Raw genomic sequence first — 72,089 nt, forward strand, 5'->3', positions numbered from 1 at the left:
TAGTATACACTTGAGCACAGCTTTCAAGGATCCTCTATTGACTTGGTTATTATTCATGTGTGTGTGTGTGTATATATGTGTGAGTAAACCTTTCACCTAACATATAATGTCCACACATGTACATATATTAATGCATAAGTCTATATGTGTACATATATGAGCAATCCTTTCATATAAACTATCTAAGACACTATGCACATTCATACTTTATCTAATCATATACTTAACATCATAGCATATAAGTCATATTCATAACATGTTCATCCAATCCTATGCATGTCCTAAAAAGACCAACCTAGGAACTATCCCATCAAGGTGCACATGTGCGATGCAAATTCAAAGTCCCATACCCTTGCCTATGCTAGTATATGTATCAAGTCATCCTAGTGAATGACACATTACACAACATCATAGAATGGTTAACATAGCATAAGACTCATTTATTTAAGACTTACAACATTCTTACAGTAAGCTTTAGTCTGTATGTAATTATCTTAGATTTACATCAAATATAGAATTATAAGACCTCATCATAGGCAGCAAGTACATATTACCTTAACATAACAATTTACATGCTCATAACAATAGTAACATCACCTAGATTCACAAAGAGAGAAGAAGAGTTGGCACAAGTTACACATAAGGTGATCATCATAACAACTCCTTCATTTAATCATCAATTTGCATTCAATACTCTGGTCAACACATATATAATGACAATAAATTAAAAAAATATCACAATAAGTGGACCATATTACACAATGCCATACAAGGCTTCATCAACAACATTAATATAGAAAAGTAGAGAGTTACATATCACTTGCTAACATTTTTTACTACCACTACCCTAATTAGCCTTTATAATATGCCAATAAAACAACCTAGGTCAGTTTCTAAAGACATAATGATCAAGAATAAATCATGCTTCATCTAACCTAGAATTAATATCACATAATGTTCATTACAATATTAAAATTGTAGGCTAGAACAACCTAGATCAAGTCATGCCATGACTCCTTTTATTTGATCATCAAGAATTCATACCCAAACCTCATTCATATAATAAATATAAGGTAGTAATTAAGGACAACATAATCTACACGAAATCCTACTACAATTTTCCATAACCTCTAGATCACAGTGAACATTCTACTTTAGAAATGAATGCCAAAAAGAGAATCACACGCTAATCGACATTGATCCACCTGAATCACTTATTTAAAATTCATCCATAATATCCAAGTAAAACAGTAGAAATAACCATCCCTACACACAATTGATGTCCACAATAAATCATTAAAATCCAATGTTACAGTGAATCATGGAAAACTTTTTTAGAAAGAACCCATGGATAGATTAAAGAAGAAGAGATTTTTCATATTTTTTCTTTGAAAAGTTTGAGATTAACTCTCTAGATGGAGATAAGTAGAGACAAAGAATTGACGTAACTTTATATACATTAAATCCTCGAAAAATATCTGAAGAAACTATGAGAATCCAATCTAAAAGCTGGTCATGAGCTTCAACAACAATGGAGATTTCTAGAGAGAATTGGTTTTGGAGGGAAGGTTCAATTTGAGTGAATGGAATTGCATCTCTGTTGGTCATGTTTTAGATTACCTTTATTCACCCATAAAAATGTAAATAAGTCAATTATAGTTCAGTTCAGGAGGTGGTGTGCATTTCCCATTCACCCCTTAATAAAACAGTGCAAAAGACACCAGTGGCAGGCCACCATCGACGGGACCATCGATTGACAGTAGGTCGATCGTCGGGCCGTCTGTAGCTTTTGTCTATTGTTCCTTGACCTAGTAGTTAATTGATCCTTGCCCAAGATAAGTTTCCATCAACGAGACTCCACAAATAGTCTGTTGGTCAACCAATTGTGCGTCATTTGGTTCGCCGATTGACGCTGCCAAGGTAATGTATCGACTACCTTGGGTCCCTCTTGTGGTCCCTTTAGCGGGGCCCTTTAGACGTTGTACCAAGACGTTTCCACTGTAAATACAAACCTTAATCAATTTTTGACTTCCCACATCAGTGTCACTCAAAACAAATACACGCAACTCATCCAAACAAGCTAGGCCCCATCAAGACACACTTGAGCGTCTTATGGGCTAACTCTGGAACGTGTTTGACGTTCTTGGACGTTTGACCTCCAAAATTCACTTAACTCCATATAATGTCTATAAACATCATTATAACTCATTTTAAGACTTCATAATCTCATTACATAAAATATTTAAGTATGCAAAGATATATAAGGCACATTGGTGACTAGGCATCAAACGTCTTTATCGTCCCTTAGTCTCTATACCCCCAACTCATTTTGGGTGTCTTACAGTATTCTAGTGTTTACTCTCTAGTTATGGCAAAGTTGTTATCAAAGAATAGGTTATGAAAGTTGTATTAGGAATAAAAAAGTCTCATATAGCCCTGTCTATTAGAGTGTTGTTCATCTGTATGAGTCGCGAAACATCTATGGGCGAGGCTATAGGACGATAGAGTTTCACTTTTTCATCAATATTGCATCGTGCCTATAGAGTTGAGACTATAAGAGTTTATTCCTAATCTCTTATCTTGTGTTTATAAGAGTATGAATGCAAGAAGAATGGCTTCTAGATTGGAAGAAGGAGAGCAAGAGGATGTGCCTCAAAGTGGATTAGTTCTATAGGGTGTCCAAGTTTCTCAAGATGCTCAAGTGCCGCCCCAAGGTGGTCATGTATCTATTTGAGGTGAGGTTAATGAACTTTTGGTGCTTCCCCTGGGCATGACTAATCAAGAAATTACAGAGTCTTTACTTGCTTTAGCCCTAGCCATGACTGTACATATGAATAGGTGTACTGAACCTAGAGTTAATGCTATGGAGAGTACCATGACCTCTACATTTAGAGACTTTGAGAGGATGAATCCTTCTATCTTTCTTGTCTCTATGATGGGAGAGGATCTCGAAGAGTGTCTAGATGGTGTGTATAAGGTGTTGATTGTCATAGGGGTGACATCCAGGGAGATGGAGGAGTTAGCTTCGTATCAATTAAGGAAGGTTTCACAAGTGTGGTACACTTAATGGAAAGATAATAGGTTGGTCGATTCAGGTCCCAATGTGTTAGAGGAGTTTAAGGAGGCTTTCTTAGGATAGTACTTTCCCCATCAGAGGAAGGAGGTGAAGGTTGATGAGCTCATTAATTTTAAGCAAGGCCATATGAGTGTTGAGGAGTATTCCTTAAAGTTTACAATATTGTCTAGGAATGCTCCATACTTGGTATCTAACCCAAGGGATGAGATGAGTAGGTTTGTTACAGGTGTTGTCGACAGAGTGAAAGAAGAGTGTCATACGACAATGCTCCACAATGACCTGAACTTGTATAAGCTCATAGTGTATTCTAAATACATTGAGGAGTCCAATATTAGTAGGATTTCTACAATCGTGAAGAGGAGTGGACCAAGTGACCAAAACTAACCTAGGTTTAAGAATAGGGTTCCAAACCACGATGAGGGTAGTGATCCTAAGTCCAACATGATAATGGTAGTGGTTCTCAAAATGGTAAGACAACTAGTGTTATTTGTGCTAAGAAGCACTATGGGAAATGTCTAGCCAGTACCAGGAATAACTTTGGTTTTGGTAAGCGTGGTCATAAGATGAGGGACTGTCCTAGTATTGCGGATAGAGGAATATAAGGCAAGCAAGTTCTTCCAAGAGTTTCGGGTGATGATGTTCCAAGGAAGAATCTCTTCTATGCACTTCGGACAAAAGGATCAAAGTCGAATATGAAGATGATGTTGGTAAGTTATAGTTTCTTCGTTTAGTGTTTTGGGTCCCTTCTAAGTGTGTGTGGGGGGGGGGGGGAGGTTCTGGTTTGGTGATTAGTGGAGTTTTGATTGATTGTCTCATCTCTTCCATTCTATTAAAGCTTGAGAGTTAGAAAATCATAAAAGCATGTCCCTTGATGCGTGGTGTTTTGGAGTCTTGATAGAATTAAATTTCATTGATTTTTGCATTGTGCATTTTATGAAGTTATAGTGTTTTAGTGAATTGAATTTATATGGTGTCATATCTCATATTGTCATGTTTTCATCATAAATTGCTTAAGAGTTGTATTTTTGAAAGTTTTAGCATAGTTCACTGTATTTTCTTAACAGTCCAAAGTGAAGTTTTGGGAAAAATGAATAAATTGTTCTTTTATTGAAATTTTTTGTAATTTATTTAGAGTTGATGAATATGAGCATGATAATGTGTTGAGAAGGAGTTTTACCTATTTGAAATGAAGAATGTGAGTCTTATTTGCATGACGAGTCATATATTAGTTTCTATCCTCTTGTCGTGTTTCAGTCTCTTAAGTATATGAAATTGGTGTTCCTCCTGTAATTATTTAATGTTTTATGGTTTTAATGGTTATTTTATTCTAGTCTTGAGTTTCTTATCTTGAAAGTTTTAAAAAGAACCACGTGTTATTCGAGGACGAATGTTGTCCAAGTGGAGGAGAATGTAACACCACTAAAATGACATAGATGAAACTAGAGCGTAACACTTGTTTCATGATGTTTTAAACTTGAGTTTCTTTCTATGGAGGTAAAACGTCCAAGAACATCCATGACGTTCGAAAAGTTTGTCTTGGAAAGTGCTTATGTGCCTTAGTGTGTTTCGTCATGTTTTAGGCATTTTCTTTGGATAAAATTTATATGAGAGGTCCTAAACAGTTTTAAAAACATATTCGGGTTGGAAAATTCTGGGAAAAACTACACAAGGACCAACCAAGGGTCCTTTAGGACGGACCCATCTAGATTGCCAAGACTGTCAAAAAAAGTCTCATCTACGGAGGGTAATCAATGCCCAATAGGCTGGTAAAAATCCCCATAGGTAGTGGAGTCAATACAGACATAGACTAGGGATCTTACACTCCAATTTTTCATGATCTGTCCCAAATGATGGTTGTCAAAATGGGCCGTCGACGGGACAATGCTACGTAGGTGTTGGCCATCGACGGGACAAGGCTACGTAGGTGTTGGCCGTCGTTGGTGATCTGCAATTCCCTACAATCTATCGGTCAAGTGGAGAGTATTTTGGGTTTTAACCTACCATTCCTAATATTATTTTGACGACTTATTAAGTTTATTGTGGGTATTTTAAGTGGGTTTATTTGTCTAAAACAAATAGATGAGGTCACTTTTCGAATTCAAAACCCAAAACCTCTAAATAACTCTTGAGAACACCATTGAAACTTGAAGGGATATTGGAGATTGGAAATGAGGTTGTCCATTAATTATTCTCAATTTTAATTTTTCAAAATCAATTAAGGTATGATTTTCATCCTTGAATCTCATTTCTTAAGGGAGGCAATCATCAAAGGTTTTTTCAAAGACTTCTAAAAATATGAACTTCTAAATTGTAATCTTGCCATGGGTTATTGCATAAAATGTTTTGGATTATTGTATATTTATTGAATTGATCGTAATTTGATGATTATAACCTTAAAAAACTACGAACCCATGCAATTCATGAAATTTTTTTACTATTTTGATTATGTCTTTATGCTATTGATTTCTTGTGTTGTATTATTAGGGATATCGAATTATCAAAGAATCACGTTAAAATTATTAGTAGGCTGTACTAACTTGATAAATTCATGTCTTGTTATCTTAAATTCATAGTATATTATGATTATTGGATTCAATTGGTGATCATGGCAATTGGTATGGGCCTTTAAGTATTGTGTTGGGTTATTCAGCTATGGACTGAAGTTGTGAGATTGGAATAGTGGTATGTTGACCTAAATTTCTCTATATGGTTTAGTGTAGTTTTTATGATTATGATGTTTGGTATGGTGAACTTATGGTGGCGGTGCTTATATGTTCTACTAGTGAAATATGTGGCCTCGTCGGCATTACATATGAATTGTGAAATATTGTGGCCTCATCGACATTACTTAATTAACTATTTTATTATCATATTATAACTTGATTATGTGATAAATGTGAGTGTCTTTATGACTTATGTTTTATGTGAAGTCTAAGTAGTAGTTCTCCTAGTTTATGATATGTACCTCTAGTAGGCAATATTGAAGTCTTGTGTGTTACTTGATGTTAATTTATGATGCATGTTTATGATACATATGAGACATGCAGTGGTTTATTTTGATTATTCTATAGAGGTTTGTAGCGTTACATTAAAGTATGTCTAGTTGTTCCCATGTGGTTCTTGAATGGTATGTTATATGTGGTATAGTGAAGTATGTGTGTGTCTTGTTTTAGTATACTTGTATACCTTACTTTATATATGTAAAATCAGACTATGAGTTCTTTGCTTAGCCTTGCATTTTTTGTTGTCATGTGACCTTGAATATATTTAAAAGGTCCTTTATGCGTAACCATCAACGTAGATGGAATGTTATGATATCCTTGAATATTATAGACGTGTTGATATCCTTCTTGTGTGATTGGTGGAATTAGGGTTGATTGCTAGAACAACAAGAAATAATCCTTAATAAAGTCATTGATCTATCCTCTTGACAATTGTAGGTAACCTTAGTGGAACCTCTTTGGTAAGATGGAATGTGATTGGGCTGTTAACTAGATATGGAACCACTTTAGGTACTCTTTTATAGAAATATTCTATGAGAACAAACGCTAGCACCAAGTGAATATTCTTGGGGAATTTCTCTATGTAAGATGAAATTAGAGAATAATGAAACACTTTATATTCATTAACCATGTGCTACATGGGATATGCCATATTCTGCCATTGGTAAGTAGAACAACCCTTTATAGAAGCAGGTTTAGGATCCAGATTCCATGCATATCTACTATGGTATATGTCGGTTATTGCCTATTTTCATCATGTGGGATACATAGAAGTATTGTAGAAGTTTTATGAACTTTTGGTTGTGGAATGGGATGTTGTCTAGACACTGCATGATTTCGCTTTTGTGTGAATCTTTAGGCCTTCTGCAAAACAATTATTTGAATGTCCTCAAATGTCGAATGTATATTAATGAGATAATGAAGATAATGACTTAAGTTTAAAAGCATTATTAATGACTAAGTACTTATCTAGAGTAGTTTAAGGATAGCCAAGTTAATGAAAATAACCTTATCTAATGAAGCCTAAATGATCTCTTTAGTGTGTTGGAGGGACTGTATGGGCAGGCGCTTCATAACTCACCCAAGTTATCCTTACAATCACCTTTTCTAGGAGTATCTCATGTTTATGTGTTTTGATGTATTCTTGATGATATCTTATGATATGTGAGTTTTATGTGAAGTCAGTGGAAAGTTCACTGTAAAGTTACTGTGATGTTGCTTATATGACTTGGAATGTGTTCTAAATGTCATGCTTGGTATTTAAATGTGATTATTATGCTTATTATATGAATTTTTAATCAAGAAGAAAATGTTTCTCGTAAATGTCTATTACTAATTATTTTATGCATTTTGCCATACTTAGTACATGCGTTGTTCTAATTCCATACATTTTGTCTAATATAAAGGTGTAGGTCGATGATATACCGTGGTTTCATTGTATAATTAATACTTTTTCCTTAAGTTTAGTGTGTCCAAAATCCTTGTTTGTGCTAATTTTTATAAAAGTTTCTCTTTGTTTTGAAGGAAATCTGTCCAAAGCTGAATGCAGAGATTTTGAGCGAAGAAATGCAGAAGAGACCACCTACGGAGCTTATGACGATCCGTCGTGCTTGTGACGGTCCGTAGGTGGCAGCATAGTGAAGCTGCTGAAGGAAGATGGGGAAGTCTGACCAAGTGTAGGGTTACGAAGCTTGTGACGGCCCGTCGTGGCTATGACGGTCCGCCCTGCAGGTTCGTCATGAAGTTCAGAGAAGTAATCCCAGTACACAGATTCCAAGAGTTGAAGTGTTTTGAAACGAAGACCCTCGACGGACCGTTGTGCCTATGATGGTACGTCATACTTCCCGTCAGGGGTGGTGAAGAGAGCAGCAAATGAAATTGCACAAGTATGGGACGACGGAGTCCATGACGGTCCGTCGTGACCACGACGATCCGTCGTGAGGTCTGTTGACTCAGCCACGTTTTGACAGATTTCCAGCAAACAGAGTCCTTGTTTAATTAGGTTTTTTTTATTTTTTATAAATAGTTTGAAAAACCTCGTTTTTAAGGTCAGACTCTTAGACGGTTAAACTCTTAGATTGTTAAACTCCGTATTGGTAAACATTGTATTGTGAGATTCTTGATAATCATTAGACTTTTTGTGAGATTATTGATTACTTTGAGATTCTTTCAAGTGAATATTGGTGATTAATCAAGCAAAATTTCGGATTTTACTCTTTCTCATTGAAGTAAGTACATGAATTCTTATTTAATATATTTGAATATTGTGAGTATGACTATAAGTAAATAAACTCCATAACTAGGGTTGTGGGAACCATAGGCAAATAATGAGATAAAACCTAACTAAAATAACAATTCTAGAATAGTGTCTTGCATGTATTAATAATTCTTTCGCTTAGAAGTCTTTTTAACGCACGATCAATGTTAAAACTCGCCTTAATGCTACTTGCCGAACAAAGGAGGTAGATAATCGGAAAAGAATTATTAACATAGATTTAGTGTGTACTATCTAATAGGCTAGTATTGATTGGTACGAGGTAATAACTTAGTCAACTATCGAATACGATGCTTAATATGAGGTAAGGATAAGGGTTAGGATAGCAACACACATAGCCGGACCAAGGTTCAGAGTTAGATTTTCTAGATGCCGGACCAAGGATTTAGAAATACATAACTTATCACTTTGCATGCAAGATACTAGGAAAGAATTGTTATAGTTAGAATTATCAAGTTATGAACTTATGGGGAACACGTAAACACTAGTTACTTTGATTAATTGATTAAAATCCAACATTCAAAGCTGTTAAGTGTCTCTTTCTAGTTCACTAGTTATTTTCGCTCATTTAGAAATAGAAACCCTTCTTTTATTGTTTTTACTTTCCAAGGAAGTCATTGACCAAACAATAGTAATAACAGGTTGAAGTTAAGTCTAGACTATTTTCATCGTGGGAACGATCCCAACCTCACTAGTTGGGTTATTTACTTGACACGACCTCTTTACTTCTTATTTGTGAAGTAAGTTTAAGCGTATCAGTCGAAGGCAAGAAGTGTTTTGAATTAAGGCTCCCAAAAGAGGATTCTTTCAAAAAAAAAGTTGAAGTATGTACTTAATTTACTTGGGGACATAACTATCTTTAAAATTATTTTATTCAACATATTATAATAGATTGTGTATTTCTATATTTCTATTATATGGACCATGTCACAAGTATTCTTGAGTCTAAAATTGGCATAAGTTGAAACTTAGTATTTTCCTAAGTTTTTATAAAAAAGATATTATGAGATATTATTCATATGAAAAGTTTAATTCAACACTATATTTCATACATGGATGCAATGAATGATGCCAAAGGTCCTGTACAAGACCTCCGTGAGGTCAAGTACTCCCTGTTGCACTCCTAAGAACATCATATCTTATAGGGTGTACTATGTAGCTATGACAATTATGTATTCCTTATCAAGGATAACTTGATAGGTGTGCACGTTTGGACAAGGGTATGGGACCTTGTGTAGGCATTGCACATGTATGCCTGACAGGATAGTTCCTAGGTTTTAATTCATGTAAACAAATATGAATGCATGAGTATTTTATGAACATATCTTATATGATATGCTGTCAAGTATATGATGTGGTGAAGTATGAAGTTCATAGTGTTTAAATATGTTTATGTGAAAGGATTTCTCATATAGTTATACCTATACACTTATCCATGAAAAAAGTGAAGTATGAAAATGTGTAAACTAAGGGTATTTTTGTGAAACGTTTTATCACATCTATTAATAAACACACACTTGAAAACATGTCTATGATACATGTATGATAATCCGGTTAAGAGAGGGGTTATTGAAAGGTGTTATCAATGGCATCCTAACGAGATGGTACTTGAATATGATATTTTTATTTGAAAGCTTTTCTAACATGATTTAGGTTGATAATTCACATCTATGACTTATGAGATAAGCATGTTGGGGGTTAATACTCCTATAGCCTTCTTTTATAAAGTAATGTTAATAAAGTATTTTCAATAAGTGAACTTAGATTAACACCGAATGAACTTGAAGTTGAGGGGTGTCCCTTCCGAATGTGGGAAGGTTGGTTCACCATAGTCCTCACGAGGTGGATAACTACAATGCCCCATTTAGCATAAATAGGGTTTCCATATATTACTCCAAGATCCATAAACTATATTTTCCCAATAGTATCTAGCATGTGATATCACCTAATATATTAGCATGATGTTAATGTTCTACTTTTTCAATGTAGAACATCTTCCTTTTGTGTAAGGTTATACAACACAAAAATCCATGATTAGCAACCACGGTCTTAGTGTTGGTTAAGGCTATAGTTTCCCCAAAGTAAAATTTACAATAGAAGTAAAGTAACGAACCTAACTAGGATAACCTAAGGAAAGTTGCTTACAGTAGATGAGACTTTGGACTTCACCGATGCATTGTACAACTAGGTCTTGAAGGGAGTTCTAGGAAGGTGTTCTAATTTATATGTACATGTTTATGTTCCTTATGCATGACATTGTAGAATTGTCTAGTTGTTGTGATGATATTCATGGTATGAGTCCTAAAGAGTCTATATGATGAAGGTCCTAATTGATATGCATGTAGTTTGATATAGTTTCATGGTTGATGTATGAAGTACATGTTAAGTCTTGTACTGTCACTGTCGGTTTACTTAGTATGAATTAGGTTATGGGACTTCATATCTACATTACACTAGTGGGCCTAGAATGAAATTATGAGTAGTGTTTTATGATGTCTTTGTGAATACAAGTCTAAGTATGTTAATATTGACTATTGTCTTATTATGATGATGTTGGAAATCTTGACTGGTATGTGGTCTTTGAATGAGTTCTTCTATGTAGTCCATAAAGTATAATAGCTCAAATTTGAGATAAATGTCTTGTTATATGAAGTTGTTCTATGAATACATGTGTTTGGTTAATGAAGGTTGTATGTATAATTATTTTATGGCCTTAAGGGGATGCTTAAGTGTGAATAGTTCAATGGCACATTATCTATACATTGCGCCAAGTATCACAAGAGGGTCACTTGGGAAATTAAGGATTTTACAAAAAAAAAGAGGTTACTTTTAATGAAAAGGGGCTTACTATAAATGAAAAAGTAGTTATTGTAATGTGATGCCAATGTGCTAAAAATGTAATGTACGGCTTATGTGATGTGGTGACTATTTTATATGTCTATATGAAGTATGTGAATTGTATTATGCTTATGATATTAAAAAATTATGAAGTTTTCACAAAAGGCATGATGCATGGTTTCAAAATATCTTCTTTAAATGCATGTTTTTGCATGGTTGTAATACTATATCATGTTTTATGTATAATTATGTAATAGCTTAGTGATATTTTATGTTATAAGGGTCGTGTACCTAATGTACTCTAATAATGTTGAGTCTATGATGCCAAATAGACTTACCGTCTAACTAAGTATTATGATTTTTTATATATATAATGAAAGTGATGTTCTAGCATATGATGTGCTATGAAAGTTATAAATTTTCCGCTAAGTATACCAAAAAAATGTGATTTATGATAACTATGTGCTTGTATAAGACTTCTAAGAGGTAAAGTACGCCATGTTACTTCTAAGTGGTGCTCACAAGTCATGACAAACCTTTTATCATAGCATGATGTTACAAATTTATGAATAATGATTATGTTGTTCGAAATCATGTGAAAAAGTGATGTGTGTGTGCAATGTGTGGCAGTGAACTTAGTCACTGTTAGGAGATGTGTAAAGGCATGTATCATCCTTGAATTTTATGTGCAAAAGTTGTACACAATGTAATATTCATATGGGGTGTGAAGTTACTAATTCTGAGTGAAAACGCTTGGCTAATGTAACTACTAAACTACACCTAACATTGCACTAAATCTTAGTGAAATGCCCTAAGAAACTAAAAAGATAAGGTTGATGAAAGGAAACTAAAAATTATGAATAAATTTCTAGCTTAGTGTACATTAATTTCGTTCAAAAAGGAGGTTGGAATCTTGAAATTTAATGCATTTTAATGAGGTGAGGCCACCGGATGAATGTTGGACGCCCGGATAACTGCAATGATGATCCTGAATCTCTAACGTCCACTTGTGCCTGCAACTAAAAATAGTAGAGTTTTTATAGGGTTAGTACACACTTGTACTAAGTATGGGTATATGCAAGCACACACCACGAACATGCATGAGAAAGAATAGCTCTTTCCAAACAATATGATTTTTTGAAGTCACGTAGTGTACTTTCCAAATTGAGATTAGGAAAGTTTCCAAATTTGGATTAGGAAAGCCAATTAGCTTTCCAAATTTGGATTAGGATAGTCAGTGAAAATTCCTGATTTTGAATTGGAAAGTTATGCCATGAGATTAACATACATCATCATACTTTTGATATTTGCAGACAGTATATAACATTTACACGTAGCACATATCATATAGCATACAACAAACTTTTCATGAAGCGCATAACTTTCTTCATATCATTCATTCATATGCCATGAGACCTTGTGAATCATCGACTTAACATTAAGACATCCCTGGAATGAGGCCTTAACAGATGGGCCTCAACTATAGAGTCTTCATTAGAAAACACAGAGTCTGCTTCGTTCATTCATACGTACTCCATTTTATTTCATTCATAGGCCAGTATAAACACCAGCTATACCTAGGATGTATTTTTAGACTTTCATTAAGTTCATTTTGCAATCACCAAGAATGACAAAATGTCATTACTTGAATCTAACTCACCTTTTGATTACCCTATCCTAACTCCTTCGATATCATTCATTTCATACATGCATCATTTAAAGTTGGCCTCATTTTTTCATTGAGATATTTAACTGGAACAGACATAGAGCATGCTCACATCATGAAATCCTGTGTCTCTCCCACACCAAAAAGAGGTGGAATCATCAGCCAAAGTGACCCATAACATGCTAGCGTAAATGGTAATTTGACCCCGCCAGATCCCTATATTGGTTGTATAGGTTCGAAGACTAGGAGATATAAGGAGACCGATATCCGGCAAGACAGACAGTCTCATATCATGAGAGTAACGGGAAACTCCTCCCTTCCCTAAAAAAGGCATCACCACTTGTAGCTAGCCTATCGGTGCTCTGAATAAAGTTTCATTTCATTCATCTCATACGTCATGGAAGCTGGCTTCTAGTATGAGGACATCATAGCTCATTGGATGATTTCCATATCATCATTCGTGTTAAGTGTGCTAAGCTCAATACTTTCATTAGAGTGTTCATAGAGATTGGTCTCTTCATTATCTTACACTCTCATAGGTGAATACTTTTTTGTAACATTTCCTTAGGCTCATTTGAGATTGTTCTCATCATTTAAATTAGCCTCATATCATGTTGACACCACATTCCTATCATTAGAAACTTTGCTTTTCATAGTTTCTCACCTCTTATTACGTGAATGTTCATTTCATCATATGCCAATGCACTTGGCCATTTAGTGTGTTTCACACCCTTACTTACCCCTTCTAGCGTTTCATCATTTCATCGTTCATTTTAAAATTTCATTACATACATCTTAGGTTCACTTACTTTTGAACGTATGCTAGACTTATGATTATACACACAAGCCATGGGGCTTCATCTATAGTTCGTTAAGTAATTCATACATTCCTATGATTATGTAGTACAAGACTTATGCATCTTGTATATATGCCAAGATCTTAAATTTGATCTTAGTAGGTGGCATTATTCTTGGATATTTTGTTCACGTATGACTTATATATCAATACGGAAGTTTGGTCAAGGGAACCCAAATTCAAATCACTTGGATAGCATTAACATTTTTCATTGATATTTTTTCTAATATCCCTAACATTGGGACTCTACATTGAACCCCAACATTAACATTGTACCTTAAATTTTCTACTTGGTTTCCTCTTAAATTGGCCGAAGGGTTGTGGGTTCGAACCCCCACAACCTATTTCATTTGATTCTCTAATTTTTGCTAGGGCATTGGGAGGTTGTGGGTTAGAACCCCCACAACCTCGTTATTTTTGTTTTTAATTTCGTTAGAGGCTGTGAGGTGGTGGTTTCGAACCCGCACAACCTCCTATTTTTTTTATTTATTTAAGTTCACTAGGCTAGGAGTTTGCCAGTGGGGTTTGGGACCAAGCCCCCACATCCTCACTTTGTTTTCTCATTTAATTTTGTCATTTTCCTTTCAAAACTTGAAGTCGTGAGTTCGATTCCCACGCCTCCTATTTATTCATTTTAATTCTTGTTCTCTTCTTTCTAACCCAGCAAACCCAATTTTGATTCCCCCAGCCCCCTTTTCTTTTTCCTTTCTCGCGAATTCTAGTAGCAAAAGTGTGAGGTCACAGGTTCGAATCCTGGTGCCCTCACCTCTTTTAAATGCATTAAATTTTCAGATTCCAACCTCCCTCCTTTTTGAACGAAATTAAAGTACACTAAGCTAGAAATTTATTCATAATTTTTAGCTTACGTTCATCAACCTTTTCATGTTAGTGTTTGAGGGCATTTCACCAAGATTTAGTGCATTGTTAGGTGTAGTTTAGTAGTTGTATTAGTCAAGCATTTTTACTCAAATTTAGTAACTTCACACCCCATATGAACATCACATTGTGTAAAACTTTTGCACATAAAATTCCAGGATTATACATGCCTTTATACATCTCCAAACAGTGACCAACTTCACTGCCACACATTGCACACACACATCACTTCACATGATTTCAAACAACATATTCATTATTCATAAAATTTTGAACATGCATACTTAAACATAAACATCATGAAAGTACATTTCACCCTTACTTTGTACAAGCAAATACACCCAACCTAAAGTTCAATTGGAGCTAGTGACAGGGACATTCAAAGGGGGAACAATCCTAGTTTTCAGAATGAATATCTTGAATCTTAAGGGGTCTCTTTGGAAAGGGACGAAGAGGAAAGCAACACATACCTTAATTGATGTTCAAACTATGAACTTTTTGCCCAAAACTATCTCCAAAATCAGTCCAATCAACCTCAACGTCCACACCACTCAATGAACAACTTCTCTTTGCCTTAACGTTTTTAGTTACTTTGTTTTTCTTTAAATTTCATATGTGTTCTTCAAGTGTGAAGAACTCTTGATATTATTTCTGTTCTTTGTTTTTTGTTATAGAAACCAATGTGAGAGATACGATGAAACGTGAGAGAGAGATCATGAGAGTGTAGTCTTAAATAGGAGTTTTAAGTTAGGGAATTAGTCAAACTAAGACTCCTTAATAATTTAAATGAAAACCTTATTTAATTATTATTGTTAAAGGACCATTATGACCTTAGAAAATCAGATTATAAACATTAAGTAAATCACCAACTTGTTGCTTCCAATGGGGCTCGACCTCGGGTAGAGTGGCCCTTGCAAAATAGACCATCTCGGGTCAACCTGAGCCGAATTTGTTCTTAAAATAAATTAATTACTTAAATAATTAATTAGGATAATTAATATATTACCTTTGGAATGGAAATGACCATTTTAACCCTGGACCCTAAAAACATAAGATTTATTCTTTTTAAGTCCGGTAAAGACTCCTTCGATTAAATCTTCATTTTTGAGAGCCTTACTTGGTTAATTAAAACCTTTACAAACTCAAACAACTCCACAAGTTAGTTTGATTGCTCGTAGCAAGGGTTCTGAGGTGTGGTTCTTCGCGTATAATCTGTGTGAGCCTTTGTCTAATCGCAAGAATTCTTGACACCTAAGTATTTATCCTATTCATTCTTAGGATTGTTACAGTTTTCAAGGATGTCTCCTAACCAAAAATGATCTTATACGAGTGTAGGACCTCTAACAAGAATTTCATCAAAAAAATACACGTAAAACTCGACGAAACATGCCTAGACACACAAGGTCATTTTTTAAGGCAAATCTTTCGAACGACATGGAGATTCTTTGATGTTTGACCTCCAAACATCATGAAACTTTGCGCACTGACTATATACATTATAATAACTCATATAAGGATCTTATAACCTCATGTATCACAAATATACACATAGAACAACATATGATACACATAGGTGACTTAGTCGTCGAACGTCTTGGTTGTCCCTTGACGTTTGACTTCCAACGCACCTAAACTCATAGACGCTACCTCAATACAATTTTTAGACCTGTTTAGGACCTTAGAAAATCATCAAAATCATGTTAGGATCTATTTAACCTAAATCATTTTCGGGATCTTACATTCTTCCCCACTTGTCCTCGTAAGACACTTGCCACTCTCCGAAAACTTCCAAAAATAGAGATTCAATCTTAAAAGATAATATACATAACATATAAAAAATAATAAAGAAGAAAACATCAATTTTAAATAGTCAAGAGGTTCACAACACAACAAGAAACTAAAAGATAAGTCTATAACTCATTATTCCATAAAACACACATTCTTCATTCCAAATAGCAAAAACTCATTTTACATTGAATATCATACTCATATACATCAGTTTAATAACCTTACAATAATTTTAGACTAAATAATCAATTAGACAAATTTTAAAAAATTTAACAATAAGTAAACGATACCTTATAGTGAATTGAGCAAATTTTGTAAAAAATACAACTTTTTGGCAACTCATGATAGAAAAATGCTATTATTCCTAGGTAACATCATATAAACATATCTTACCGCATAATCATGACTTCATAAAATACGCAATGGAAGAAGTTCAAGAAATTCAATATAAAAATAACTCAAAACACCATGCACATGCAACATACTTCTATGACTTTCTATCCGAATATAGTAACCATAATCCCCAACATAGAAGGAACCCATATAAATAAAAAGAGAAAAGCAAGGACTTACCCTCATCAACATAACCGTCCGGCTTCTCCCCTCCAGTCCGGAATGCATAGAAACGCCTCATTGCTTTAACATCATCCTTTGGAATACTAGGAGCAACTTTCTTACCCTCTATTCCTCTAGAATCAATCTTAAGACAATCTCTAACCTTGTGTCCTTCCTTACTAAAATCATAGAAACTCTCGGTACCCCTTAGACACACAGCATAATGCATCCTGTCATGAATTGTATCTAAACCCGAGACGACACCGGCGTCATTGATCTCTCAGAGGTCGCAGACAAGCCTAGATACGTCGTCATACTTCATCTAGGTTAATTTTAGTGGAAAATATAACTTTTTTTTGCTTAAACTTTATATTGGAAACCATTGATCTCGCATAATACTACCTACAAAAACTCATAAATGTTCACAACAACCATCTAAATCAAGATAATCAAATGAAAGATATTGTCATATATATAGAGTTTCCAAAGTGTCACTAATACAATGTCTGAAAGTAAATATGAAAGAAATGCTAGTTTAACATACTCTACTTGCTCATGCCTATGTCTACGCTAGAATAAATTAGAAAGTATTCTCGAAAGCATGAGGGCCTACCAAATCCGGATGAAAGCTCCACATTCGAATAACTTCTGCGTCAATTCATAAGCTCTAACATCCAACTGCACTTGCACCAAAAAGTAGATAAATGTATCGAATTAGTACATAAGTATGGGTATATGCAAGCACACACCATGAACATGCATGATTTAGAATAGCTATCTCCTAGTGATATGTGTTGTGGAAAGTCAAGTCAGTGGACTTGCAAAAATAGGATTAGAAAAGTCATGCCATGAGACTATCATGCATCATCATACGTATCATATTGCACACAACATATAGCTTATTGCATATAGCACATAACCTATTGTGTATAACACATATCATATTTCATTTCATTTGTTCATATGCCCATGGGACCCTGGAACCATGGCCTTAACAATAGGACTTCCCAAAATGAGGGTTCAAGATATGGGACCTAAACTAGAGAGCCTTCTTTCGAAAACATAGAGTCTGCTTCATTCATTCATACGTACTTCATTTCCTTTAATTTATAGGCTAGTGTAAACATCATCTATACCTAGGATGTAGTTTATGACTCTCATTGGGTTCACTATGCAATGAATAAGAATGACCTAGTGTAATTACATCAGTATAGTTCACCTCTTGATTATCCTACCCAAACACCTTTGGTATTGTTCATTTCATTGTGTGCATTTTATGAGGTTTACCTCATTCTTACTTTGGGAACTTTAAAATTAACTGACATAGATCATGTGAGCATCATGAAATCTATGTCTACCCCAAACATAAAAGAGGTGGAATCACTTGCAAAAGTGAAGCCAAAACATGCTACCGTATATAGGGAGTTGAACCCTGCTAGGTCCCTATGTTGGATGCATAGGTTCAAAGACTAGGAGATATAAGCAGACCCTTATCCGTCTGGACTAATAGTCTCATCTCATGAGAATCACACGAACCTCTACATTCTCGAAAGAAGGAATCGCCACTCATAGCTAGCCTATCAGTTCTCAGTATAAAGTTCCATTACAATCTTCTTATACATCATAGAATTTGGATTCTATCCTTACATCCTTAGTATGTTCATCATTCCAAGGCGAAGGATTCTTATTTAACCTATAAAAGAGAGGTTTGCAAATGCGTCTAACTTTTGGAATAAAGTCAGCTACATAATTAAGACTTCCAAGAAATCTTTGCAACTGAGTTTTATCCAAAATGACATTGGGGAATTTATTAGAAAACTCAATGGATCTGCAAATAGGTTTGTAGGTGCCTTGATAAAGATCATGTCCTAAAAATTTGATTTTTGTTTGAAATAATTTTATTTTCTTAGCACTAATGACTAAACCATTATGCTTAATAATTGTAAAGAAAGTATTTAAATGTTTAAAATGAGAATCAATGTCCTCGGAGAAGATTAATACATCATCAATATAAACAATTGACATATGACTAATATGATTGAAAATGGAATTCATAATGTTTTGAAATTGTTAAGGGGCATTTTTAAGCCCAAAAGGCATGACATTCCATTCAAATTGTCCAAACAGGACATTAAAAGCTGTTTTATATTTATCTTTTTCGGCAATTTGAATTTGCCAAAAACCAGATTTTAGATCAAATTTGCTATAAATATTTGCTTTGAATGTTCTTTTTAAAAGATCCCTTTTGTTAGGTATCGGGTAACGAATCCATTTTAAAACGGAATTTAAAAGTTTATAATTAATAACCAACCTGGGTGAACCTCATTCTTGTTCAGCTGCATTGTTAACATAGAAAGCTGAACAACTCCAAGGTGATTTAGAAGGACGAATAATTTTATTATTCAAGAGGGTATGAATTTATGTTTTACAGATTTCCATTAATTCATGGTTCATTTGAATAGGCCTAGCTTTTGTGGAGATGGCTTTTTCATCAAATCCATCAATATATGGTAAATCTATAACATGAGATTTTCTATCCCAAAAACTTTTTGGAAATTCTGAGCAAATTTCTTTTTCCAAATTCTTTTGAAGACTGGTAATTTTAATAACCATCTCTGGGGTTTTTAAAATTTGCTCAATTTTCTTTATTTTAATATCATCTTTCAAAAAACAAATCTGGTTGATTTTGAAAGCAGTTTGCTAATGTAAAAATTTACTTTCTTCAAGAGAAAGTGTCTTGATAAAAGTAAAGCAAATTTGCTTTCCTAAAATTTTTGTTTTGATTGAACCAAAATCTGAAATATAAGGTTTAATTTGGTAATTTATTAACCCAAAATAATTTCCTCATTAATATTTTTTGTTATAACAAAATCATTAGCAAGGCAGATACCATCATTGCAGATATGAGCATTAGAAAGCTTATAATTTATACAGATACAGCACCAGTCGCGCTGTATAATTTAGTAGTTCCCTTTTGGAGGTACTTTGTAGGGATAAGTCCTTCAACAATGCAATTACGATTTGCACCGCTGTCTAACAAAGCAATTTTGTTAAGTACAAAATTAGAATTAACAACTAGTTTGATCATAATGTGAGAACTCTGAGGTCTCACTTTAGTAATCATACAAATACATACATCATTAATACCTTTTAGTTAAGAAGGGGCTAATTGATCAAGGATTCTTCATCCTCTGAGGTAGCAATCTCTTTTTCTTTAAGAGAGACTTCATTATCTTTAAGAAATTGTTTTGCTAGAGCATCAATTTCAATTTTGTGAAGTCTGGACTTTACTTCACGAACTTCTTCTTTGAGGAGGTTTACTTCTACTTGAAGATCACTAATAGAAGGTTCTTCCTTCTTGCTTGAGTATCTTTGCATGATTTGTTTCATGCTAAAATGGGTTACATTCCTTGTAATCTCTTTATCCATTTGCTTGGTAACAAGCTTCTGGAGTTCTAAAAGGTAGTTTCCTCGGGCATCATCATCTTTAATGTGCTCGATTGTAGCAAAGAGAATTTTTGCAGAGTTTTCAGAGAGAACTTTAATGGATTGGTTGTCACAATGAAAAAATTCTCCTTCGCAGTTGAATTCCTGTTCACTGTCATTTGTATCATCCTGAGCATCATTGAGGAACTCTTCGTCCTCAGTTTCTTCTTCTACTTCTGAAGATGACTCTGTTTCTTCTTCATTTAAAATAGTTAGAAACTTTTCTTTAGTTTCTTCGTCTATTTGAAGAAGACTGAATTTCTTTCCCTTTTTCTTGTTTCTAGGACAATCAAGAGACTTGTTTCCTGACTTTCCACAAGTCCAACATTCATCAGAAGTTTTATGAGAAGCCTTCGTGCTTCTCTTTCCACTGGAAGTTCCTTTTCTTTTAGAGGACTTCTTCCCAGGAGACGATTTTCTTGATCGCTTAATTTTTGGAAGCTTATTTGCAGAAGGAGGTCTTAGACTAGGGAAACCAAAGTCTTAACAAAAACTTCCGAGCTCGTTACTTGAAAATTTTTTATCCTTCTTAAGTTGTTCTTTCAGCTTTAGGTCGGTATATAGCTCCATAGCTACGAAGTGAATTAAGCTGGTAAGATTTCCATAAGTCATTTCTGAATATGGGATTTTGTACTCACATCAATCTCTTATTTTGGATCAAACCTTTTCTGCAAAATGAGGAGGTAATCCACTAAGGATTCTCTCTTTCCAATAATCATTGTTACAGTGATCTCTTAGCATGACCGTAGTTATAAACATATCTTTAAACCACCTGAAATCAATTAATTTCTTGCAGTAAAGATTGTTTAATATTTCCAAACTTCTGTCTTGGAAAGGTCGTGGTTCCCCCACGAAATGCTTTGCTATGCTGTAGAGAAGGGTGGCATTAGCATCTTCTACTACTTTTAGTACTATGTTCTCCTTCAACCTTAACAACATTCTTTCTTGCAACAGCATTAAGAATATCATTCCTTTTAAGTTCTGTGAGATGATTGTCCCACCAATTTCTTAAAGTACCCGTAAAACCTGCAACTATCCTATTAGCTGCATGCTTATCAGTGGTACCTTTCCACTTGTAAGCTGTAACATCCATACCCATTTCTTGGAGTTTGTTATAGATTTGGCCATCAGCCATACCATCTATATTCCATTCTGTTATACTTGTACCATCTGCAACACTCTGGGATGCATATTATTTTCTTCAAACTAGATGTCTGGAAAGGAAGGTCTGAGATAAAAGTTTTTGGAATGAGGGAGTCTTTCTTTGATAGCTCCCACCTTATCACCCTGAGAAATATTAATTCTCTTAAGATGCTCACTAATCCTTTCAAGGATTTCAGGAGAGTTATTGAATTCACTGGTTGTCTTGGAAAAATCCTTTGGGGAAAATTTATGGATTTTGAATATAGGATTGGTTTCTAGATTGAAACCTGATTTGGAAGAACTGGGTTTGTTACCAATTTGAATGGTACCACTGTAATTATACTTTGATTCTTCTATTTGTTTTGAAACAACATGAATAACCTGGTTAGTATAATTATTCTATTTGAAAACCTTGTTTATATCTTCAACAGTAACAAAGTCTTTTTCTTTGTGTACTGAGGGCTTTTTGAAGGGAGCTGCCTTAAGGAAATCATTCCTGTAAGGGATGTTTATGCCTTCAAGAGGCGGAGTAACACTTTCGACAACTTTGTCTTTGGTGTGCCAGCTGTTAACAAGGACTCGGAGCGATGAACTGCATTCACTGACTTGTCTTGTGGCTTCAAACCATTTGAAGAATTCAATTTCTGTTTTGAATCTCTTCATACTTTAAACCATTTGTCTTTTAACAAGATCCTTTGTTCTTTAGGGTATGTATCCACATACCAAGCTTTTTTCAAAGCATGCTTTTGGCTAACCCACAATTTATTTATCCTTTTTAAGTCAGCAGTAAACTTGTCAACCGACTTAATGGTTCTAATAGAATCTTTCTTCATATGAGAAGGTGCTTTCATTTCTCTAGGAGTTGGACTACCTACAAAAGAAGAATTATAATAAACTTTGGGGATGGTTTGGGTGAAATCTACCAACCGAAACTTACCATGTTGTTCTGAAACCTCCGTGGTTTCATACAAGTTTTCTTCTCCTCCCTCCCGGTTTTTTGAAGTAGAAGGTCTAGAAATCAACATTCTCCTACTGGAAGACTCAATATTGAAAGAATTAGATCTGAGAAACATTAGGTTAACAGATCCATACGAAAATTGAAAGATATTTTCTATAGAAGACCTGGAAGGTTGAACTTGAAGTGGTTCTGTGATGGATTCAAATTTCAAACTCTCGTCGGAAAGGATCTAATTCCACTTTAATATTCTAGGCACAAAAGTAGTGTTATGCTCTTCGTTTGATTCCATAAGCATAGTAACACCTTTGGGATTAGAGTTAATTGCCTTTGGGGCAATAGTGGTCTTCATCAGCTTGTAATATACCCAATATATTACAGCTAGATCTCTGGTTCCTAGCTTGCTATTCATATTCTTGGTTTTTGACATTGAGGTTCAAAGTATAAAGAATATTTGGATCATCTATTTCGATAGAGAAATTAGGATAACAATTGAAGTAAACTGGCCCATGAGCAAGGTTACTTTCTAAGATTCCTAGGAGAGAATCTTCATCATTGAGAAGTCTAGCGTCTCTAAGCATTAAATAAATAGGAATATTAAGACCTTTACGGAAAAGAGGTTTAATTGCAACTTGTACAAGACCAATATGAAGGAATTTAAATTCCTTTCTATACCTGTCAAAATCAGCAGCAATAAGCAAATTAATAGTTCTAAAGAATTATTTATTGCAGAAGTAGATTCACTTGTTTTTATATTAAAACTTTTAAATAAACTGAAATTACCTATCTGGTAAATTTTATTAACAGGTTCTTTAGGAATAGACCAATTTTTTAAACACATATCTTCTTTAGATATAGAGCAATTAACAGAGTTAACAACATTGTTGCTATTCATGAGAACAAATAGTTGTCTTTAGGCATGAAAGAACTTCAAGGATAAGAAATTTGTTAGAAATAATTTTAACAAAGACTATCCAACTAATCTAAGATTAAAATTGGTTCTTAAAATCTTTAGAAATTAAAACAGTGATTATCTAAATAATACAAAAGTTAACAATGACTTAATCAATTAAATAGGCTTTGGATGTTACTCAACTATTATCACGCATGTTGGATTTTTTACAAGTCTTTGGCAAGTCTTATTGTAGAACGGATCACCATAAGATCGGCTGTCTGCCCCTCCAGGGTCTTACTGGACTTACTATGATCTACCATTAGGCTATCCAAATCCTTAAGCCGGAGATTAATCGGCATACTAAGACTTATGCAGAGACAAAACCTCAACATGATAATAAGAAACCTTGGCTTAAAATTTTTAGTCAAAATTAACAGAGTATATTATACAAGATAAAAACTAGGATAATTTCAACAGATTATAAAGAATCAAATATAATAATTCATAAGACGGATAATAGCTAAGTTAAGATTATTTCATTATCTAACGAATCACATGATTTCTATCAGCCAAGAGAACCAAAGAATTTAGCTACTCATGTTAACAATGGGTGTCATTAACGTGTCTTTGATACCATAAAAAGGGGATCGTGCAGAAGCAAAATATAGAAGACAAATAAAATAAAGAACTTACTAATGAAGAAGACTTTATTCCATCATAATCTTAGTGTGTACATAGAAAAGAAAGCATTCGATAAAAGTTGTAGTGTAAATTTTCCGATGCTTGAATTGATAAATTACAATGCCTTATATAAGCAAAAGATTGGAGACAAAAGTATAAGCAAATCTAAAAGCTCTTCTTCTGATTTGCTATTGATTTCCGTCCATTTCTTTTGATAAAGCAAAATATCTTATCTTCTTTTTGAAAAGAATCTTTATCTTTATCTTTTGATAAAGCTATGTCTGCCAAAATGTTTCTCTTTAATTATGCTCCACTTCTTTTTCTTTTGAAAAGAATTCGTCTTCTTTGAGACTTCTTTGCTTCTTTCTTAGATAATTCCGATCTTTTAGATCTCTATTAGAAAGACTAATTATTCTGGTTCTTAACAACCTCAATTAGAACATTAATCAAAAGGATTTAAATATGAATTTGCTAAAGCTTTTGGATTTAGCATATCACCATTGTCGTCACTTTGCGAGGATGCTTCCTCGAGGAGTTGATTAATAGCAACTTCATCTGGATTGTTATCTAGTTTTGAAAGAGATTTCTCAAGTCTCTTCTTTAACTCACTCTTTGAGGGTGAAGTCTTTTGTACTATTTTATTACCTTAAGATGTAGTTGTTTCCTTCTTAGCAGGAGACCATCCTTCGACTCAGATTTCTTTGGAAAGAAATTTGATCCTATAAAAATCTGCGATAACAAACGTCCAACTTATGATATAACATAAACATTTTTTAATAGAATACTTATAGAGTTTAATGTTCTCTGGGAGGGTTGATATGCCTTCGTCGATTTGAAATTGAGAATATTTCTCTGCAAACTGTCGAGGCATTGCTTGTTTATTTCCACCAAAGAAGCTCCACCATTCGTAAAACCATCTTGGTATAATAGAGGTTACAATCTCTTGACAATACTTTACAAACCATGTATGAGTGGTTGGTCTAACATACAAGAAATTTAGCCATGCATTCTTGTAGTCAAACCAATTGTAGGTTTGTGGATTAAACCTCTTAGAGAGATTAATTGGAGTCTGTAGATGATCTACAGGCCAGTTGTAGGGAGATAGAATCTTCTTGATGGTGAACTTTGACTACGCAATACTATCTTGATCAGACTTGTCCACCAATTCATGTTCAATTTCTAATGATCCAGTATCTACAAGGATGAACTCGAAATACCTTCTTATTTTTAAGAAATTATCTATGTCGACGTAATTCCTATTTGTATAGATAGGCTTCAACAGATGTTTTATCTCATAATCTTCACATTCCTTGTCTAAGGCAAGGACAGGGAAAACATTTAGAGAAATCATTTCGAATTTTTCTTTCTCTTTGGGAGCTTGCTTTGCGCTACTGGGAGTAACTGCTTCAGCAAAACTCCGAGGTTGCTTCATTGTGTAGCAGCCGCTTGTTTGCTTCTAAGAGAATCTGAGTTCTCCTCTTGGTGAAGAAGAAGTGCTGGGCTCTGGGTCTCTTGAAAAAGGCTTCTTTAAGACCACCATTCCTGTTGAACAACTCTGGGGAAGTTCTAAAGGATTGATTGGAGGTAAACACGCCAATGCTTACTACCTGTTTTGATCAGGTCTTATTGAATTCAATTCAGGCCTTCTTGCAAATGGGCCTGTTCTTGTTAGGTCACTTGGGCTGGACCTGGCTGGTTGCTTGCCCGTTATGGGCCTGATTTGTGTCCTCATATTTTCCCTTCAAGAATTCTCTGGTTAGAAAATCTGGCAAAGAATTATTTTTGCCTTTAATAAATTCGATTTAAAAATTGAAGCTTGATAATAAGGCCTGCCATATGGAAAATATCTGTTTAGAAACAACATTTTTAACATCTTTCTGGAGGACCTCTTTAGCAGATTTGCAATCTACTCTATGAAGAAATTCTTTATCAACTAAGTCGTCTTGAAACTTAGTAATACAAAGAACAATGGCAAGGATTTCCTTTTTGACTGTGCTATAATTTCTTTGTGTGGAATTCCAGATTCCAGAGGAAGGAGAAGCAAGAAGGCTTCTCATAAAACTTCCGATGAATGTGGGACCTGTGGAAAGTAAGGACACAAGTCTCCTGATTGTCCTAGAAACAAGAAAAAGAAAAAGAAAATCAGTCTTCTTCAAATAGACGAAGAAACTAAAGAAAAGTTTCTAACTATTTTAAATGAAGAAGAAACAGAGTCATTTTCAGAAGAAGAAGAAGAAACTGAGGACGAAGAGTTCCTCAATGTTGCTCAGGATGACACAAATGACAGTGAACACGAATGCAACTGCGAAGGAGCATTCTGTCATTGTGACAACCAATCCATTGGAGTTCTCTCTGAAGACTCTGCAAAAATTCTATTTGTTACAATCGAGCACATTAAAGATGATTATGCCCAACGAAACTACCTTTTAGAACTCCATAAGCTTGTTATCAAGAAAAATGATAAAGAGATTACACGGAATGTAACCCCTTTTAGCATTAAACAAATCATGCAAAGATACTCAAGCAAGAAGGAAGAATCTTCTATCAGTGATCTTTGAGAAGAAGTAAACGTCCTCAAAGAAGAAGTTCGTGAAGTAAAGTCCAGACTTCACAAAATTGAAATTGATGCTCTAGCAAAACAATTTCTTAAAGAAAATGAAGTGTCTCTTAAAGAAAAAGAGATTGATACCTCAGAGGATGAAGAATCATCTGATCAATCAGCCCCTTCTTCACCAAAAGGTATTAATGACGCAGGTATTAGTATGATTACTAAAGTGAGACCTCAAAGTTCTCATATTATGATCAAACCAATTGTTAATTCTAATTTTGTACTTAACAAAATTGCTTTGTTAGACAGTGGTGCAGATCGTAATTGCATTGTTGAAGGACTTATCCCTACCAAGTACCTCCAAAAGGGAACTACTAAATTATATAGCGCGACTGGTGAGCGTATCTTTATAAATTATAAGGTTTCTAATGCTCATATCTGCAATGATGGTATCTGCCTTTCTAATGATTTTGTTATAACAAAAAACATTAATGAGGAAATTATTTTGGGTATACCATTTATTACCCAAATTAAACCTTATATTTCAGATTTTGATTCAATCAAAACAAAAATTTTAGGAAAGCTAATTTCCTTTCCTTTTATCAAGACACTTTCTCTTGAAGAAAGTAAATTTTTACATCAGAAAACTGCTTTCAAAATCAACCAGATTTGTTTTTTGAAAGATGATATTCAAATAAAGAAAATTGAGCAAATTTTAAAAACCCCTGAGATGGTTACTAAAATTTCCAGTCTTCAAAAGATTTTTGAAAAAGAAATTTGCTCAGAAATTCAAAATAGTTTTTGGGATAGAAAATCTCATGTTATAGATTTACCATATATTGATGGATTTGATGAAAAAGCCATCTTCAAAAAAGCTAGGCCTATTCAAATGAACCATGAATTAATGAAAATCTGTAAAAAGAAATTCATACCCTCTTGAATAATAAAATTATTTGTCCTTCTTCATCACCTTGGAGTTGTTCAGCTTTCTATGTTAACAATGCAGCTGAACAAGAACGAGGTTCACCCAAATTGGTTATTAATTATAAACCTTTAAATTCCGTTTTAAAATGGATTCATTACCTGATTCCTAACAAAAGGGATCTTTTAAAAAGAGCTTTTAAAGCAAATATTTATAGCAAATTTGATCTAAAATCTTATTTTTGGCAAATTCAAATTGCCGAAAAATATAAATAAAAAACAGCTTTCAAAGTCCCGTTTGGACAATTTGAATGGAATTTCATGCCTTTTGGGCTTAAAAATGCCCCTTCAGAATTTCAAAACATTATGAATTCCATTTTCAATCATATTAGTCATATGTCAATTGTTTATATTGATGATGTATTAATCTTCACCAAGGACATTGATTCTCATTTTAAACATTTAAATACTTCTTTAAAATTATTTAGCACAATGGTTTAGTCATTAGTACTAAGAAAATAAAATTATTTCAAACAAAAATCAGATTTTTAGGATATGATCTTTATCAAGGCACCTACATACCTATTTGCAGATCCATTGAGTTTTCTGATAAATTCCCCAATGTCATTTTGGATAAAACTCAGTTGTAAAGATTTCTTGGAAGTCTTAATTATGTAGCTGACTTTATTCAAAAAGTTAGACACATTTGCAAACCTCTCTTTGACAGGTTAAAGAAGAATCCTTTGCCTTGGAATGATGAACATACTAAGGCTGTAATCCTTCTTAAGAATATGGTTAAGAACCTCCCTTGTCTAGGTATCTCTAAAAACATCTCTTTGACAGGTTAAGAAAGAATCCTTTGCCTTGGAATGATGAACATACTAAGGCTGTAATCCTTCTTAAGAATATGGTTAAGAACCTCCCTTGTCTAGGTATCTCTAACCCTGATTTCTTTATGATCGTTGAAACTGATGCTTCTGACATTGGATACGGTGGTATTCTTAAACAAAAAAAACCCCGATTCTCCTGAACAATTAGTTTGTTATTCCTCTGGAATCTGGAATTCCGCACAAAGAAATTATAGCACAGTTAAAAAGGAAATCCTTGCCATTGTTCTTTGTATTACTAAGTTTCAAGAAGACTTAGTTAATAAAGAATTTCTGCTTAGAGTAGATTGCAAATCTGCTAAAGAGATCCTCCAGAAAGATGTTAAAAATATTGTTTCTAAACTGATCTTTGCCAGATGGCATGCCTTATTATCAAGCTTCGATTTTCAAATCGAATTTATTAAAGGCGAAAATAATTCTATGCCAGATTTTCTAACCAGAGAATTCTCAAAGGGAAAATAAGAGGCCACAAATCAGGCCCATAGAGGCAAGCAACCAGACAGGTCCAGCCCAAGTGACCTAACAAGAACAGGCCCATTTGCAAGAAGGCCTGAATTGAATTCAACAAGACCTGATCCAAACAGGCACTCAGCACTGTCGTGTTTACCACCAATCAATCCTCTAGAACTTCCCCAGAGTTTTTCAACAGGAATGTTGGTCTTAAAGAAGCCTTTTTCAAGAGACCTAGAGCCCAGCACTTCTTCTTCACCAAGCAGAGAACTCTGATTCTCTCAGAAGCAAACAAGCGACTGCTACACAATGAAGCAGCCTCGGAGTTTTGCTTAAGCAATTACTCCCAGTAGCGCAAAGCAAGCTTCCAAAGAGAAACAAAAATTTGAAATGAATTCTCTAAATGTTTTCCTGGTTCTTGCCTTAGACAAGGAATATGAAGGTTATGAGATAAACATCTCTTGAAGCCTATCTATACAAATAGGAATTACGTCGACACAAATAATTTCTTAAAAACCAGAAGGTATTTCGAGTACATCCTTGTAGATACCGGGTCATTAGAAATTGAACATGAATTGGCGGACAAGTCTGATCCAGATAGTATTGCCTACTCAAAGTTCACCATCAAGAAGATTCTATCTCCTTACAACTGGCTTGTAGATCATCTACAGACTCCAATTAATCTCTCTAAGAGGTTTAATCCACAAACCTACAATTGGTTTGACTACAAGAATGCATGGCTAAATTTCTTGTATGTTAGACCAACCACTCATACATGGTTTGTAAAGTATTGTCAAGAGATTGTAACCTCTATTATACCAAGATGGTTTTACGAATGGTGGAGCTTCTTTGGTGGAAATAAACAAGTCATGCCTCGACAGTTTGCAGAGAAATATTCTCAATTTCAAATCAATGAAGGCATATCAACCCTCCCATAGAACATTGAACTCTGTATGTATTTTATTAAAAACGTTTATCTTATATCATAAGTTGGATGTTTGTTATCGCAGATTTTGACAGGTTCAAATTTCTTTCCAAAGAAATCTCAGTCAATGGATGGTCTCTTGCTAAGAAGGAAATAACTACATCTTCAGGTAATAAAATAGTACAAAAGACTTCACCCTCAAAGAGTGAGTTAAAGAAGAGACTTTGATAAAGCTCTTTCAAAACTATATAAAAATCCAGATAAAGTTGCTATTAATGAACTCCTCGAGGAAGCATCCTCGCTAGGTGACGACAATGGTGATATGCTAAATCCAAAGGCTTTAGAAAATTCATATGTAAATCCTTTTGATTAATGTTCTAATTGATGTTGTTAAGAACCGGAATAATTAGTCTTTCTGATAGAGATCTAAAAGATCGGAATTATCTAAGAAAGAAGCAAAGGAGTCTCAAAGAAGACAGAATCTTTGTTAACATAATCAGGATGAAATTAATTCATCACCAAAAGAAAAAGCAACCGTCATCTTTCTTTTCAAAAGAAAAAGAAGTGGAGCATAATTAAAGAGAAACATTCTGGCAGACATAGCTTTATCAAAAGATAAATATAAAGATTCTATTCAAAAGAAGATAAGATATTTTGCTTTATCAAAAGCAATGGATGGAAATCAACAGCCAATCAGAAGAAGAGCTTTTAGATTTCCTTATCCTTTTGTCTCCAATCTTTTAGTTATATAAGGCATTGTAATTTATCAATTCAAGGATCGAAAAATTTACACTAAAACTCTTCTCGAATGCTTTCTTTTCTATGTAAAAACTAAGATTATGATGGAATAAAGTCTTCTTCATTAGTAAGTTCTTTATTTAATTTGTCTTCTTTATTTTTCTTCTGCACGATCCCCTTTTTATGGTATCAGAGCCATGTTAATGGCACCCATTGTTAGCATGAGTAGCTAAATTCTTTGGTTGTCTTGGCTGATAGAAATCATGTGATACGTTAGATAATGAAATAATCTTAACTTAGCTATTATCCGTCTTATGAATTATTATATTTGATTCTTTATAATCTCTTGAAATTATCCTAGTTATTATCTTGTATAATATACTCTGTTAATTTAGACTTAAAATTATAGGCCAGAGTTTCTTATTATCATGTTGAGGTTTTGTCTATGCATAAGTCTGAGCATGCCGATTAATCTCCGGCTTAAGGATTTGGACGGTCTAATGGTAGATCATAGTAAGTCCAGTAAGACCCTGGAGGGGCAGGCAGCCGATCTTATGGTGAGTAACATCCAAAGCCTATTTAATTGATTTAAGTCATTTTTAACTTTTGTATTATTTAGATAATCACTGTTTTTAATTTCTATTGATTTTAAGAACCAATTGTAATCTTTCATTAGTCGGATAGTCTTTGTTAAAATTATTTCTAACATATTTCTTATCCTTGAAGTTCTTTCATGCCTAAAGACAACCGTTTGTTCTCATGAATAGCAACAATGTTGTTAACTCTGTTAATTGCTCTATATCTAAAGAAGATATGCGTTTACAAAATTGGTCTATTCCTAAAGAACCTGTTAATAAGATTTACTAGATAGGTAATTTCAGTTTATTTAAATGTTTTGATATAAAAACTTGTGAATGATAAGTTTGAACACTCGATATGGATCGCCTTAGCTGGGAAACACCTCTTTTCGGTGTGGAGATGACACTTGATTTCATGAGTAACTCACATGATCAAGATTGATTTTAATTGGTGAATCACCTCTTCTCGGTGTGGGGAACACACTGGATTTCATGTTAGCTCGCATAATCTTACTTCCAATGATGTCTCTATGAAAGCAAGAAAGACATGATATATGAAGAAGATCTTAAGAATGTTAATAGATAATATCAATACTTATTAAGTTTCAGCAAATAATGGGCAAGGCCAAATAAGATTGGCTTATAATGACTTCTTATATAATGCCAATAAAGTGAAATAAAAACATCACGACAACTAAAACCCTCATAACTTCCCTAACATGAAAGTAATGAAATAGATGGCATACCCAACAGAAACTGGCTTATGAAATGTTAATGAATACATAGAGTAACGAATGACTCATTGTAAAGTAGTGAAATATTTCCTCAGTCCTTGGATTACTTACTTGATTAATTGTAAGTATGAGACTACAATAAATCATTGCACTTATAAATAAAACATAGGACAAAAGGAATTATTGAACTACACAACAAGTAGAAGAAAAAGACTAAAAATAGAACTAAGTATAGGAATGGGAGCTCTCGGGTTGGGGGCTATATTCTTAAAATGAATCTAGATCATGTGAGTTACTCATGAAATCAAGTGTCATCCCCACACCGAAAAGAGATGATTCCCAGCTAAGGCGAATCCATATCGAATGTTCATACTTGTGAATAGAAGTCTATGTAAATATCCAAATATATGTAATGATAAGTATGAAAATTTCTGCTAAATTTGAGCTGTAAATGTAATAATGTATGCAAAAAGCCTAGTCTTAGTCCTAATTGAGTACGACAATGCCGATTACGTCTAGCGGATATTCGTCGATGTGATAAACTTGGTATCAGAGCATGACGTTGAATATATTTGAGTCAATGTCTCTTTTAACCATCTCTATGTAAGTTCATATTCAAACTTGTGAAGCGTTCCACACTTATTAATAGGAACCTATGCGATGCATAGGAAACTCTTACTTTCTTTGAAGTCTAATATCGTGCCTGTAGAGTTTAACTCTATGTGGTTTTAGAATCTAATCCTTTTATTGAGATTATACACAATGAATACATTAAATAATGCGGCACGGAGGCTTGTGTAAGAGATTGCTAATGCATGAGTTCCTCCCTGTAATTATCAAGTCCCTCATCTTGATGAAGACATGAATGATGACAAAGCTCCGGTCGATACTCTTTTACGGATGGTGCCACAAGGGCTGCACTCTTCAAAATGGCTCAAGCCATTACAGCCGCAGTACAAGCCACCACTACTCAAGCCCAAGTTATGACGGCCCAATGTAATCGAGAGGTTGTACCCCGAGCTCATCAATAAGCATATACGATGGACTTTCCTCTAAGGGATTTCACTAGGATGAATCCCCCGTCTATCTATGGGTTTAAGGTAGAAGAAAACCCCCAAGAGTTCATTGATGAAGTTTTTAAGATTCTCTATTCTATTAAGTTGTCTACTAATGAGAAGTTTGAGTTAGTCACTTATCAACTCAAAGATGTGGCCCAAACTTGGTAAGTCCAACGGAGGGACAATAGGCCTTTAAAGGAGGACAGGTGACTTAGGAGGTGTTCTAGAAGGGTTTTCTTGATAGGTTGTTTCCTAGTGAGAAGAGGGAAGTCAAGGGGGTGGAGTTCATCAACTTCTTCAAGGAGGTATGGGTGTTCTTGAATAATCTTTGAATTTCACTGAATTATCAAAGTATACTCCTTCTTTGGTGTACGAAACTAGGGATGAAATGAGTCATTTTTGTGATGGAGGTGTCTGATGATTTATAAGACGATTATCATTAAGATATATTACATGGCAATCTGAACATTTCTTGTCTCATGATTCATGCTCAACAAGTGGAAGAGGCAAGGGTTAAGAGGAAGAGTAGAGATGCCAAGAGGGCAAGATCTTTTGATGGTGGTTCTTCTAAGAGTAGGTTTGACATTCTAAGCAAGCCTAATTTCAATAAGAGGGTGTCTAATCAAGTTCCTTATATGTTAACTAAGTCTCATTATGATTAGGTGTCTAACCCTAAGTCTAAAAATAGAAAGGGTGCTAGTTCACTACCAGAGAAGCCCACTTGTGAAAAGTGTGGCATTCACACTACGGTGATTGCCTTAAGACAACGGATAATTGTATTGGTTGTGGTAAAACCCAGCACAAGGTTTGAGATTTCACTAATGTGAGGAATCAATACAAGGGTAGTTGTCAAGCTCAACCAAGTAGTGCTAATGATTCTTCGAAGAAGAATCACTCCTATGCTCTCCGCTCTAGGGTTGAGCAAGAGACTTCTCCCGAAGAGGTGAACGGTATGTAGAAAGTCTTTACCAATGATGTATACTCTTTACTTTATCCATGCGCTACATTATCTTTTGTTACTCTCTTGATAGCTAAGAATTTGAAATCTCACCCGACATTCTGAATGAACCTTTTATAGTGTCTACCCCCGGTTGAGGAGTTGATTGTTGCAAAAAGAGTATATAGGAATTGTCCTATAATGTTTCCCAAAAGATTTACTCATATTTAACTAGTAGAACTTGATATGTTTCACATTAAAAAACCACACCATAGAAGATATGGCATTCTCGAAATACAACAAGTGCAGTTGACCTCTCAGAGATCTTGTACAAGCCCTTTTCATATCGTTCATCTCATATACATAATGAAAATTAGTGCTGAATTAAAACTTTTCAAAAAAACATTAGAATACCTTTATAATATCTTTTATTAGAAATCATAATAAATAATAAGTCTCAAACTCATCACAGCTTTGACACGAGAATAGTTGGGATATGGCCCATATTTCAAAATATCGAAATATATAGTCTATTACAATACTTCAATAAAGGAAATAAAAGACATATTATGCCCTCGATTCAAATAAGGGAAAACATCAACTTTACTTTAATGATGCTATGATCCAATCCTTGCTTCCCAAATTCTCTTCACCTATTAACCACAATAGAGATAGATAAAAACATGGAATTAGTACAAACACATGTACTAAGTATGACATAATGCATAAAATCATGAAAACAGACATTTATTAGAAATATGCATCTTATTCCTTAAAACATCTTATCATAATCATAAAAATAACATTTAAAACCTTAGTAACACATAACATAACATTTAAGCAATTTAGTAAATCTTTAGCAACATTATAGTGAACTAACTTCACTATTACAGTGAACGTCACCAGTAAACTTATCAACTTCTTCTGAGATACATTCTAGCATGCAATACTCCCACTAAAAGTTATCCTACGGCTCACTTAATTAAGACAAAGAGAGGTCGGCTATACAATGTCTCTGGGCACACCAAATTCTCTTTAAGACAACCTATAATGAGATAAACACAAACTTACAAGACATCATACACATCAACATGAGATCCTTCTACCAAAAGCGTTTCGATGTCTCACTTGAGTGATTTGTGAAGTAATAGCTCATACAATCCCTTATACACACACTTAGGAGATCCTATAGACAACCTAAAATACAATTATTCAAACTTAACACAACAACATATAGATAGGATGACATTCTCCTTCAAAAGGTTATCAAAAGACTTACTTAAGTAAATCAAGAAGATAACGTCTGTGATTGACCTCTTCAAGATTACCTATATAATCCTTAAAACTACCTAAGGCTTATATCATGTCCACAAAAACAACATCTTTCCTAACTAGAGTCATTCTTAAGACTTATCTAGCTAAGATACGAAGTGATCATTCTTATTCCCCTTTCACACCTTAACTAGATAACCCTTAACTACTCTAGATGAGTACTTATTCATTTTAAATGCTTTCTTAACTTAAGTCATTACATTCATTAGTTCATTTATAGACTCATTCCTCACATTAGGACATTCAACAATTAGTCTTGGACAACACCTAGGAACTCCAACTAAAACCTTTAAACCATATTGTACGATTTTTAAATAGCGTCCTATACCACCACCTAAACTTCATAGAAGTTTTCTAATTCTAGTATGTATAACATTTGATGAGAATATACAATAACTAACATAAACAATGATCACTAGACATGGAATCAAGAGTTCTAACCTACTCTGATGAGGGTGTTCTACTTGTCAAGGGTAGAATTAGGACACATCCCATGTAGGCTCATGGTTAAGGAATATGAAGGGCTTTTATGCACTGTAGTTTAATTCTCACATGGAGATACATTTTAGTTTAGAGTCCGTATCAAGTAGAGCTACTTCCCTTAACATAATTACTATGTGCTTTCCTTTGTTCTCATAGAATAATTGACACTAAAGGATCACTTGTAGATGTTTCCTTATCTAGTTCATAACCCAATCACATTCACCCTACCGAAGAGGTCCACTAGGGCAACCTTTCAATGGCGACTAAGATAGCTCTTCATGACTCCCAATATACAGAAAAAGAACACATACTTTCACATTACTTCACATGTAGATATATATATATATATATGCTCATACATCACATAAATAAACTACACAAATCATTATAATACTTCAAGTAGTTGGCAAAAAGGTCGTGATCATCATAATACATAAAGTAACCCCGACAAGGCCATAAATTTGGCAAGTAAAGCACATAAAACCGCAACAATAAGTGCACCATACCAATCACAACAGAATTGAAGTATAATACATATAAAATAAAGGAATTAGATCAGCGTACCACCACCCTATTCTCAACACTTCAATCCTTTGTCAAATCATCGCAATTCAATACCATAAAGCCTTTACCCAAGGCAATAACTAATAATTTAATACATAAACTATGAAATTCAATGAAACTAGGTCAATAAAATATAATTTCATCAACTTTAGACAACCTATATATCAATTCAATATAATTGATACATCAATGAATATACCATAGAAAACTACACACATTATACAATCCAAATATCTAATAAACTATTAATTTCGCATTTCCAATTATAGATATTAAATTAGCAATTCATGGAAATATCATATAACACATTATACAATGGAAACATCTAAGAAAACATCAATTTCACATAATCAATAGAATCACAACACAACAAGGAACAAGAATATATTCTCTAACTCATTATGTTATAAACTCACATTCTTCATCCCAAATAGCAAAAGCTCATTTTATATTTAATGTTAAGCTCATATAAATCAATTCTAACTACATTACAACAATTTTAGTCCAAAGAATGAATTAGTTAATTTTTCTAAATCTTCACACTAAGCAGGCAATGCTACAATGAATTTTTCAACTTTTTTTTTCAAAAATGTAACTTTAAGGGAATTCATGATGGAAACATGCTATATGGAATGTACAACCACATAAACACATCTTACATCATAATCATAACTTCATAAAAGGCATAATGCAAGGAATAAATGAAATTCAATTTCCACAAGACCCCTAAACACAATGCATATGCGACTTATTTCCATGATTTTCTACTCTCAAGCTTGAGTTGAATAAAAGAGATGAGACAATAAATTAAGACTCTTTTACTCACCATACTCCCCCACTTAGAAAGAACTCATAACACTAAAGAGGTACAAGGACTTACCATCATCACCATCCTCATTTGACTTTGCTCCTCTAGTGTTGAGTGCATAGAAATGCCTCATATTTAGAGCATCATCCTTTGCAACATTAAGAGCAACTTTCTTACTATCTCTTCTTCTAGCCGCAATGTAGGACAATCTCTCACCTTATGATCGCCCTTCCCACGACCAAAAAAACAACTAGTACCGGCTAGACATTTCCCATAGTGCCTTTTCCAAAAGTGACACATGTAGCCATTCCATTTTGAGAACCACCGCCTCTCTAAAATTTCACGTTAGCACTCCTAGGTTTTTTAGATTTTGAGCTCTATTTTAGAACTAGTTTGATGTTGTTCACTAGAACAACTCGATTTTAAATTTTTAAACACCCTCTTACGTTCGGAGTTTTCGATTGATTGGGCATACACCATGAGTCTAGCTAGGGTCATATCATCATGTAGCATGGCCGTACAACATTCTTCCCTCCCTATATCGGTGACACTCATCATGAACCTACTCATATCATCCTTAGAGTTAGACACAAGGGACGGAGTATGTTTAGAAAACATAGAGAACTTCAAAGAGTATTCCTTAACACTCAAGTTTCTTGCTTAAGATTGATAAAATTCTCTACCTTAACCTCCGTCCTTTCACGGGGAAATAACCTTCCAACAAAAGTTTCCTTTAATTCTTCCCATTCAATAGGACCCGACTCCACTGTCTTATTGCCTTTACATTGTGTGTACCATACTTGAGCAACATATTTCATTTTAAACAAAGCCAACTTTGCTTTCTTTCTAGAAGTTACTCCCATAGCATGCACTATCGTATACACCTTATCAATAAACTCTTGGGGATCTTCTCTGACCTTAGAGCCCAAAAGATAGGAGGATTCATCTTCATAAAAACTCTTAATCTAGATGTGATAGTACTCTCCAGAAAGTACCAGTGAGGGTGCTAACATTGATGTGGATACTACTGACAGTTTCCCAACTATTGATGGAGTGGGTTCCGAGAAAGCGGACCCGCCGGCTTATTGATCTTCGGCACTATGCGTCGAGGGTATTATTTTATATTTTTTATGCATTAGGGACAATTGCATGCTTTTTTTAGGGTGGGGTAAATGGAAAAAGAGTGGTAGAGTGAAATCTGAGAAGCCCAACTCAAGATCCTCTATTGGGGTTTTTTTGCCTGTGTTCTTTTGGCCCAAGAGATTGGTTATTTGACTATTGAACCGGCATGTTTAGTATCTTATTATAACAACTTGAAAATCCAAGACATGCCATAAATCCTAAAGTAGGTGTCATAACGTTTAAGTACTTTTTGTAAGTCCATCTTAATGAATATAGGTCATTAAGGATGTTTAAGAACCAAAACGTTCAAGAACATCCTCGGCATTCGGAAAGTTGGTTCAAAGGGGTATTAGTGTGCCTTAGCCTATTTGACTAACTTTTAAGAGTCGAAAATGTTTGAAAATAGGTGAAAGGGTAGCTTATAAGTGTTGAGTTGTTTCGTGGTTAAAACGTCCGAGTACGACTAACCAAAGACCAACCAAGGGATCTTGAGGAGGACCCTTGTGTTTTAAGAAACAGAGCCTCGATAATGGGAAACAACGTGACCACCTACAGCCTGTGTGTGGACTGGCGGGACGTCGAGGCCACAATCGTCATAGACTTAGACAAGTTGAAGAAGGTCTCTGCCTGCACAGTCTCTAAACTCATCGATGGAGTTCATGATGGAGGGGGTGAGGGAACGTCGACTTACAGACGGCCCGTCTATCGAGGTCTTGTTTATGAGTGTCGAGTTTCTTATTTATTTAAGTTAGTTGGGGGATTAGGTGAATAATCGGGGGTGTAAGGGAGTCTAAGTAAGTTTATTAAGTCCAAATAAAAATACCCTCAACCCTCATTAATCAAAAGACAACTCATAAATAAACTCTCTTCCTTCTATCTTCTTTCTCTCTCTACTTGGAATCACCATTGAAAATTAGCAAGGATTTAAGATTTGGGGGCTGGAAAGGGACAAATTCACCATCATTTTTTTTCAAACGTTAAGGTATGGTTCTAATTTACCTTTGGGACTCTTTCCTCAAAGGTTTCCTCCAAAATGTGTTTAAAATATTTAGTTTTCTTATGCGTTTCATTTAATTACGAAATAGAAGTTGTGAATTGAATTGTTGTTGATTTATTTACGTTATATTGAATAGATTAACACGTATTTTAACTGGTTTCTTGTAATTTTTTATGGTTTTGTCTAAATTGAAGAACATGATACTCAATCTCTAACCCTAGGTTGTGAGCTTGAGCTATATTTGACTTGGTTATTGATTAGATAACTATCATATGGTGTTATTATAATTAAATTAAGATGAATTATTGGCCTATCATGCTAGTTCATGAGATGTGATTTAGGTTATGAATTGTAATGTGAAATTAACAAATATACTTGTCTTATGTTGTGATCTAGTGTTGAATTGTGTTATAGAGATTCAATTGGCCTTGTTATATTATTGGTAATCATTTTGTGATGATGTTACTCCCCAAAATTTGGGTTGAGTTATGAGTTAATGGTAAGACCTTGATGATAGACTATGAGGAAGACTGGGTAAGTCTTAGACGCTCTATGCTTAATTCCAATTGTGATTAATTGTTGTTAAGCCATGATATTACATTTGAGTATGTTTTATATTATTATTATAAGGTGGTTTGATGTTAAATCTATATGTATTGACTATGTTGTGAGGTTGATTAAGGTGCATGTGATATAAGGATGGTGAAAATTATTAACATGCCTTGATATGCTAATGTGTTAAGCTCACATATATAGATTAAGATGAAAGGTATTATACTCACACAATTCTTATTGAGCTATTGATAATGGTTATTATAAAAAGGGTAGACCCTATAACCTAAACTTAGCTATAATTGATAATTAAAAGCTTAACGACATATCAAAAAGGGACTCTATCATATAAGAGAGTGAACTAGATTGAGGAGTGTCCTTTCCCACATAGGGAAGGTAGGAAAACTATATTAGTTTTGAGAGTGGAGACTCTAATGCATGGCGCATAAAAAGTATCCCAAAAAATCTCTTATTTTATTGACCTATGTTTCCCCTATAAAAATACTAGCTAGTGGATCCACACAGTTGCTATGTTTCATGTTTTTTACAACCTTTTAAAGTAGTTCACCTTTTTTGTTGTAGATCATGATATTCCCAAAAGGTAAAAGTAATTAAAAGACTTTAACTCTAACTTAGATAGCTTAAGCGGTCTATCTTAGTCTAGTCAGGAGAATGCGACTCTACCTAAACATTCCACTAGTTATCCTTAAGGGGATTCTTAGGAGGAGTTTCTTATATATGTTTATTCTATGATTATATATGATGTATAAATGATGATTGTGGCACATTGTTGAAAATATATGTTGATTAGTTCATTTATGAATATGCCTTCGGTCATAATGTTAATATATGATCAAATGTAAACCTAATTGTTATGTTATGTAAAGTTGGACATTAGTCATGGTTTCTTGTTGAGGATACTTGATTTAGGAAGTTTATGGGGATTTGCATTGTCATTGAACTTGTTGACTTGATAAGGACTCATGAGTAGTTGTCTTTCTTATTATGATATGATTGACTCTTATTTATTCTTATGATATTGTTCCTTTATGATATGGTTGTAATAAATCATTGTTTCAAGTATGTTGAGAAAAGTATTACTTGTTGAGATTGAAAAGTATTACTTGTTGAGACTGTTGATGTGATTTTCTCTACTTTGCATTGGTCCCTAAACGGGTAAAATGCCATATTTTTACAAAAGTCCCTTTTGTGCATATTTTGCTTGTGTGTGTGTATAAGGTCTCATTCTTAGTACATGTTGAGTACTAACCCCATTTTCTTCCCTTTTCCCAAACATTTTACGTTCCGGCCAATGAAGAGCATTGAAGGCGACATTGATGAAGGCTTGGATTCTTCCTTTCATACAAGTGGCGTAGGTCCTCAACTTCCGAAGGCAATTCCATCATCTATCTTACGAACTAGTTATGATCCTAATGAATCTTTCGTTCCTTTCCTTTTCAATGGAGTACTATAATTTTGTATGACCTATATGTGGTCTTGTTTGATTGATGTAAGGGCTATGCCTATATTTTGATAATCATTTAGATTGTATGAGATGAGACAATCATTGAGACTATTTCTATGTTTTATATATACGTATGTGTGATAAAAGTAGAAGGCTATGTAACTTTCTTATATGAAGAGTCTATGCATACTTTATATGAAAGCATATTATGTGTATGTAGAGGTCTATGTAAACCTCAATATAGTGATAATGAAAGTTCAAAATTTTTTCCCGCATTTTTAACCTATGAATGTAATGACATGAGACTAAGAAGGTAGACTTAGTCCTTTAAAAGGACGACGACGTCGGTTACGTCCACAGGGTAAACCTAAATTTGTCAAATCTAGTATAAGAGCATGAATTTGAACATTGTTGATCTATTACTCTCTCTCTACAACGACTATGTAAGTTTTGCATTCATAATCATGAAGCGCGCCACAATTATGAGTAGGAATATATATGATGCTTAGGAATCGCTCTCTTTCTAGGAAATTTTATATCATGCCGATAAAGTATACTTATGGTGTTCTTTTATATCTAATGATATTGTTGTGCTTATAGGAAGCATGAACACTCGAAGAAATGCAGCGCGAAGACTTTAAGAGAAAATTGCCAATGCATGAGCTCCACCCCGTGGTGAGCATGTTCCTCCACTTTAAGAAGAGGATAATGTGGAGCAAGCATCATCCAATCCTCCTTTTAAATATGCATGTATAAGGACCACTCTTCTTTAAATGTCCAAAACTATGATGAATCAAGCAAATCGAGAGTGTATCCCCCATCCTCATCAACAAGTCACTATTATGGTCTCCAGTCTAATGGACTTTACTCGAATGAACCCTCCATCTTTCTATTGGTCTAAGGTTGATGAAGACCCCAAGAATTCATCGATGAGATCACTAATAAATTTTTGGCTATGGGGTTGTCCAAAAGTTAGAAGTTCGAGTTTTTCACTTATCAACTAAAGAACGTGGCGCTAGCATGGTATGTGCAATAGAGGGATAATAGGAAATTGAGGGGTGGTCTGATGACTTGTGAGGTCTTTAAGGCGGATTTTCTAGACCGTTTCTTCCCTAGGGAGATGAGAAAGGAAAAAGTGGTGGAGTTCATTAATCTTCACCAAGGAGGAAGGAGTGTCCATGAGTACCCTTTGAAATTCCTTAATTTATAAAAATATGATCCTTCTTTGGACTCCGCTCCTATAGACTAAATGAGTTGTTTTTGATGGGGGTGTCGTAGGTCTTATAAGAGGAGTGTCATTCAGAAATTCTACACGACAACATGAACATTTTCCATCTTATGGTGCATGCATGAAAGGTTGAGGAGGCAAGGGCTTAGTGAAAGAGTAGAGATGCTAAGAGAGAAAGGACATATGATTGAGGTTCTTCAAAGAATAGGCTTTAAATACTAGACAAGCCTAGATTTAAGAAGCGGGTTTCTAATCAAGTCGCTTCCAAATTCCTAAAAGCTAGTGGTGATAGAGTGTATAACCCTAAATTCAAGAAGAGACAAGGTACTAATTAACCAAATGGTAAGCTAGCTTATGAAAAGTGTGGTAAAAAGCACTATGGTGATTGTCTTAAGGGGACTGATAATTGCTTTAGTTGTGTCAAGAGTGGTCACAAGATGAGAGATTGTCCAAAGTTTAATAGTCAAGACAAGGTTAGCGGTCAAGCCCAAGCTAGTGGTTCTAGTGATGCTCCAAAAAAGAACTGCTTTTATGATCTCCGTTCTAGGGGTGAGCAAGAGACTTCTCCCAACGTGGTGACCGTTATGTTGAAAGTCTTCTTTATTTATCTATATGCATTACTTGATCCTGGTGCTACTTTATCATTTGTGACACCTCTAGTAGTGAAAAGGTTTGATATTTTACCCTATACTTTGCATGAACCTTTTATAGTGTCTACTCTGGTGGGTGAGTCAGTTGTTGCAAAAAGTGTGTATAGAAATTGTCTACTCTGGTGGATAAGTGAGTTGTTGTAAAAAGTGTATATATGATTGATTTTTATATTATATTGGGTAAGGATATTTGGCATGCATGTATTGCCTTTATTAATTGTAGGACAAGAGTTGTGAGGTTTAACTTTAAAAATGAACCCATAGTTGAGTGGAAGGGGGGAGATTCAATTCTTACAAGTCTTATTATTTTTTATCTGAAACATACAAAATGATCTCAAAAAATTTTCTATATCATATAGTAAGATTCCAAGATCTAGATTTCGAAGTTCTTCCAATTGAGTCGGTACCCAAGGAGAGTGAATTTTCAGAGGTCTTTACTAATGACCTTCACAGTATTCCTCCCGAATGGGAAATTGACTTTGGCATTGATTTGATACAAGATACAAATCCCATATCAATCTCTCCTTATCGGATGGCTCCGGCCGAGTTAAAGAAGTTGAAGGCTCACCTCAAGGATTTACTAGATAAGTGTTTTATGAGGCCTAATATATCTCCTTGGGGTGCTCCAGTTTTGTATGTGAAGAAGAAAGATGGGTCTTTGAGAATGTGTATTGGTTACCGCAAACTCAACAAGGCCACTATTAAGAATAAGTACCCTCTTCCTCGGATTGATGACTTGTTTGATAACCTCCAAGGGTGAGCTACCTTTAAAACAAGACTTGAGGTCGGGGTATCACGAAGTCAGGGTGAGAGGTGAGGACATGCCAAAGACAGGCTTTTGGACTAGGTTTTGGAAATATGAGTTCTTGACATGTCTTTCTCTATCTCTAATTCTACGGCGGCGTTTATGGACCTAATGAATATACTATATTGAAATTTCATAGATTCATTTGTCATTGTGTTCATTGACGATATCTTGGTATATTCGAAGTATGAGGGTGATCATATGGGTCATTCGAGGGTGGCATTTCAAACCCATAAAGAACATCAATTGTATGCCAAATGTAGTAAGAGTAAGTTTTGGTTGAGGTCGGTGAAATTTCTTGGGCATATCATCTATAGTGAGGTAGTTGAGGTATATCCAAGGAGAATGAAAGCGGTGAAAATTGGCCTAGACCATTGTGTCCAACCGACATTAGGAGTTTCTTTGGTCTAGCAGGTTATTATCGGAGGATTATAGATGGTTTTGCATCTGTTGCATCTCCTTTGACTACTTTGATGCAAAAGAGTAAAAAGTTTGAGTGGTCGGAGGCATGTGAGAAATGTTTTCATTTGTTGAAAGATAGGCTCCCTTCGGCTCCGAGGTTGACTTTATCGGATGGTACAAACGGTTTTGTTGTGTATCTTGACGCATCCCAAGTGGGTTTGGGTTATGTGTTTATGCAACACAGGAAAGTGATAGCCTATGCCTCTAGGCAACTTAGGGTACATGAGATAAACTATCTCACTCGTGACCTTGAGTTAGCATCCATGGTGTTTGCTTTTAATATTTTGAGGCATTACTTCTATGGGGTTCATGTTGATGTCTTTATCGATCATAAGGGTCTACAATATAGTTTAACCAAAAATAGATAAATCTCCGACAAAGAAGTTTGCTGGAGTGAAAGATTATGATATGAGTGTCCTTTATTACCCTTGCAAGGCTAATGTAGTTGCGGATACCCTAAGTCATATGACTATGAGTAGTGCATCCCATCTTGACGAAGACAAGAGGGACCTAGCAAGGGAGGTAAACAGGTTGGATAGGTTGGGGTGAGGTTGGAAATCTCTCTGCAGAGAGGCTCTATAGTTCATCTTAACTCTTAGTCATCTCTAGTGGTTGAGGTGAAGTCCAAATAACACCTTTATCTAGCCTTAATAGAGTTTAAAGAATCGGTTCCCGGTAAGTTGAATGAATTATTCTCCTTAGGGGGGAATGGTGTGCTAAGGTACCAAGGGAGATTGTGTTTTCCCAAAGTATAAGGGTTGAGGGATCGAATCCTAGAAGAAGCACATGGGTCCCGCTACTCAATTCACAAAAATGTACCATGACCTAAGGATATATATAGGTGGGAAGGTATAAAAAGGGACATAGCGGAATTGTGGCTAAGTGTCTGAATTACAACCAATTAAAGGTCAAATTCCAAAAATCGTGTGGCTTACTACAAGAGATCCAAATTCTTACTTGGATGTAGGAATACATCAATATGGACTTTTTAGTAGATGTACCTCTGACACAAAAGTCATATGATTCCATATGGGTAGTGATAGATTGATTAACTAAATCCACTCATGTTATTTCTGTAAGGTCTACATGTTCGGCGGAGCATTATGCAAGAATATTCATAGACGAGATTGTGTGCTGCCATGGCATTCCGTTATCTATATCTGATCGGGGCACACAATTCACATCTAGATTTTAGAGGTAATTCAAAAAAAGGTTGGGCACTAAAGTGAAGTTGAGCACCATTTTTCATCCCCAAATGGATGATAAAGCTGAGAGTAAGATACAAAACCTTGAAGATATGCTTAAGGCGTGCATTATTGATTTTAAAGGGAATCAGGATAAACATTCACCTTTGGTGGAGTTTTCCTATAATAATAGTTTTCATTTATCCATTTTCATGGTGCCCTATGAAGCGTTTTATGGTAGGAGGTGTAGGTCTTCTATTGGATGGTTTGAAGTTTGTGAGGCATCGCTTCTTTGTCCCAAGTTGATTTATAAGACTTTGGAAAAGGTTCATATCATAAGGAACCGGGTCTAAACGGCCTATAGTGACCAAAAGACTTATGTCAATCATAGGAGAATGGATTTGGAGTTTGAAGAAGGTCATAAGGTTTAGTTGAAAATTTCGCCAATGAAAGGGGTGATTACATTTTGCAATAATGGGAATTATAGTTCTCATTATGTGGTTCCCTATGAAATCTTGCAAAGGGTTGGAAAGGTTGCCAATGAATTAAAACTTCCTAGTGAATTAGCTCGGTTCTTCCAGTTTTCCATGTTTCTATGTTGAAGAAGTGTATCGGTGATCCCGAGTCCGTTCTTCCGATAGAGGGTCTTGGTGTCAAGGATAACCTTTCTTATGAGGAAGTTATGGCTAAAATTCTTGATAGGCCATGTAAAGAATTTGAGGAATAAAGAGGTGGTTTCCGTAAAGGTGTTATGTAAAAATCACCTAGTTGCGGGTGCAACATGGGAGGCCGATGCCGACATGAATTCCCGTTACCCTTATCATTTTGATAATTAAGGTTAGTCACTCTTTTTAATAAATATAAATATGAATAGAAATTTATGTTTCTTAATTTTTTGGTAATGTTTTGCACATTATGCATTTTTAGAAACTTTACAGTGAAGAAAGTAAATATTTCTTTTGAAAACTTGAAATTTTGATTTTTTACTTGTTTTGATTTATGTTGTTCATTTTAGTATGGTAAATCTTATTTAAATGATATGTTCTATGTTGTTAATTTGAACTTTGTGCTAATTGACTATTGTAGTGTCTATTGAGCTCATAAGTGTTGTGAGAAGGAAATGCCTCATGATGAATTCTTTTGAGCATTATGGGTAGTAAAATAAATTTTGATAATTGCCTTGTTGAAATGAAATGGTTTATGTTGATTTGATGTTGTTGATTTGTTGGACTGCTAATCTTGAGTCTATTCCTTTCTTCATAAGAATTTTAGTGTCATTCGGGGACAAATGTTCATAAGGGGGTATATTGTTACACCTTTAAAATCCAAGACGTGTCGTAACACTAAAGTAGGGGTCATAAGTTTAAGTACTATTTTTAAGTCCATTTTAATTAATATAGGTCCATTTAGGATGTTTAAGAACAAGAACATCCAAGAACGTCCATGATGTGCGGTAAGTTAGTTCAAAGGGGCGTCAGTGTGCCTTAGCCTATTTGACTAACTTTTAGGAGTCAGAAATGTATGAAAATTGGTTGAAGGGTCGCAAACAGGTGTTTGAATTGTTTCACGATATAAATGTCTGAGTAAAACTCCCCAAGGAACATCCAAGGGCCCTTGAGGAGGACCTTTGTGTTTGAAGAAACGGTGCGTAGATAGTGGGCGTCGACGTGACCACCTTCGGTCCGTGTATTGACTGACGGTGCATCGATGCAACCGTCGTCCTAGACTTAAGCAAGTTGAGGAAGGCCTCCGCCTATACAACCTCTTAACTTATCCACGGAGTGTAGCACGAAATGGTGAGGGACCGTCGACTCATAGATGGCCCGTTTATTGGGGTTTCCTCTATGATAGTCGTTTTTTTATTCATTTAGGTTAATTTCATTTAATTAGTAAGGGGGTTAGGTGAATAATTATGTGTTTAAGGAAGTCAAATTAATTTGATTAAGTCCAAATATAAATACCCTCAACCCTCATTAATCAAAAGAAAACTCACAAATAAACTATCTTCATTCTCTCTTCTTTCTCTCTCTTCTTGAACTCACCATTGAAGACTAGCATGGATTAGTATATTAGGGATGAAAATGGACAAATTCACCATCAAATTCGTTTCAAACTTTAAGGTATGACATCTAATTGTCTTTTGAGACTCTTTCCTCAAAGGGTTCCTTCAAAATAGATTTCAAAAATTGAGTTTTCTTATGGGTTTCATACAATTACGAAATTGAATCTATGAATTGAGTTGTTGATGATTTCTTTGGGTTACATTGAATAAATTAACATGTAAATTATATGTTTTATGGTAATTTTTTATGGTTTGGTCCAAATTGAAGAACATGATCCTCAATCCCTAACCCTAGGTTGTGATCTTGACCTATATTCTATTGTGATCATTCAATTGACTTGCTATTGATTAGATTACTATCCTATGGTGTTATTATGATTAAATTAATATAAATTATATTCCTATAATTCTAGTTCATGATATGTGATTTAGGTTATGAATTGTAAAGTAAAATTAGCATATTTATCTTATCCTAAGTTGTGATCTAGTGTTGAGTTGTGTTATAAAGATACAATTGGCCTTGTTATCTTATATGGTATCATTGTGTGATGATGTTACTCCCCAAAATATAGGTTGAATTATGAGTTGATGGTAAGACCTTGATGATAAACTATGAAGAAGACTTGGTAAATCATAGAATCTCTATCTTTTATTCAAATTTTGCTTAATTGTTGTAAAGTCATGATATTACATTCGAATATTCCTTATATTAGGATAATAGGATTGTATGTTATTTAATTGAAATGTATAAAGTATGGTGTGAGGTTTATTAAGGTTTATGTGATATAAAGATTGTGAAAACTATCAATTTGCCTTGATATGCTATGAAATACTAATGTGTTAATCTCTTTTATATGGATTGTGATGAAAGGACTTATACTCATATAATTCTTATTGAGCTATTGATGATGATTATTATACAAGGAGTACACCTTATGACCTTAACTAAGCTATGATTGATAATTAAAAGCTTAAAAACATTTCAAAAGGGACTCGAGATTAGCACTGAGTAAGTAGATTACGGGGTGTCCTTTCTCACATTGGGAAGGTAGGAACACTACATTACTCTTGAGATTGGATAGTGTAATGCATAGGTCATAAAGAGGGTCCCAACTAAATCTCCTAGTTCTTGGACTATGTTTCCCCATATGAATACTAGCTAGTTGATCCTCGTAGTTGCTATATTTCATGTTTTAGTACTACATTCGCAAGTATTTAAGGACCGATTTTCTTCAAATGGCCCACTCTATGAAGGCTCAAGCATACCGGGAGGTTGTGCCCCGTCCACATCAAAAGGCTAGTAATATGGCTTCCTCTCTAGGGGACTTCACTCGAATTAACCCTCCTACTTTCTATGGGTCTACGGTTGATGAATACCCAAAGAATTCATCGATGAGGTTTTTAAAATAATTTTGCTTATGGGGCTGTCCACAAGTTAGAAGGTTGAGTTGGCCATTTATAAACTCAAAGACGTGGCACAAGCATAGTGCGTGCAATGGAGGGATAATAGATCATTGAGGGGTGGTCGGGTGACTTGGGAGATCATTAAGGAGACTTTTCTAGATCAGTTCTTCCCTAGGGAGATGAGGGTGGAAAAAATGGTGGAGTTCATTAATCTTTGTCATGGAGGAAGGACTGACCATGAGTATTCTTTTGAATTCATTAAGTTTTCCAAAAATGCTCCTCCTTTGGTCTCCGATCCTAGAGACCAAATGAGTTATTTTGTGACAAGCGTGTCGGAGGACTTAAAAGAGGAGTATCATTCGGCCATTCTACATGACAATATGAAAATTTCCCATATTATGGTGTATAAAAGAAGGGTTGAGGAGGCAACAACTAAGCGAAAAAGTAGAGCTGCTAAAAAACAAAGGTGTCGTAAAAAGCACTATGGTGATTGCCTTAAAGGGATGGATAATTGCTTTATATGTGGCAAGAGTGGTCACAAGATGAGAGATTGTCCAAACTTGAAGATTCCAGACAAAGGTAGCGGTCAATCTCAAGAAAGTTGTTTTAGTAGAGAGCAATGAGATGGGGGCCGCGGGGAGATCTTCATTGGTTAATGAGGAGGCCCAATAGATGAGGGCCCGTGAATAGATGTTGGGGCGTCTAGCTTGAGGTCTTAATATGTTTATAGGAGCACCACTGAGGGTGGTAACATTGTTCTGTACACTATTGATGGTGTCCCTACTACTGAAAGAGTGGGTTCCAAGAAACTGGACCAGTCAGCATGTTGATATTCGGCTCTATGCACCTCAAGTTTGGTTCACCTTACACCTTGTTTTTTAAATATGTCTTATGCATTTGGGACAAATGCATACTTTGTTGTTGGGGTGGGGTAAATGGAAAGTGAGTTGCAGTGTGAAGTATGAGTTGCCCAACTCAAGATTCTCTATTGGGGTTTTCTTTCCTGTGTTATTTTTTCCCAAGAGACTCATTATTTTACTGTTGAACCGACATCTTTAGTATTATGTTGTAGCCCTTTGAAAATCGAAGTTGTGTCATAAAGCCTAACATAGCTGTCATAAGGTTTAATTAATGTTGTTAAATACATTTTAATGAATATAGTTCATATAGGAAGTTTAAGAACCAAAACGTCCAAAAATGTCCATAACTTTGGGAAATCGTTTAAAATGGGTGTTAGTGTGCCTTAGCCTATTTGAAACACATTATGTGTCCGAAATGTACTAAATAGGTGGAAGGGTAGCTAACAGGTGCTTCAGTTGTTTCATGGTTGAAACGTCTGAGAACTACTCCCCAAGGACCAACCAAGGGTCCTTGAGGAGGACCCTTGTGTTTGAAGAAACAGGGACTGGAAAGTGGGCATCGACATGACATATTGAGTAAGACAAAAGAAATCTAGTAAAGGGTGTCCATAGGTTGGCTCATTTAGTGGTTAAGATTAAATGTTCTCCCACATGTGTTGTCATGGAACATCATAACTCCAAGTCGTCTTTGGTTGTCGAGATGAAGTCCTAACAACACCTTTCACAAGCATTGATTGAGTTAAAAGAATCGATTCTTCATAGACTCAGTGATTCATTTCCCTTGGGGGGGTGGGATGTCTTGAGGTACCAAGGTAGGTCATGTGTTCCTAATATAGATGGTTTGAGTTTTTGGATTTATGAAGAAGCTCATGGTTCCCGTCAGTCCATTCATCCGGGTTCTACGAAGATGTACCATGACCTTAGGGAAGTATTTTGGTGGAAATGTTTGAAAAAGTACATAGCGGACTTTTTCGATAAGTGTCGAAATCGTCAACAAGTTAAGGACGAACAACAAAAGCCCTATGGTTAACTAGAAGAAATCAAAGTTACTACATAGAAGTTGGAAGACATCAATGTAGATTTTGTGGTAGGGTTGCCTCGGACAGAAAAGCAACACGACTCGATATGGGTGATTGTTGATAGGTTGACCAAGTCCGCTCATTTTATTCCTATCAAGTCTACTTATTAGGTGGAAGATTATCAATTATCTTCATATATTAGATTGTGTAGCCATGGTATTCCGTTGTCCATCATATCGGATAGGGGTGCACAATTCACATCTAGATTTTTGAGTTCCTTCCAAGCAGGGTTGGGTACCAAGGTAAAGTTAAGCACCAAATTTCATCCCCAAACGGATGGTCAAGCGGAGCATACTATTCAAACCCTTGAGGATATGCTTAGAAGTTGTATTATAAATTTCAACGGAAGTTGTGATAAGCATTTGCCTTTGGTGGAGTTTGCTTAGAATAATAGTTCCCATTCATCAATATCCATGGGTCCATATGAAGCCATGTATGGTAGGAGGTCTAGCTCTCCTATTGGATGGTTGTGGGTGGTAATCCTTCATTTAATAGTCCTAATTTGTTTTTTATATGACTTTGGAGAAGGTTCATATCATAAGAAACCGGTTGCAAGTGTCCTAGAGTACGAAAAAGTCTAATGCCGATCATAGGAGAACTGATTTAGAGTTTTATTATGGTGATAAAGTGTATTTGAAAATTTTGCCCATGAAAGAGGTGGTTATATTAGGCAAGAAACGGAAGTTGAGTTCTCGTTATGTGTGTCCCTATGAAATCTTGCAAAGGGTTGGTAAGGTTGCGTATGAGATAAGGTTTCCTAGTAAATTGGCTTCAGACAATATGCTTTTCCATGTTTCCATGTTTAAGAAGTGTATCGGTGATCCTGAGTTTATTCTTTCGATTGAGGGTCTTGGTGTGATGGATAACCTCTCATAGAAGGATGTTCTGGTTCAAATACTTGATAGGAAAGTAAAGGGGTTAAGGAACAAAAAAGTGGCTTCTGTAAAGGTGTTATAGAAGAATCATCTAGTTGAGGGTTAAACATTGGAGGCCGAGGCTTACACGAAGTACCGTTACCCTCATCTTTTTGATAACTAAGGTTAGTAGTTCTACTAATAATAAAAATAGTGACTAGAATTTAAATTTCTTGATATTTTGTGATGTTGTGAAAAATGTGCATTTTTGGATATTGTTACATTGAAGTGTGCTAATAATTTGCAATTTTTGTTGTATGAGTCATGTTGTGCATTTGGATATAGTGAGTCTTTATGAACGATAAGTAGCATGTTTGTAAGTTTCAACATTGGCATAATTGACTCATAAATGCTATGTTGAGCTCTTCTTGTTGTGAGAAGGATATTCCTCATTATGTGATGTTGAGCCTTATGTGTACTAATTGCAGTATTGAATTGACTTGGGTAAATAATATTATTGATTTTTTTAACGTGTTATTGTTGTTTGTGCTGCTAGTCTTGAGTCTATTCCTTCCTTCAAAAGAAATTTTTAGTGTCATTCGGGGACGACTATTCCTAAGGGGGGGGATAATATAACACTTCGTCTATTAAGATGTGTTTTAGAGACGAATTAAGTTTTATAAGCTTTAGACACTGTTGTAAAGTCTATTTTAGTGAATATAAGTCATTTAGGAAGTCTAGAAACCAAAACGTCCATGACATCCGAAAACTATTTCAAGGAGGTGCTAGAGTGTCTTAACCTATTTAACTAGATTTTTATAATCTTAAAATTATGAAAATTGATGGAAGGGTTTTTAATATGTGTTTAAGTTGATTCATTGTCAAAACGTATGAGTACGATTCCCCATATACACCCTAAGATCCCTTGAGGAGGACCCTTTCGTTATAAGTCAAAAGCACTACCTGGGTAGTGTGTACTCGCGAGGGGAATCCACGAGGCGTGGGTTGATCGATGGGGCGTCAATGCCATTAGTCAACTAAAACATAGCCATTTTGACTAAGGTTTCCTTTTGACCAGTCTCTGAACTTAGAGACTGATGTGTAGGAGGACGGAAGGGGGAGGAACTGTTGACTCAAAGAAAAAACATCGATCGAGGTCTCGTCTGTGAGGGCTGTGATTTCCTGCACGTTTTTAATTGGGTTAAATTAATTAGGTGGTTAGTTTATTATTTAGGGGTTTAGGGATGTCTAATTAAGTAAAATAACCCCTATATAAAGTCCTAACCTAATTAAGACTAACTTAAAATCGCATAATTGCCAAACCCAAACTCTCTTCCTTGTCTCTCTGATGAAGAACTCTATAGAGGACCAAGCTAGGATAGTGTTTAAGGGATGCAAATAGTGAAGGTTCACCATAAATCTTCATCAATTAGCAAGGTTAGGATCTCTTTCACCTTTGAGAACTCTTGCTTCAAAGAGTTCCATCAAATTGATTTCAAAATTGGGTTTTCAAGTGGGTTTCATCAAATCTTGAGAATTATGTTATGAATTAAATTTTTATTATTTCTTTTAGTTATTATTAATACATTAACATGTATTGAAACTTAATTATGATTATAGAAAATCATCTTTACCCCTCAACCCTAGGGTACGATATTGAAATGAATAATATTGTATTGCTTCAATTGACATGGTTACTTGTTCAATTACTACTAGATGATGTTGTTATAATAATAATGAATTATTTAGGGTTAATTATAGTACATTCATGATAGTTCTATAGAAGTGATATTGGTTGTGAAGTACGTTATTAATTGACCTAAGTATCTTTTCTTAAGCTATGAGCTAGTATTGAATTATTATGTAGTGATTCTTTTAGCCTTGTAATCATGTTGATTATCGAATTATGATGATGTTATACCGTAATTGAGTTGCGCTGAGGGTTGATTGTACGACCTTGTATTAGGATTTATGGGGTTGGTATGATATTGAATTGAAATGTCTTGACTATAGTTTGTGAGTTATTAGCTTAAGAAATAAATGCTATAAGGATGGTGAATGATTTACCAATGTTCCTTATTATGAAGTGATATGTAAATATGCTAACCTCACTTATATGAATTCTAATGAAAGGATTAAACTCATGCAATTCTTATTGAGCTATGATTTTTATGAATATACAAGGGTCAGACCCTATGACCTACAATAAGCTATGATATATTATAAAGGCACTAATGAAATTTCAAAAAGCGACTCTATCTTAGCACTGAGTGAACTAGAGTGAGGAGTGTACCTTCCTACATAAGGAAGGTAGGATCACTAATGTACTTGAGGTTGGATACTATAACACATGTAGCATAAAGAGGATCCCAACTATATATCCTAGTTCTTGAACTAAGTTGTCCCCATAGGAATACTATCTAGTGGATCCACATTGTTGTTATGTTCATGTTTTTGTACTACCTTGGCAAGTAGTCCGCCTTCTTTTGATGTAGGGTTTCATGACACCGGATTTCAGATTATCTCATGTGGTGTATGTTGGTTAAGGAAAGATGTTCCCAAAAGGTATAATGAACTAAAGGATGAACTATAACTAAGATGATCTAAGGGGTTTAGCTTAATCTAGGTAGTGGTATGGGACTCTACCTAAACATTGCACTAGTTAGCCTTGAGGGAAGTCTTAGAAGGTTGTTCATATACATGAATATGCTTATGATGGTATATGATATGTATATGATGAACTTGCACAACGTTGATACTATGTGTTGATTGGTTTCACTTATGAATATGTGTTTGTCTATATTGTTAAAGTATTATACTACGTAATCTTTACTACGATTCTATGTGAAGTAGGATGTTGGTGATCATTCTTGTTGAGTTACTTGATTGAGTAAGGTTATGGGGCTTTGTTTGGTCATTGAACTTGTTGATTTGATAGGAGTTCATGGGAAATTTTCTTTCTTTGATCATGTTATAATGAACTCTTATTCATGTATATTGGTATTATACTTGATGATAGAGTTACAACCATGTATTCAATTACATGATATGCATGTTGAATGGTCTAGTTTTGATATTGTTGGTCTTGTGATGTACATGCCTATGAAATAATGAATTTTTCTAAGTGATTTGGAATGGTCTTGTTGAATATGCATATTTGTTTTCAAAGTAAATTGCATACCTTTATGAAATGTCCCTTTTTCTTCGCATGGTTCCAAAGTATGTGTGCATATGGTATCATACTTAGTACAAGTGGTGTAATAACCCAATTTTTTCCTTATTCCAAACATTTTTGGTTCAGGTCGTTCAAGTGCTTTTTAAGACGAATTAAAGAAGGCTTGTATCTCTTATTTGTCTAAGTAGTGTAGGTCCTCACATTCCGAGGGCGCTGACACTATCTAGCTACTTGAGTTTTTTATAGTTTAAGACTTCTATGCTTCTTTCTTTTCCATTTAGTATGAAACATTGTATAGATCATGTGAGGCATTATTACTTTGATGTGTGGGCTATGTCCATGTTCTTACACTCTTATTAGATGATTATGAGATCGCACAACTATTATAACTATGTTATATTCTATATATCTATGTGCAATAAAACTAGAAAACTAAGTAATCTTCTTATACGAAGGTTCTATGTATACTCGATATATATACACTATGTGTATGTAGAGGTCTATGTAAACCTCCAAGTAGAAGTAATGAAAAGTTTTAAAATTTCCCCTAAATTTGACCTATTAATCTAATGATGTATTGACCTATGAATTTAATGATGTAAGCAGAGAGGCTAGTCTTAGTCCTCAAGGAGAATGACGATGCCGATTACGTCTAGGGGGTATTCTCATATGTGACACGTAGCACGTTTGCTAAAGGTAATGTCCCTTTCTAATGCATTCATTCCAAATGTCATATGTGCACATTCATATGCTTTGTACAAATGATATACTAATCAATGTTTCTATGTTTACTATAACATGTAAGTTCCAACAATTATGCTTTTTGAGGTCCATTTGAAAACAATTTTGATTCTCATTGTCCAAGTTCGGCAGGTCCTCACTTTTCGAGGATGATGCCAATATCTAGCTATTGATGTTGATTAGTCTTAAAGAAAATTTAGTTCGTTCCTTACATTTGAAGACTAATGTTGCACATGCCTAAATTTGGCTTTTATTGTATGAAGTATGGACTATGTCCAATGTTATACTCATTTTTAGATGGTTTTAATATGGTCCGTATTTTAGACTTCTTATGAATCTATATTTCTATCTTATGTATGTGAAATAATAGTAGAAGCCTATGTAGTGCTTCTTATTCGAGGAGTCTATTTATACTCCCAATATTTATAGATATAAATTATGTGTAATATGCGGGAGGTCTATGAAAACCTCAACGTAGATGTAAATAAAATGTTTTATGTTTCCCTCAATTTAACCTATGAAATGTATTGATGAACGCTAAGACGTTAGTCTTAGTCCTCTTTGAGGATGAAGACGCCGGTTACTTTAGAGGGTACCTCGGTATGTGACACTCTTGCTGTGATACAAAGTTTGTCAGGACCGGGGAGCATCCCCTATAGGTAAGCGCCGCCAGCGTCCTCGATGAGGATTATTATTAGACTCTTAGAATTCATCAGTACATTTCATAGATCAAATACTGATGAATTTGAAACATAATGCATATAGAGGCATACATAGACCTCTCGTTTACTTTGGATATATACCTATGGAGTTTACGTAGACTCTTCATATCAAAAGTTTACATTGCCTTTTCGTTTAGTTAACATATAAAACATATAAGGAGTTAGTCTAGTACTACCGTCTCACATTAAACCATATAAATGAAGTACAATATTTTGGCATAGCTCTTACACAAGTACCTATTGCCTCTTAGGGCTTACAACAATAGTCTTTAAGAATAAAAAAGCAAACAAATATCTTTTAGAAAATGTCAATACTACTAGGGTAGATCAACAGTACCATCCTCAAACTTGAAGTACTCACCACTACTTGGATGAAGAAGTCTCAATATTCTTGAAAAAGTGGCCTACAAGCTCTTTAATGGCCCAAACTAAAATGTTGGGATATAGGGAAGAAATATGTGATAGTAGAAAACACATGAACTAAGTATGACTCCTATGTTTAAAATAATAAATGAATGAGAAAAGGCACAATTTAGTAAAAATCATACTTTATGTTCAATAACACAACAAAAAGACATATTTGGAATATTATAAGTCAATCCAACATAATATTATTGCAACATATAAGCAACCCAAATAAATACTTGTGTGTTGCCAAAAAAAGAACCCCATAGCCCTATCCAAAGTGAAGTACCACATTAAGTCACTTATTGCATACATACAACATATTCTCATAAAATATAATCAACTTGACCATATAACCTACAACTAGAATCATCCCTTACCAGCCCACATATGCAATGAGTAAGACAAGTCTCATACCCTCCCTTCCCTAAGTTATAACCTTTAATATAACCCAAATAATAGATACATACTTGACTTACTGATTTATATTATTACAAAAGATAAAATAGTTAAATAATCGACATGAGACCATGTAGGCTATATTGAATTCGGTGTTCTCCCGCACTGAACAGAAAGGGTTAATACTTGCCTAAGGTGTACCTGATTTACATATCTATCTAGGTGGATCCACTTATCTATAGTCCTATGTGGGCACATAGTTAAGGGTCAAGTATATTTGTTACTAGAATCCTTGAATTACTAACGTGAATGTATCCATCTCATGAGACAACACATATATTGCGAATCCATACTTGCTAAACATGAAGAAACCCATATGGGAGTCCGGCCATACTAAACATGAGACCTCCATTTTATTTCATGCCCTTTAGGTACTAAACATCTATTCCATTTAGTAATAGTCATTCCTTTCATACAAGATCACATTAGTCTTTTTTAGACCTATATGAACAATTCATCATCATGGCTCATAGATATTCTTAAGTGAGAACTACCCTTTCACTTTAGAAGACAACATACATGTAAGTAAAGCTTTCACTCAATACTTTATCATAATCATGAGAAGTTAGTTTCAATCATATGGTAATTATACCGTAACATACTGGCATACTTCATAATCAATTTAATAGTATAGGGTTAAGGATGAGGAATACTTACTATCAACATCACATCCATGCAATAGACATAGAAGCATTGCAATAAAATTAAATCATACTTTATAATAAAGTTCAAGAAAAATTAATCTTCATACCTTACTACCCTTTCGTTGCCTTCATACTTAAATTACCATGAATTTCATAAACAATTCATAAAAATTTAAATCCAAGAAGTAATACATAACAATTACTATTATACACCTTCACATAATCATCATATGTAGAATTACTACAGAATTACAAGACACATTGAATGTAGGGTAGGATACGGGTTCAGAGGGGCAATCTTGATTGATTAACATTAATTGACCAATAATACTTAGTTAAACAAGGCTAAAAGTCTATAAATCATCATAATTGGTTAACAATTTCATTTTGAAAAGAGAACTCATGTCTAGATTGATACCCTACTTTAGGGTAAGTTTAAAATCTTTTTGAAGGGCCACTTGGGGAAACAAATCCTAAAAGTGAAACAAAACGTACCTTGTTGCTGATCTTGACACAAATTTGGGATGAAAATCTTTGTGAATTCTTCCTTGAATTTGATTCCTGGTGTTCTTCAATGGAGGTTGAAGTTTAGGGATGAGAGAGGCTAGAGAGATATTACAGAGATGTGTGTTTTTTGAATTTGTGGGGAGTTTAGTTAATTTAATTAGGCTTAGGTCGTTATATTAGTCCTTAATTAACCTAATTAGACCTCCCTTAACCGTTAATTAACTAACTAATGACCAACTGTCTAAATGAACCAACTTCAAACATCACAACAAACGAAGGCCTAACCTACGAGACCATGACCTATGGTTCGTAAGTTTGTGACACCCATTGCACCAACCGTCTTGCACTATCGTCGTTTCTACCGGAGACATTGTATTTTGGCCATTTTTTTGAAAATGTATATGTGTTGAACAATAGAGGAATTGACGCCCTATCATTCAACCTATGTCTCATCGTGTGCAACCGTAGGTAGCTACTTTCTCATTCTACAGAATTGGGTCAAATGTTGGGGTCCTCTCCAAGGACCTATGGGTTGTCCTTTAGGATTTGTACCCGGAGTATTCGACCCTAAATACACTCTAATACATATTTGACACCTTTCCAATGAATTTTATCAAATTTAGATTCTTAGAACCTGGTGAAATAGGCTAAGGCACACTAGCACCTCTATGAATAGTGTTTGAACGTTATTGGTGTTTCTTGATTTCTTGACACAAAAAAACCCTAAATGAAATATAAAAATTATTTTACGTCTTAAAATAGTGTTACCAACCTTAGACCAACACGTAAGGTTCTATATTAGGTCTTGGACTTTTAAAGTGTTACATCAAAGGAGAAGTAGTGGATGCAAAAACATCCACAAACTTCCTACAATACCCGACCAAACCAAAGAAACATCTAATGTAGGTTGGAGTCAATGATCTAGGCCAATTCTTAACCGCTTCCGTATTTCTTGGATAAACATCTATAGGCTCTCTTGAAATAGTATGACCACAGAACGCAATCGATCTTGACAAAAACTCACACTTGCCACATATGGGGAGCACCCCGTACAAGTAACCGGTGTCGTCATCCTTGAAGAGGACTAAGACAAACCTCTTAGCATTCATCATTATATTTCATAGGTTAACTTTCAGAAAAGTTTAAAGTTTTTATTTAATTCTACGTTGAGGTTTACATAGACCTCTCGCATACACATGATACATATATATACATAATACATATATATACATACATACATACATATATATATATATAGGGAATGTACATAGACTCCTCGCATAAGAAGAACTACATAGGATTCTACTTTTATTTTACATACAAAATATAGCATTATAGATTCATTAGAAGTCTAGGATACGTCTCATAGTAAACAGTCTAAAACGAGTACAACATTGAGCATAGTCCATACTTCATACAACAAAAGATACATGTAGGTATATACAACATTAATCTTCAAATGAAAATGAATGAAGAGAAGTGTCTTTAACACTAAATAGTAGCCCATGTCATGATAATTGCATCGTTCTCGGGAGGTGAGGACCTACTGAATTTGGAGAATTAGAATCCAAGTCTTATTCGATGGTTCTCTAAAATATCAAAGGTCAGAACCCACATTTTCTAGTAAACATAAAAACATGTGTTAGTACATAACTTGTACTAAGTATAGGCATATGCACATAAAATATTCGAAAAGAATGCATGAGAAAGGGACTTTTGTTCAAAACCATGATAAGTTAATTTGAAAATCTTTATGTAAAATCAAGAACACATATAAGCCAATAATCATACATTCCTTAAAACAAGATCATATACAACACAAAACCAACATTATCAAGTATAACCAATTCAACATGTATAATAACATATTTGAGTACATAATCAGTAAAACTCCAACATTATGTTATAACAAAAAAACATATATAAATGTTCATAAAATTACAACATATAGAATACCCTTACTCATAATTATTCATCAAGTCCACAACTTCATAGACCAAGTAAAGCCCCATTACCTTACTCAACTAAGTTAACCAAACAAAAGATATTAAGCAATGCCTAACTTCATTTAACAAAAGATCATAAGCAATGTATAACATTAACATATTTATATCATTTACTTTTGTAACACATAATAACAATCTCTAAAGACTTCCCTCAACAACAAATAGTGCAATGTATTGGTAGAGTCCCATACCGCTAACACGACTAAGTTAAACCCCTTAGGTCACCCTAGTTAGTGTTTACTTTATTACTTCATTTTAATTTCGGGAGCACATGCCTTAACCGACACAGACCACATTAGAAAAATGTGGAATTTTATGCCATGAAAACCTAAACTGAAAGAAGGTGGACCACATGCCAAGGTAGTACCAAAACATGAACATAGCATTCTAGGTGGATTCACTAGCTAGTATTCCTCTTGGGGCGACATAGTTCAAGAACTAAGAGACATGCTTTGGACCCTCCTTATTCACATTGCATTATAGTTTCCAATCTCATGAGTAACATAGTGAACCTACCTTTCCCCCTTGGAAAGGGACACTCCTCACTACTAGTTCACTCGGTGCTAAGATAGAGTCCCTTTTTGAAATGTCTTTAATCCTTTATTAATCATCATAACTTAGTATGGGCCATTGGATACTAACCCCTTGTATATTAATAATAATTAACTCATTAGGAATTACATGAGAATAACCTTTCAATACAACCCTCATAAGTGAGATCAACACATTATCATCATCATGCAATAGTAAAGCACATAGGCAATTCATAATCAACCTTATTCATTTCATCTTAAACATAATATCACACCTTCATAGGATAAAATATTTCAATAACATCGTCATACCAACACCTAATTAATATAGTCACAAGGCATGCTTCAAGTAAACTTCATCATAAAGTAAAAGCCATCATAATAGAAGTAAATGTTCAAGATTACAAAGTCTTACCAATTCTCCTCCAACAAGACATCTTAATTGGTATTACCTTCAAAAAATCAAATTTCATATATCAATAGGTGTAATAACGTCATACGATAAATTAACACAAGCACTAAGTCAATTGTATCATCACTATCCCAATTAACATAAATTCATAACGTATGGCTAGGTGGATTAGGGTACATCATAAATTTCAAAAGAATTATGTCCAATCCCAATCATAAATTACCCTAGACATTCCATAAATTAAATATAGTTGATAACACAAGCCTAACAATCAATACGATCTTTAATTCCAATCAATTTATAAACAAGATCCAATATTTGGGGAAATTGTTAAAAGGGACATGATCCATAAGAAATTCCCCTAATTAACCTTAATTTCACAACAATCTAAATTCAATTAGCCATGGTAAATTGTAATTAATAAAAATAAATCATCAATAAGTTTAGAAGAAAACCCATTTGTAGAGCGAAACCCTTCTAATATGGGTGATTTCGAAATCTACTTTGAAAGGACATCTTAGGGAAAAGAATCCCATGAGAGAATAACGCATGACTTAAGGAATCTTAATCAACAAAATTCAAGTGAAATCCTAGAGAAATTTACCTTCTTCTTCAAGCTTCCTTCTTCCTTCAATGGAGTTTGAATAGAGAGAGAAATTAGAGAGAGTGGAGAGCTTTTATGTTTTAATTTGGGGTTTTATTTTAAGTTAGTTAATGTGAAGGAAAAATGGTTTAAAATCAATATATATACCTTCCATGAAATACCCAAAAGACCGCTCACTTATGTTGACCCTTTAATGAAGTCAAACTTGAATTCTAAATTTTCAAAAATTGTCGGGGAACAAGTCCGTGTCGCGGAGCTGCTCCCACAAGATTTTTTAAATTATTTTTTAAGACAGTAGAGTCAGCAACCTGACGCGACACAGAGTTTATATTTGACCAAATGACCACCAAGTCCGTGACACAGACACACTTTACCAATGTGTATTTTTGCTACTTTTTATTTTAGCTTTCTTATCCATGTTTGGGGTCCTTTCGTGGATCCCTAGGGCGACCCTTCAGGGTTCGGACCTGGACATTTTAACTCTATATACATAGATTTACTTATTTAAAATAATTCTACAATGTAAGACATGATACAACACCCTCAAACCTTCTCACAACCTAAGAATGTTTTTCTAGTTTCAAGTGCGCTAGTTTTTGGATGTCTTGGTAGTTTCTTAATGTCTTGACTCTGTAACTTTAAAAATGATTTATAAACATTATCTTAGGGTTAGAAACAGGGTGACGAACCTGATATCAACATGTGAGGCGCTTGATTAGGTATTTAGTCTTTTGGTGTGTTACAACACTTACTATACTTGGCAACTAGTGTGTGTTCCTTAAGGACTTGCAACACATTTCACAACCGGGGAGCACCCAATAAAAGTAGCATGGTGTACTTGACCTCTTTTTGGTCTTATACCAGCCCATAGTCATGATTCATCACATTTTTGTAGAAAATTTAGCAGAAAGATTAAACTTTTCATAGCATATTGTATGCTAGAATCATCACTTCATATATATATAATATGAGTCTTAATGCATAGTTCGACCCTATGTCTCTTTGCCATCTTAGACTAAACATCAATAGAGTAGAGTAGGGACACGGCCCTTATAAACATAACATAAAATATTAACGAAGCTATTACATATCCTTAAGAGTGACTTTATATAGTAAATCCTTACAACATAAGGATCCTTTCATGAACTTGGGAAACATCTATCAGGCCCATAACTTTTGAGACATACGTTAAGCATCCATAACCTACACTTTTTTGTTTAAAAAGGTGAAGAAGAATGCTGTTAGTACAAAAATGCACTAAGTATAACGACCATGCAAAAACATTCATTTAAAGAGGACTTTTCGTTAGAAAAACATGCATCTTGTGTTTTCGTAAAAATTCATAAAATCATGATACAATAAATATAAAATGTTCATATACTTCACATAGGCATGGGCACTGTTGATAACAACACACCAAGTCAGATATGTTGCATACTTATAAAGAAATACACAATAGTTACAACATCACAAAAGACACATAAACCATTTAATGCATATTTAGCATTCTATAAGATTATTCTTTCTTTACCTTAAGTCCTTTACCCCTAAGTAACCCTCTAATAACACTTGGTGCAATGCATGAATTGTGTCCTATTCCACTACCCAAACCAAAGCATCACCTTAAGGTCACCACGTCAAAATTTCACATACCATTCATTAACTCAAATGTAAGAATTTGTGAAAACATAGCATATCACAAGACAACTATTTCATCAATGACTCAACATTCTTTGTCGACCACATCGAAGACTCATTTCAAGACAACATACAAGTCAAGACTACTAATGACATTATAATATGGCAACAATCAACAAATAAATGATTTGACATCACTTTTCTACAACATCATAAGACCATACTCACAATCTCAGTATAATCCTACTCGTGCAATGTACATGTGAAGTCTCATAACCTCATACATACTAAGTAAACTCACAAAGAGACCACAAACATAATATTTACTTCACGCATTATGATGACAAGAATACTCAACTACATACTCAAGTAGGACCTTCATTAAATTAAAATTAAACCAACATCATACATACAAGGCAAGACCTTAACACATAATCAATAACATCAACATTATGCATCTATAGTAAGATGTCATTATGTAGACACAATAAAACTCATACTATTTATATCATCATACAAGTAAGTCAATACAATAATACAATACATAAAATACATATACATATCCACATACATATAAAGACCTTCTGAGAATTCCCTTCACGAGCTACTTGTGTGATGCATATGTAAAGTCACATACTCTAATGTAATACCTCTAAAACGATCTAGGTTAAACTAGGCTCTAGCATGTGTGTCATGTTTTTTTAAGTCTTAAAAGGGTTAATAATAGTGTTTGTAAAAATTATATAAAATTTTGAAGTGTTTGGAGATCAAATGTCCAAGACGTCCGAAAAGTAGTTCAAGTTAAACTAGTGTTTTGTAGTGGAGTTTTGGGGGTATTGTTTGAAACTTAAATTCAGTATCGATGGTTCCTACACATAGACTACATGTAATGGGCTTTAATATCCCAGAACGATGCGTTGTGGACAAGCCTAAGGTTCCCCAAAGAGGACCCAAACATGGCATAGCCAAGCTTCCGCGCCAGCCAAAATATTGAGTGGCTGTGCATCGCGCAACATGCACTGAATACACAAAAATCTTTCCATACAATGCATGGATGTCATGAAACTTTTTTGTCGAATATTTACAGAAACAAGATTTGAAAATGCCTCCTCGACGTGCTATGAACTCCGAAATTCGGTCTCGTCGTTTTTAAGTCAAATTTTAATTGGTCAATTTGTCTAATAAGAGAAAGGATATTTTCGATAATTTGGGATGAGTTATTGATGGTTATTGAGAATTCTTATACTTCTAAACTCACCAATCCAATCTAATCCCTCAACTTAAAAAAAACCTCTCCATTCTTCTGCCCAAAACATCCATTCATGAAGCTTTGAAGCTCCAACAAACAAGATTGATTACATGCCAGGAGCACCCCCTAGAAGTAAATGGCGTACTTGACCTCTCGGAGGTCTTATACACCCTGTGAGAAAATGAAGAGGATAGGTGTTAGTGCGTGGTGAGTCTGTGTCATGTTCTTCTAATCCCACAAAATTCAAGCCTAATAGTGATAACATGCATAGATTTGTTGAGATTAATCGGGATTGATAGCCAAGTGATTGCAAAGGATAAAACATGGTTACTATTGTAAAAAGATTGTGTAGTGAGTCATAATGCGTCGCTTGAGGACAAACAATGAATTTAGGTTGAGGGTGTTGATATACCGTGGTTTCACGATATTATTAATACCTTTTCCTTAAGTTTAGTGTGTCCAAAAGCCTTTTTGTGCTAATATTTAAAGAAGTTTCTCCTTGTTTTGCAGGAAATCTGTCCAAAGCTAAATGTGGAGATTTTGAGCGAAGAATTGCAGAAGAGACCACCTACGAAGGTTATGACGGTCCGTCGTGCTTGTGACAGTCCGTAGGTTGCAGCGTAGTGCAGTTGCTGAAGGAATATGGGGAAGTCTGACCAAGTGTGGGATTACGAAGCTTGTGACGATCCGCCGTGGTTCTGACGGTCCGTCCTGCAGGTTCGTCGTGAAGATCAGAGAAGTGATCCTAGAACCCAGATTCCAAGAGTTGACGTGTTTTGGAATGAGACCCTCGACGGACCGTTGTGCCTATGACGGTCCGTCATACTTGCCATCGAGGGGAATGAAGATAGAAGTAGAAGAAATTGCACAAGTATGGGACGACGGAGTCCATGACGGTCCGTCGCGACCATGACGGTCCGTCGCGTGGTCCGTCAACCCAGCCGCGTTTTGGTAGATTTCAAGCAATTAGAATCCTTGTTTAATTAGGTTTTTGTTTTTTATAAATAGTTCGAAAAGCCTCGTTTTTGAGGTTAGACTCTATGAGATTAGACATTAGATTTTTAGACTTAGTGTATTAGTGTTGGATTTTTAGATTCTTGCAAGTGATTTTTTGGATATTAATCAAGCAAACTTTGGATTTTATTCTTTCTCATTGAAGTAAGTACATGAATTCATATTTAATATATTTGAATATTGTGTTTATGGCTATGAGTAACTAAACTCTATAACTTGGGTTGTGGGAACCATAGGCAAATAATGAGATAAACCCTAACTAAAATAACAATTCTAGATTAGTGTCTTGCATGTATTAATAATTCTTTCGTTTAAAAGTCTTTTTAACGGATGGCCAACATTAGAACTCGCCTTAATGCTACTTGCCGGACAAGGAGGTAGATAATAGGAAAAGAATTATTAACATAGATTTAGTGTACACTATCTAATAGGCTAGTATTGATTGGTACAAGGTAATAACTTAGTCAAATATCGAATACGATGCTTAATATGAGGTAAGGATAAGGGTTAGGATAGCAACACACGTAGCCGGACTAGGGTGCGGAGTGAGATATTCTAGATGCCGGACCAAGGATTTAGAAATACATAACTTATCACTTTGCATGCAAGATACTAGGAAAGAATTGTTATAGTTAGAGTTATTAAGTTATGAACCTGCGGGGAACACGTAAAACCTAGTTACTTTGATTAATTGATTAAACCCAACATTAAAAGCTGTCAAGTGTCTCTTTCAAGTTCGTTATTTATTTTCACGTATTTAGAGATAGAAACCCCCCTTTTTATGTTTTTACTTTCCTAGGAAGTCATTGACCAAACAATAGTAATAATAGGTTGAAGTTAAGTCTAGACTATTTTCCTCGTGGGAACGATCCCAACCTCACTAGTTGGGTTATTTACTTGACACGACCGCTTTACTTCTTATTCGAGAAGTAAGTTTGAGCGTATCAAATTTTTGCGCCGCTGCCGGGGAAAGTAGCTTTTAAATTAACTTGAACTTATTACTATAGTTTAGTTGATATTTTCTTGATTTTACTTTGTTTTATTATTTTTGATTTCTTTTCAGGACTATCCTCCTTGTATGCTAAATACACGGAGAGGAAGAGAACCATTGTTTCCCTACGATCGTAAGTTAGAGCGTACACTGCTCAATATAAATCTAAACTTGGGAATAAATGATGAGGATCCAAACTAGAACATCCCAGCTCCAGTTGATGTTCATGGTCAGATGTTACCCGATGCTTCGGGTGAACATCAACAGAGGGGACAAAATCCTGTTCCACGGCCCCAAGCATACTACAGAGGGTATGATAACACAGCAGACTCGGATGGGCCACTTGTCTTGCCCCCTCTACCCACAGGCCACACTTTTGTGGTAACTAGTAGCTTGATGCAAATGCTCACTGCCAGAGGTTTGTTTTCAAGGCTACGTTCTGAGGATCCACATGCCCATATAGCTAAGGTAAGGGCAGTGTGTAAAAGTTGTGTGGGGAGGCCTGATTTGGATCTAGATGTAATAGGTCTCAGAGTGTTTCCTCTCTCACTAACAGGAGAGGCTGCTATATGGTTCACTGAGCTCCCATACAACTCAATCTTTACTTGGAACAAATTAAGAGATGTCTTCTTAGCACGCTACTATCCGGTCTCCAAGAAACTAAACCACAAAGACAGAGTGAACAACTTTGTGGCACTACCAAGAGAGTCAGTTAGTAGTTCTTGAGATAGATTCACCTCATTCTTGTGAATTTTTCCAAATCACCGTATAGATGATGAGTCACTGAAGGAATACTTCTATCGGGGACAGGATGACAACAACAAAGCGGTGTTAGACACTATAGCAGGTGGATCTTATGGAGAATGCCCTTATGCTGAGATTACTGAAAAATTAGAGAAAATCTCCCGAAATAACAATGCTTGGAGTACTAGGAAGTGTGATACAGGGAGAAACACCTTCGCAGTGCAGTCCACTCACAACCCAGCCACATATGAGATTCGGGAAGAGATGGATCAGATGAGAACTGAGCTTGGGTTGGTACTAAAACATGTCACAGGGGGTGCAGAAAAGATAAATGCAGTCAACTACTTGGCTAAACCACCACCTCTTAATGATGAGTGCTATTATGAGGAGGACACTTATGCAGTAAATGAACATATGGGGGGTTTTCGACCAAGCGCCCAAGGCTCAAATCAGGATAATTGGTGCCAAGGTCAAGGGAACCAAGGTCGGAACTATGGCAACTACAACTGTGAGGGTTATTATGTCCGAGATGGAAACTACAACCGTGACAACAACTTTAACAGGGGTTACTATGCTAACAGAAACGACAGGAATGGGCCCTATGTCCCTCCTCAAAATCGTGAAGTTACTCCTAGGGATTGTGGAGATAGTATGGCGCGACTTGAGGATATGTTGCACAAAATGATGAGGAGGTTCGACACTAGTGATAAACACATTAAAGAGTTGAGGTGTGACTAAGCTAGTGTTGGGCAAAAAGTTGATACACATGCAATTTTGATTAAACAGATCGAATTGCAAGTGGCCCAATTATCTGCGACAGTAAACACACGGCAACCGGGCACTCTTCCTAACAACACTATCCATAATCCAAAGAATGATGCGCACTGTATGGAAATCACTACTTGGGGTGGTAGGCAAACCATTGACTCACCTATGCTATCTACTTAGGAAAATGTGAGAAGGGATAATGATAATGTTGTAAAGGGTAGTGGTGAAGCAGAGGAAAGTAATGGAAAATATGCAGAAGTACCTATCAAGGTAATTCCCATGCCTAGGCCACCACCACCCTTCCCTCAGCGATTAGTGAAAAAGACCGAGGATGATAAATACCAGCGTTTTATCACAATGTTGAAGCACCTTTCTATCAATGTCCCTTTTGTAGAAGCTCTAGAACAAATGCCCGGTTATGCCAAATTTATGAAAGATCTGGTCACCAAGAAAAGATCGGTCACTTTTGAGGATGATGATAGACTGCAGCATTGTAGTCCTATTGCTACAAGATCCCTTTTACAGAAGAAAGAAGATCCTAGTGCATTCACTATTCCTTGTACAGTTAGGTCATTACATATTGCGAAAGCATTATGTGATCTGGGGGCAAGCATAAATCTCATGCCCCTCTCAATTTACAAGAAGTTGGGTTTGGGGGATCCAAAACCCATTGCGATGCGGATACTGATGGCTGATCGGACAGTGAAACGGCCTATAGGGATACTCCATGATGTGCTAGTAAAAGTGGAGTCATTCATCTTTTAGGGTGATTTTGTTATTCTTGATTGTGAGGTCGATTTTGAAGTGCCTATTATTCTTTGGAGGCCATTCCTTGCTACAGGTAGAGCATTAGTTGATATGGAGAAGGGACAGATGACATTTCGGCTGAATAATGAAGAAGCGACCTTCAACATTTGTAGGACCATGAGGCAGAGTGGTGAGCTCCAATCGGTATGTCGTATCCCACAAAGAAAAGATGAAGAAGGAGACTGAACAGAAAAATGCAAAACAAGAGTTTATGGTTGGGGATTTGGTGCTTGTAGACAGTTCAGGGGTGCCTTGTCTTCCGGGAAAGCTCAAGTCTAAATGGAATGGCCCCTACTTGATTACTCAAGTATTCTCTCATGGAGCAGTTGAGTTAAAAGCCAAGGAGCAAGTGCGGTTTAAGAGGAATAGAGATAGAATAAAACTATATTTTGGGCATAAAGCATCAGGGAATAAACTGATAGAGGCATACCATCTTGATGAAGTATGAGTAATCAAGGGTCCCAGTCGTGCCGCGACATTAAATCAGGCGCATGTTGGGAGGCAACCCAATACTTAGTCTTTTTAGTAATGGTAGCATTTTTCTACTAATGGGTTTTAAATTTGCAGGCTCATCACTAGGAAATTCTGCAGAAAATTACTCTACAGCAGTCACTGACGAACACATCGATGGACTGTCGCGCCTGCGACAGACCGTCGTATGAATCCTTCATACCAGGTACATTTTTCTGTTATTTTGAAACTATGGCACACGTTACGGAACAAACAACGGGTCATCACAACTGCGATGGACCGTCGTCGGGGAACCGTCGCGTGATTAATGAAGTATACCCGACCCGACCCGGCTGAACCCTTTTTCAAAATCAGAACGTTTAAAGCCCCCCAACCCCTCATTTCACCCACATTACTTCATTATTCCTCTCATCTCCCCTCTCTTTTCAACTTCCACACTCTCTCAACCACCGATAGTTGCCCTCTCACAATTCTCCCAAACCCTAAAGTGTTAATCTACTAGTGAAAACTGCTGTTGTGGGTGTCTACCTTGCCACCGAGTACTTGTGCATTTGTTTTTCTCCATTTCTACGGTATGTGTCTCTAATTTATACTCATTTATCTTGCATTTTTGTTTCTAGTTAGTATTAAGCTTAGTTCCTCATAGTATTTTGTTTACTTTATATGATTCTGCCTTACCTAGGTTACAAATGTTCGAAATTACCATGTTTACCACCCTAGACATAGGTGCTTTTGCATTGCTAGTTTTCTAGGTAGTTGGGTTAGACACACGTAGGTCCAAAACACTACCAGGTTGATGTGGGTTCATCGGCTTTGCTTAGGGTATCTTTAGTTCTGTCACGGACATTCAGAACGAGACCCCGATGACGAACCGTCGTAGCCACGACAGACCATCGTAGGGTCTGTTGCACAAGCCCTAGCACCCCTGTCCTACCGGACACATGTGACGGATCGTCGTCCTCGCGACGGTCCATCCTGCTCAACCGTCATGCTAGACAGAGACCCTGTTTCTAAGGGTCTCTCATTTTTTCCCAAGTGTTCCCCAACGGACACATGTGCAGACCGTTGTCTTCACAATGGTCCGTCCTGCAAAACCGTTCAGGTTGTCAGAGACCCTATTTCTAAGGGTCTCTTATTTTTTTCCAAGTGTCCTCCAACAGACACATGTGACGGACCGTCGTACCCACGACGATCCATCCTGCATGACCGTCATAACGGTCAGAGACCCCTCTCCTAAGGGTCTCCGTATTTTTTCCCAAGTGTCCTACGACGGACATCTACAACAAATCGTCGTAACTGTGATGGTCCATCCTGCACACACCGTCATGCTAGTCAGAGACTCTCCTTCAGGGTTCTCTATTTATACAGAGTCCAAGTACAACACGACGGACCTCACAATGGTCCGTCATAGTCACGATGAGCCGTCACCAGGCCCGTCGTGTGTCACTGTTTCTACAACAATTACATATTATTTTAACTATTTTATTTCGTATGGTTTCGCTTGTCTTGTTTGCCACTACTCGTACTAATAGTGATACTTTGCAGGTACTATCTACTATGTCACCCAAGCAAGACCGAACCGACGCATGCGGGCGATAAAAGTCTGTTGCCCCGTCTGCAAGCTTGATCATCGGCTCTGATGATGAGCGGGACCCTGAGTATGTACCTCCAGGCACTTCCACACCTTCCCGTGCTGCACGTGCTCCCAGAGCGACACCCAAGACGGTGCCGTCCGGCGTAGTCACTGCCTCCCAGTCTGATGAGGAGCGAACACTGATCGGCACACCCTCTGGGTCAGCCACAAATGAGGAAGGAGCGTCTGGCTCCTTAGGAGTATCATGGTCCGAGGAAGCTTCTGGCTCTGCTGAGGTTCCCGCACCCGCCACTACTGCAGCGTCGGCCTTGTCTGATGAGGCTGACAGTTCAGACTCTACATCCGGCGCACCAGCTTAGGTCCTCACCCCAGCCTCTGACCAGCCAAACTGGTGGTGTGTCGACGGCCAGTTTCAAATTTACTCCGACGCCAAGTTCCTGACTGATAAAGGAGTAATGACTCGAATACTCACCTTGGAGCGGCGGGTACTTACAGGGAGTCTCCGAACGATGCAGGAGATCCACAACCTCTTCACTAAGCATCGCTTAAAGTGGACAGCACGTCCGTTGGGATGATAAACCGAGGAAATGGTCCGAGAGTTCAACGCATCCTACGTAGCGACTCTCCTATCACATATCGATAGGCGGACTGCTCCCGCTAAATAGGCCACACTGGAGCAGGTTTGAGTACGGGACGTGCAGGTTGACATTTCCCTGCCAGCCATGCGCTAGTTTCTATACGACGAGAGTGCAGATGCTACTCGGACCTCCATCACTGCCGAGTTTGACTATCGCTGGCAGATAGTAAAGGATGGACAGTTCATGCG

At 35.5% G+C, this 72,089-nt stretch overlaps 2 long non-coding RNA genes across 4 annotated transcripts; one reads left to right on the forward strand and one right to left on the reverse strand.

Moving 5' to 3' along the window:
- Window positions 1-11,848: 11,848 nt before the first annotated feature.
- Window positions 11,849-27,709, reverse strand: LOC138349116 (uncharacterized). Of its 3 annotated transcripts, none has more exons than XR_011221689.1 (4): window positions 27,573-27,709; window positions 24,105-26,207; window positions 17,546-17,610; window positions 11,849-12,210 (listed from the first exon to the last, which is right to left on the reverse strand). It is a non-coding gene; the product is annotated as an uncharacterized lncRNA (long non-coding RNA). The 3 variants fall into 3 exon arrangements; XR_011221687.1 differs by having other exon boundaries at window positions 16,951-17,610; window positions 27,573-27,701; XR_011221688.1 differs by lacking the exon at window positions 27,573-27,709 and adding an exon at window positions 26,782-27,560 and having other exon boundaries at window positions 16,951-17,610.
- A 2,852-nt stretch (window positions 27,710-30,561) lies between these two features.
- LOC104647829 (uncharacterized) lies at window positions 30,562-41,337 on the forward strand. Its single transcript, XR_741857.4, has 3 exons — window positions 30,562-30,688; window positions 30,971-31,118; window positions 41,045-41,337. It is a non-coding gene; the product is annotated as an uncharacterized lncRNA (long non-coding RNA).
- The last annotated feature ends 30,752 nt before the right edge of the window (window positions 41,338-72,089 follow it).

The sequence above is a fragment of the Solanum lycopersicum genome, chromosome 6, assembly GCF_036512215.1.
Source record: "Solanum lycopersicum chromosome 6, SLM_r2.1".
NCBI lineage: Eukaryota > Viridiplantae > Streptophyta > Magnoliopsida > Solanales > Solanaceae > Solanum > Solanum lycopersicum.